Source organism: Trachurus japonicus, chromosome 18 (genome assembly GCF_045865225.1).
Source record: "Trachurus japonicus isolate A0001 chromosome 18, Traja_1.0".
Taxonomy (NCBI): Eukaryota; Metazoa; Chordata; class Actinopteri; order Carangiformes; family Carangidae; genus Trachurus; species Trachurus japonicus.
In genome coordinates this window covers 2,586,654-2,637,778 of record NC_140924.1, presented here as the reverse complement: position 1 = coordinate 2,637,778, position 51,125 = coordinate 2,586,654, and the positions used below count along the sequence as shown (strand labels likewise).

General features: G+C 44.7%; 2 protein-coding genes across 2 annotated transcripts; both read right to left on the bottom strand.

The window, feature by feature from the left end:
- Nucleotides 1–7,585: 7,585 nt before the first annotated feature.
- On the bottom strand, nucleotides 7,586–21,305 carry LOC146968304 (sialoadhesin-like). The gene is made up of 6 exons (XM_085760491.1): nucleotides 21,275–21,305; nucleotides 21,168–21,203; nucleotides 10,897–11,163; nucleotides 8,136–8,384; nucleotides 7,856–8,065; nucleotides 7,586–7,774 (listed from the first exon to the last, which is right to left on the bottom strand). The coding sequence occupies exons 1-6, from the start codon at nucleotides 21,303–21,305 to the stop codon at nucleotides 7,665–7,667; spliced, it is 903 nt and encodes a 300-aa protein (XP_085616617.1). The 3' UTR covers nucleotides 7,586–7,664.
- A 3,229-nt stretch (nucleotides 21,306–24,534) lies between these two features.
- On the bottom strand, nucleotides 24,535–50,922 carry LOC146968303 (serrate RNA effector molecule homolog). The gene is made up of 20 exons (XM_085760210.1): nucleotides 50,798–50,922; nucleotides 50,605–50,715; nucleotides 47,360–47,518; nucleotides 45,007–45,067; nucleotides 43,349–43,646; nucleotides 41,700–41,974; nucleotides 40,079–40,225; nucleotides 37,144–37,276; nucleotides 36,906–37,057; nucleotides 36,144–36,205; nucleotides 34,320–34,398; nucleotides 32,878–33,042; nucleotides 30,408–30,617; nucleotides 29,029–29,182; nucleotides 28,821–28,933; nucleotides 27,959–28,039; nucleotides 26,937–27,087; nucleotides 26,735–26,836; nucleotides 25,514–25,637; nucleotides 24,535–24,913 (listed from the first exon to the last, which is right to left on the bottom strand). Exons 1-20 carry the CDS (start codon nucleotides 50,914–50,916, stop codon nucleotides 24,838–24,840), a joined length of 2,772 nt encoding a protein of 923 aa, XP_085616336.1. The 5' UTR covers nucleotides 50,917–50,922; the 3' UTR covers nucleotides 24,535–24,837.
- Between the last annotated feature and the right edge of the window lie 203 nt (nucleotides 50,923–51,125).

Genomic DNA, 51,125 nt, shown 5'->3' with positions numbered 1-51,125 from the left:
TCTAACAATATTCCTTTTTTTTAATTCATTTATTTTGTTGGCCGGCAAACAGAAAAGTGCTACATCCAGATTTAAGGCAATGTTGTTTGACCAAAAAAGCACGTCTTTGTGTTTATAGCTCCAAACTAGTATTTCTTATTTAAATATGGTAGATTTGTTGAACTAAATCATTTTCGGTTTTGTAAAGACCCCCCTTAGAGAGTTATATGATCGCATAGCATAGCATATGATCTGCTGGTTTGGCAACCTCAGCCTAGTTAATAAAAACAGACTAAGCAGTTTCATTAAACAATGCCGAAAGATCATTGGGACCTTGATGATCTAGGTCAGGTCCATCAAGTCAGTTCAGAGGGCAAAGACCATACTGGCAGATCCTGAGCATCCTCTGAACCAGGAGTTCAGACTGTTACCTTCAGGAAGGAGGCTTTTACTAGGAAGGCCAGGTCGAATAGATACCTGAAATCATTAGCCCAATCTGCTGTTAAATATTTGAATCAGCGGTAGTTGATGATTTAGTGTAACTTGTAGGTAATAATTTTATGATGTATTCTGGTATTTCCGGTACTGTTATGTATTATATGATGAATTTCTATCTACTTATTATTAGTTTATGTGTTCTATCTGCTGTGTTGATTGTGCCAACCGCTGCTGTACACTGAATTGCCCCTTGGGGGACATTAAAACTTAATCAATCAATCAATGCCAAGCCCACTGTAGGTTTTCCAACAAACCAATCGGATTATGGCTGGCTGACTCGTGTTCTCCAAAACAAAAACCAAGAAAAAAGTGTGTCCTCCACAATAGCTGATCTTACAGGTTTATTCACCAGTATCTTGTCCACACACAATCCAAAACTTCAACACAGTCAGAAAAACTGTGCGCTCCTCTAGCTCTAGCTCCTGAACACTGTGACTCGAACAGCTACTTTTTTAAAGATGCAGGTGCTTATTTTTATCTGCCTCAACAAAATGAATAGTAGCTACCATTAAAAAATGAAAAATAAATAGTGTTTATGTGCAAATAATAATTATTACTTCAATTAACATTTTAAAATGCAATTAAATTATTACACTACTATGGAATCCAAAATATACTCCATAGTGAACTGAAATTACTGTAAACTATAATCAGTCATACAGCACCTACACCCTCAATTGTAAATACGAACAGAAGTCCAGAACACAATCCATATTTATATAGTTGCTGACTTTACACTTTCTCCATCAAACATCTGGTTTAAGGTTATTGAACCTTTCACAGTTCAAATCTGAAACTCACCATCCAACTCATTTACCAAAAAATCAACATTCTCAGTTAGTCTTACTGCTCGGTGAACCTATTTTTCCTCACCAGAGACCACACTACGCCCACCACCCATAATCCATCATTTCCATACATCCTGTTGTTGTCATGGTTTATTCTTAGTGAAACATATGAACATAATAATGTAGATAAGTTGGTCAAAGTCCTTCAGGACAGTGTCCAACGTGTCTCTTGTGTTGTCAGACCTTCATTTCTACATGTGATGATGTTCACCATTTGTTCAGTGATGAACTTATTGTCTTTCCTGTTTTCTGTATTTTATTATTATTATCATTATATATATATAATGATATATATATATATATCATATATTGTCTGGTTTCTCAGTGGCATCAATAAACTCTGGTATCTCTACTTGTTTTCTCTCGTGTGGTTCTTTGGGTTTGACAGAGTTCATCTGATGGAAAATGTGACTGGTTCCGTGTTGGTTGTGGTGAACCGCTCCACACCTCCTCAGAGCAGAAACTACAGAGCTACCAAAACCACCAGCACAGACTAGAAACAGCCTGAACACCACCAATGGTGACAAACTCTCACAGTCTGAGTCAGTGATGAGGGAGTAGCAGCTTTTACCACCACCAGATGCTGTTTAACACACATCCTGTCTCCTAACATCCTGCTGAGTAGATGAAGATGTGGAAGAAAGCAGAGGTGGTGGTCACCTCCATCTCCACCAGGTCTGACAGAGACAGAGCAGCTATTGAGAGCTCATATAAACTGGATGAATTTTCCTTCTGGTGTAAAACCATGTAAATTATTTCTGCTTCAGCATGATCGGACTGAGTAGGAAAGGACAGACAGCGCTGTCAGACTCAGGGTTTCTTTAAAGCAGAAGTAAGCGGGGTCCGCCCGCTATTCAGACATCCCGCTATTCCGACATGTCTCTATTTAGACATCCCGCTATTACGACATCCCTCTATCTAGACATGCCGGTAGTCCGACACTTTTTGATACCGCTATTCCGACACGTCGTCTTTTTTTTAGCTGCGATACCCAGGCGTGTCTCTCTCTCTCTTTTTCTTTTCAGCATGCCTATCACTGGTTTGATGAGGGAGTAATGTTCTTAATCTCAACAACTAAACTATCAAGTCACAAACAAAACTGACACACATGATAAACAGACAGAACTATGCTGCAGTTTGTCAAGTTAACCTGTCACCTTCAGCACCACGGACAGCGCCGCGGATGAGCCGCGGAGAAGCTGCAGCTGTGAGCGTCTGGGCTCTGGGCTCAGGGCCTGGGGCCTCATTTATCAAAACTGTAAGTAAGCAGTGTAAAACTGCTGCTACTAAATGTTTTGCTTAGGCCTACGGCGAAAAGACACCCAAAATATTTACACCTTTTTCAGATCTATCAAACTGTGCGTGCACAACTCTCACAATTTCTCTTTGATAAATCAAACTGGATCCAAGAATGGTGCGCAGTGGCGCACGTGAACACACCCCCGCCCCCGGAATGCCTAGACACAGGGGCGGACTGGCCATCTGGACGTTCTGGAGAATACCAGAACGGCCGGTGCGGCAGGACGGCCGCCACCGGCCGCTGTGCAGCCGTCACAGTTTTTTTTTTCTCTTGCTTATCATCTACTGGTGTTCCATGTCCAGACCAATAGGTGGCAACAATGCGCCTGCAGGCTCATAGATGCGCAAGCTCACTCTGAGAAGTGAGTGTAACATGTAGCTCAACTGGCAGAGCACCTAGCTCTGAGTACAAAACTCTTGCTCCTGTGTGGGATCGAATCCCTCCATAACCCTCTGAGTTTGGATAATGCATTTTCTTTCCCCATCATTATGATCACTCTGTCAAAGTTAACGCGTTAACGCAAAATGCTTTTAACGCTTTTACTGCTTCGACTAGCAATTGTTTGTGTTTGTTTTTTTCCCCAATCGCCTGTTCATTCAGCTGAGATGAGAGGGGGAGGGGGGTTGGCGCAGTCTTATAATGGTACAGAAAACCTGCATGTTTTTTCTCCTCATGTTCCTAAAGAACCTGTTCTTCTTATCACCAAACGAGGCTGCTCTCCCTCTGTCAGCTGATTTTTAAATACCATGAATGGAAAGCATAAGAAACGTCCAGATCTGGATGTTCCTTATGCTTTCCATTCATATTGCTGTTATTTCAAGCTATATATATATATATATATATATATATATATATATATATAATGTGTGGCCTCTCTCTGTCAAAAATGCCAGGGCCTATTTTCTGTCCCAGTCCGCCACTGCCTAGACACAACCATATATGGTCAGCACGTGTCGTGCATATTAATTAGCCATGTGCGCTCTGTGGAGCGGCTACAAAGTGACAACAAAGACAACGGGCCGAGGGTGGGGGAAAGAAAGCGAGATACATGGCATCGGGCAAAAATTTCCTGTAATATTCATTTGCATGCAAATTGCAAAAAATCATTAAAATCCCTTGCATTAACATAACAACATCTACAGAGTTTGCAGAATACTGTTTCTCTGACCTTTTGTGCTCTTGGCTCTGGTGTGCTGCTTGTAATGCAGTTGATCTGAGAATTGAAATTATTCTAACAGATGTTCTTATTGTAGGCTGCTCTGGAAAAACCGCCTCAGCGAGGGATCAGAAATGTAAATGTGAATGTAAATGTTTCTGCAGAGCAGCAAGACGTCTCCTCAGACGTACTGTAGAAGCATATGTCTGTCACACTCTAACTTTTAACATGAGCCATTTGCCTTGCCTCACACACACCTCCGCCTCCGGAACGCCTAGACAACCATATATGGTCAGCACGTGCATATTAATTAGCCATGTGCGCTCTGTGGAGCGGCAACAAAGTGACAACGAAGACAACGGGCAGAGGGTGGGGGAAAGAAAGCGAGATACACGGCATCGGGCAATAAATCAGTCAGAAAAATGATCTTGCATTTTAATAAGCCACAATAAAAACAAAAACCTCCCAAATCTCAGCTGCCTGTGTGTTTTTAAACTTGGAGGGTTTGTTTTTTCTTCTCTAATAGGCCTATGTATTTGTGTATGTGAAACAGTGTCTCAGATGAAAGAAAAAAAAATCAGACCCGTGTTTAAGACCAAACACTCTATAGAAGTGATTGCTGTCGGAAGATAGAACTATTTAAGACTTATACTAACACAAATATTCCGCTTACTTCTGCTTTAAGTAAAGCTGCCAGAGAGCAGGTTATGTTCCCAGAGTCCGACATATGCTGTGTCTTAATTTGAGTACTTATTGTCATGGACCTGAGTTTGCCGCCACACAGTGGCTCGGTTTTTTGTTAATTTGGCTTCTTGTTTCTTGGTTTCTTTAGTCCCTGTGGTGTTCCTTGTCTGTCTTGTCTTAGTGTTATGTCCTTTTGTGGGTCCCTGTTTAGTTTAGTTCCTATTTTATTTTGAAGTTCTATGTTGTGTCATAGTCTGTGTCTTTGTCCTAGTTTCCTGTTTTATTTTGAAGTCCTTGTCTTGTCTTCCTGTGTGCTCCCTGCCCTTGATTACCTCATGTGTCTCACCTGTGTTAATTGCACCACCTGTGTCTCGTTCCCTCATGTATATAATCTCAGTGTCTCCCTTTGTCTTCGTCGGTTCATTGTCGTTTGTCCCCGTGCCTTCATGTTCCTGTGTTCCCGTACTACGTGTGAGTTCATAATAAATTATTTTTTTGCACTGAACCTGTCTGCATTTGGGTCCTGCATTCCCACCACCCTGACACTTATGACTACACTGTAATGTGGCGTACAAGTGCCCTTTTGAGAGTTATTTTGTCATTTTTGTTTTTCGTGTACTGTATCAAGAATCAAGACCGTTTAGCCACCCAAGAGACTGTGAGTCAGACACACAAACAGAGAGAGAGAGGGGGAGAGTCTCTCTCTCAGCGTCGGCATGGTCCGGTCAAATAAAACAAAACTCATCAGTCCAGTCACTTTACCACCTTTTGGTGCAGGTCATGTTATTAATCAGCCTACCTGACGTACTTGGATATTTCACTCAGAGGACCGGCGGATCAGCTGGTGTGTGAAGACGTACCGGGCGATGGGAAAAAAAACAAAACAACAACCGTGTGACTTCCTGCCCAGCTTGACGCGATCGCTCGTGGAAAATAGACCAGATGAAATGATCGTTGCAGGGCGCGAGCCGGCGGCGTGTCTGGTGTGTGTGAACAACACAATTGGTTAACATGGGCTGGTGTGTCTAACAGTGGGCTAACATACAAGACAAAAATACCAATTTGTTACGACCCCCTTTTGTCTAGGGGAACGGGAGAGGTAACAAAGAGAAAAGGCCGGGACGCAGGTGAGAGCTCTACAGGTATTTATTCAGGGATGCAAACGGGTCAGGACCAAAAAAGAGAGGAATTGTCTGGCGTGGGGGGGGGGGGCTCACCATTAAGTCAATTTCCAGTAGTTTAACCCCAACCAAGTATTGAGTGCATATAGATGGACATAGTTTTCAGAAGGCCAACATTTCTATATTAAAAACGCTTAAAAAAAAAATCCTTTGCAATATTTCAATTTTGGAGATACTGAATTTTAGGTCTTCACTGAATGTTAGTCATAATTATTAGCTACTATTAAAATAAACTGAATAAATAAAGACATGGGATGTGTCATTCAGTGTGTAATGGACATATAGGCCTATATAATGTGTTAGTTTCACTTTTTGAATTGAACACATTCTACATCGCGCAGGCGACGTCTGTCCACTCAGGGCTTCCTTCACCTCTGAAACGGGGCAGAGCTCCGTGGAAACACCTGCCTGACACAGCAACGTAGGGAACTGTGCATGTCTGCGGTGCACAGCTCCACGGACCTCACAGCTCCACGGACATGCACGGGGGGAAAAACGGCGTTGCTGTCGCACCGACTGCACGCGGATACGCGCCGCTTTGGGTAACGAGCGCGGCGCGCATGTCGCGCGTCTACATTGGAGGTCGGCCGTTATCAGTATAATCAGAGACCATGAATGAGTTCGACTCAGTTTCACGTGATTGTCACTGTCAGCCTGTTAGAAAAACATTTTACTGACCCCAGCTGAGACGATGAGACCCCCCCCCCCTCCCAAAAACAAAAACTCTTCGGATCTGAACGATTCACACAAGTCACCTAACTGGTCATGAAAAAGGCGAGTTTCGCTTTTCGGCGCGCTGTTTGCATCCCTGTTTATTGGATGAACACAAGATAAACCACTAACAAGAAAGACAAATTAATGGGCAGGCAGTGGGTGGCGACAAATAAACAACAGAACAAAACGAAGCTCACAAAGGCTCAAAAGAAACAGTACAAAAAAAGGACACCACCCATAAACTCAAAGAAAATATAAGAAGTCGAGGGGGCAAAACAATCCCCAAACTAAAAGCAGCAATAAACAAAACTAAGGCCTATTCCCCAAACACAAAGTAAAGCTAACGAATAACATGGCGTGGGGCTGGCAGTCACAACCAGACTGTGCCCAGTCACCTGCATTGGAGTCACCTGCTTTATCCACTGTACTACCGCAGCAATCAATACACTTGGATTACAACAGCACATTTAACCAACCTTTCGAAATGGCACACCTTCTTTCAAGATCGGAATGACGCTCCTTTTTCAAAAATAAAAAGGGCCGGTATTCCGAAACATGAAAGTAAACGTTCGGAATGGCACAATCGTCGTGGGCCAGATGTTTTGCTCTCGCGGGCCGGATGTGGGATTTGTTGTTTATATAGTATAAATAGTCCCTTTGAATTGATATGGTCATTTTATTAACATAATGAAATAAATATGCAATTACGTGCAACATGTGCCTGTAATGTTTGTTTTTTCATTTGAAATCTCACGCTGCTGTAATAAGGCAGCCGGCCTTATTGTGCTCTCAACGGTTGCCAATGTTTTATCTTTTTTTGGACCGTTATTATCATCAACACATCTACCGGTTTGTTTTGTTTGTTATTTCACTTAGCAACAATGAACTGTCAGTGGCTTCAAGTCAACGAGGACATAAAACTCTTAACTACAACAACACTGCTACATTAGTTTGACCTCGGAGATAAAGACAAATCCAGGAACAAGTGTGTTGGAACAAAAAGCATTTATTACCTTAAAGGCAAACAGCCAGGCAACTCAGGTACACAAAGCAGTAACACGTGTAACACGTAGGATGAAAAGCAGGACAAACTCAGGCATGAAGAGGGGATACAACGCAGATGATGCGACAATGATAAAGGAAGACGCTGAGGTTGGGTGGGGGACACATTAAGTAATCAAACAGGAAGACATGTTCAGTAACAGAAACAGGAGGAATGGTTCAAACGTACAAAACTTTATTCATCATGTTCAGAGTCACAGAAACAACTGTTTCTTCTTCTGACTAATAGAACTGAACTCTGATCAGAAGTGATGCTCAGTGGTGACCGCCGTGACATCATCATAGTCCTCAGCCAATGTCTGCTCATCTGGGATGGGTGGTTCTGTTGCAATGGAGACAGGTGTGTCATTTCCTGTCAGAGGAGTTAATGATTAGATAGATAGATAGATAGATAGATAGATAGATAGATAGATAGATAGATAGATAGAGTTACCTCTCTCTCTCTGCCGATACAGAGACACCATGATGACAGTGGAAACGACGTACGGACAGATGACCACCAGGTGACGGAGCACAGTGAGGACAAGATGGAGGGAGGAGGTGGTAGGGGGAGGAGAAGAGGGAGGAGGAGGAGAGGAGGGAGGCGGTGTGGTTGTACCAGGGGGTGGGACTGTGGTAGGGCCCAGACTGGTAGCAGGTCTTTCTGTGGAGAGATTCACCTGGTCAGGTAAATATGTGGATGAATAAGTGGTGAAATGGTGAAACCTCCTGACCTGTGACAGTGATCCAGCTGGATGGAGACCCTCCATGGCCTGTGATGTCACAGCTGTAGAGGCCTTCATCAGACATGTTGACATGGTGGATGGTCATGTGACGTGTAGGCTCAGTCCTGATGAGGGAGCCATCTTTATAGAAAGCAGCTGGGGGGTTGGAGGGAGGGGTCTCCTTTGATTGACAGCTCAGAGTGACATCATGTCCCTCCATCACAGGGAGGACAGGACTCTGCAGGATCACTGGTCCACCTCAACACAGAGACAAAGTACAGCAGTTGATCCATTTCCACACAGCTTCATCAACAGTAGCTGCGTTTCCATTACAGATTTTCGCAAAATAAAAGCGATATTTCTGAAACTTCGAAAAAGTGCAATTGCTATTTGCGGCTGTTTCCATTGAAAGGTATTTTGCGAATGAGCCGTAATGCGTCTTGCGTTTCTATGGTGACGGCACAGCGATCTCAGCTGCCTACAGCTGTTGCTGTTATAGTTTTTAACAAAAACAAAACCAGCGCTTGATTTCTGAAAGGCAAAGCCCGTGTGGCGCTGGCAGCGGCCACAAATAAGGACGCACTCACACGGGCCAGTTGTTCCGTGCTGAAGCTCTAATGCCCCCTCCCCTTTCCCCCGCTGGCCCGCACTCACACCACCTCCAACCCAGGGGTGGATTGGCCATAGGGAGTACCGGGAGTTTTCCCGGTGGGCCGGTCACTAATGGGCCGATAGGCGGCCGTTTTTTATTTATTTAACTTTTTTTCGCCATGCCTGGCCTTGCCTATTGTAACTCTCCCGGCCCAGGGAGAGAGACATGCATCGGCTCGGCCCACAGTGCTCAGCTGCAGACACAGCAGAGAGGTGACGATTGGCCCAGTGGCTTGTCTACCTGGCCCAATGGCCCTATGAGAGGCTACAGAGGCCCAGGAGTCCCACCCACGCATGTTCTAGACCCCCCCTCGTCCAATCACTTTTAATAATGAGGAGTCACGATGAGAGAGAGAGCGAGCGAGAGAAAAAAAACAAAAACACCAGCGCACGAAAACGGAAAAGAAAAGTAAAAAAAAAACCGCAAAGGCAGCGCGGAAAAATGGAGGAAAGTAACAGAAAAAGAAAAGCTCTAGCAGCACAGACTGCTAAAAGTACAACAATTACGCAGATGTTTGCTTGAGGGGCCGCCTGGCCTGGCCTGGGCTAGAAGCACCGATGCTGCAGCTTCAGCAGCAGGTCCTTCACGTGAGTCTGAAGCTCCCATTAACACTGCCCTTATGGTGCAGGAGGAGGCTGAAAAAATAAGTGTTGAGGAAGACTCTCCACCATGTGAAGGAGGTAGTGATACCGTGTTAAGCAGGTATGTGCTTTCCAGAATGGTGTGGATAAACATTCATTAAAATACTGTAAATGGCCCAGAACGGTTGCTATGAACGTTACTTGACATAATAAATAGCTATAGCTAATAACTCTGATGGTGTGGTGTGTTACAGCTAAATCTAGTTATCTAAAGTATTGGAAAACAATAACTATATTCATATACTATCCTGATTAATTGATTAGTTGCTTTTATTAAAGTGCCCTCACTCAAATTTGGTCATGAAGGACATTGAGCTAACAACTTAACAAATACTTTCCAATTTTTTTTCAGTCAGTGTTTATGGTTTATTGTCCTTTCAACAGTTTAACATTATACAGTTAAAATTAATAAAACACTTATTAACTACTGTTACAGTAAAACATCATTCTGCATACATATTACTCATGATGCAGTACACAAATTACAAGTATTTCTTGTCATGCCTCATTGTCTATACATTATGTTTAGCTGTACTGTCTTTCTAAGATAAAATTAGTGTTTGTCCATTTTTCAGATCATTGTACTATTGTTTTCCATACTTTAGCCAACTAGCCAAAGTTCTGATTGCATGCAGACACATTATGTGCATGTAATCTTGTCCAAACTTAACTTATTCCACACTATTCCTCTACTTTGTTGTATATTGTATATCGTTTAGTAGTGGTGTTATTAAGAGCTTGTGTGTTTGTATGTACATCAACAGTGCTAGTTGGCAAAATATCCGCGTGCAGATAGTGGGCCGGTCTGGACCAAAAAGTCCAGGGCCAAATTTTTGTCCCAGTCCACCCCTGCTCCAACCCAAGCTGCTCAAGCACGGTTTCCTCCGTTGATTAGAGGATTATTTGTTTACCAACACGGCGGATGTGCGCTTTAACCTGACTGCAGAAAGAACGGAGCCTTTTAAACACCAGCGGTGATGAGGCGCTGACAACAATATAGGTGGTTGTGTCCACACACCCGTACTGGTTTATGTGACTTAAGGTGACATTTCGGCGCAGGAGGGAGTGGAGCCTGGATGCGAGCCAATCTCCTTCAACCATGCAGGGAAAAGGGGAACGATAGGAAAGGTTTTTCTAATTTATTGAGAAACAATGCCCAGGTCAGCAATGCATTACAATAAACATGTGGTTCATTTGTCCCCTCAAGTTACATAAACCAACACAGCGTGGACACACACAACTCCGGTGACGCCGGTGATGTGTAGAAAAAGTGTTTCCATTACACTTTTGCGATACACGTTTGTATCGATACGTCTCAAAAACCACCTCATGAGAGCGCAAAAACTTTGTAGCGATATTTGAGAGTTTTTTCGAAATGTAGGTGTTTCCATTATCAGTTTTTAATTTCTATATTTAGGTTTTGCGCATTTCAAGGGGTAATGGAAACGCACCTACTGACTCCACAGTCTGATCTTACCAGTCACAGTGATGTTGATGCTGCTGCTGCTTGTTGCTCCCTCTCCAGACTCACACCAGTAAACTCCACTGTCTGGTGTGTCGGCGTAGCTGATCTCACAGGAGGAACCAGTTGAAGTTCCCCAGTCGACTCCACACTGAGTCTTGCCTCCGGTTGAATTCCTCCTCATCACCTTCCATCCAGCAGAGCTGTCGTCCTCCTCACAGCTCAGAGACACTGATTTATATTGAAACAGCTGAGAGCTGCTGGGACTCACAGTCAGACGAGCTGAGAGAGAATTAATTGGATTCAAACATAAAGTTACACATAAAAACATAAGGAAGGAGCAACAAGATGTTCCAGCGCAGACAGGCAGCCAGCCGCAGTTCGCAGCCATTTTTCGGCGCCGCCAGCGGACCCCGCCTGTCGCACTGGGGGGTGAAAGCGGTGAAGGCATTGGCAGCAGGTTGCCATGGAGACGTCCTTGATCAGGTCCCAGACAGAGTCAACAATCAACAGGTGTCCGTGAAGGGAGGGAGGAATAGTCTCGCTGCAGCGATCTCCCGGAGGAGGGCCGGAATGCAGATTAGATTATGATTGTTTGGGTTAGTAGTAGTCGCATTTCAATAGACACAACTTACTGGTCTCTCAATGAAATTGACAGAATTTTCTCGTCGAGAAGCTCGGGTTCGGGGGAACCTGTCTGCCCTGACAGAAAGTTCGCCAATGGTTACATGATGGATTCGTGGGAGAAGTGGTGGGTCGTGTGCCTGGCGATTCTTTCCGTTGAGGACATCGAGGATTCGGAACCATGATAACAGGCTATCTGCTGATTGGATTAGACATTGCCCTGGTGTATCGGAAAATTCGGAAGACGGTGACAGCAGTCCAAAGCCCCATGAATCTGCCTGACATGATTGATGGTGGGGGGGGCGACCCCCATTCCGAAGGACCGCCATTCCGATGATCTGCCATTCCGAAAATTCCCGAAGGTCCGTCATTTCGAATTTCCGAGGGGCCGCCATTCCGAATGTGTTTTATTTTGAAAATTGACCGGATTCTCTTGTGTTTCTGTGTTTGACTTGCTGCCTGGCTTGACACGATTGCCCGCGGCAAATAGACCCAATAGTACGATTGCGCCTTGGATAGAGCTGTCAGTGCTCAGACTGTGGTCATAAACCGCAACATGGTAAACATCTTGGACAGAGCTGTCAACACTCTGACTGTGCAATCATAATCTAATCTGCATTCCGGCCCCTCCACGGCACCGGCCTTGGCCAAGGTCGCTGCTGGAAGAACTCCCTCGGGAGATCGCTGCTGTGAGACGCTCTGTATTCCTATTACTCCCTCCCTTCTTCACGGACACCTGTTGATTGTTGACTCTGTCTGGGACCCGATCAAGGACGTCTCCATGGCAACTTGTGTGTTATTGTGATGACACCCTGCGAACTGAGGCACTGATTGTGAGGCTAGACGAAGCGACTCTCCAGGATTATGTACATACACGCACCCATGGACACTTTCACACATGCACATAATGCAACCCCCCAGTACGACAAGCGGGGTTCGCTGGCGGCGATGTAGATGGCTGCAGCTGCGGCTGGCTGCCTGTCTGCGCTGGAACACCTCCACCCCCCTTTCCCCCCTCCCCGGTGTTGTTTTGAGTTCTTATGTTGTAAAGTGTGCTCATATGTGCTTATGTTGCTGAGGTTTTTTTCCCGGTCCCACACTGTACTCCCCCATATAGGAGCATAGTCTGGGAGCTGCTTTTTTCTCCTCCCCTCTCCTCTTGTTTCTCCCCTTTTCCTCCTCCCTCTTACCGCCCAGTCATCCTGTTATGTCTGTCTTATTGTACTGTAACGCTGGGTGATTTACTGATGTGTGTGTAGTGTTACAGTGTGTTAAATTGAGGGATTTGTCCACCGTAGTGAGGAGGGGCTGACAGATGTGTTCAGGGAAGGGAGGGGAAGATGTGTGTTTTTATGACAGTGTTTACGTCGAGGGAGGAGTTTTGTTATGGAGAGGGGGGAAAAGCGTGTGAGCACCGAGAGAGACAGTTCCTGAGTTCCAAGGGTTAGCCATGCTGTTTGTTGTTTTCCGGGGGACACCTCAACCTCGGGTTAGCTGTGCTTCGGTGAGGGAATAAATCTGGGCTCAGTTGAGCTAGCAACTTTGATCTCGTCTTCTCCCGTTCTTCCGTTAGCCACCCAGTTACCCCGCAACGTTACACTGGTGTCAGAAGTGTTGGACTTACCCCACATCTCCGGTAGCTGGACGGCGACGATGGAAGCTAGTGGATGGCTAACTCCGCCACCGTCGAGGGAGACGAAGGTGAGGGAGCGGCGGCCTTCCCTAGGTGGAAAAGACGAGAAGGTGTGTTTGAGTGCAGCTCGGAATGAAGGAGTGGTGCGTTCAAGGCAAGCTCGGGAAGAAGTTATGTGGCGTTCAAGTGATGCTCGGACAGAAACTGAGAAGGAAATGTTCAGGCAGTGGCTAAAAGCAAGCTATGCTGAGGTGGATGGATAACACAACAGAGCTGCTGACCAAGGATGTGACAGTGAGTTTCCTGGTGAACAACCATTGCTACAGGATTCTGACAAAGTATTGCCCCTGACTCAAAATAGCCATGCACAAACCCACTGTGGACCAGTTGGCTCTGTTACCGAAGGTGTTCCAGTACCATGGCCTGGTTTGGATAGCCCATTTGCTGGGGAAGCTAGCTATCAGGATGCTTTGGTTTCACAGCTAGAAACTGTCAGCATGGTGGCTAAAAAGAGTAATGGCACGGGCTCTGGTAATGTAATCAATAGTTCAAGAACACCAGTCATTCAAACACCAACCCCAAAGACTTGTTTTAGCTTGGCAGCTGACCACACTAACTACATGGGCTCACTCGCATCTGAACAGATAAGGGATAGGACAAGCTGCACTCAACATGATGGTTACTCCCCTGCAGTCGACCGTGTTGGCTGTGACCCCAACAACACTCCCCACTCTGGCCAAGTGTCTCTCCATGACCCCACTGCATTACTGACCGCTGCCCTCACACAAGCACTCACTGCAGCTATGACTAGTGCCTCCCCAGCTTCCATGGCTACAGCTCAGCAGAAGAGAAACCAAGTGAAGGCGGGGCGATATGACGGCGCTACTGATTGGGAGACATACTGGACGCAATTCCAGCTGATAGCTAGAGCCAACCAGTGGGACAAGAGTCAGAGTGCCGTCCAGTTGGCTGCAGCTCTAGAGGGGGAGGCCAGAAGGGTTCTGTTGGACCTCTCAGAAATGGACATGACTGATTCCCAAGCCATAGCGTGTGCTATAGAACGGCAGTTTGGGGACCCAACGAGTAAGTCAACCGCCAGACGTCTGTTCAATGAGAGAACACGCAGAGAAGGTGAGAAACTGTGAGTCTATGCAGCGGAGCTACGCCACTTAGCCCGCAAAGCTTTCCCTGAGTTCACTGAAGATCAGAGATTTATTCTCTTGAAGGAGGCCTTCATCAGTGGCCTGAAACCTGACAGGTTGCAGGAGCAGGTGCGGCTTAGCAACCCCTTATCATGGGAAGGGGCACTGGAACGTGCACAGGAGGTTGAACAGATCTTTACAGAGGGTGGGAATGTGAGACCCCTCCAGTCCCCATCCTCTCAGTCACCACGCCACCAACCCCTGCAACAACAGCCCCCACACCCCCAGCCTCTCTACTTCCCCCCTCAACGAGACCCCCCGAGACCTCCGAGACCCCCTAGACCACAGGACTACAGGGGTCCTCCAGACCCACAGACACAGACTTGTTGGAGGTGTGGCCAAATAGGTCACATCCAGTACCACTGCCCTGACCTCAACAATCCTATGCCACCTGCCCAGCGCCAGCCACCGGGAAACGGGGTGGGGAGCGGAGGTGAGGAAGGTTACTCCACTCCTGGCCATGCACCTTCCATGCACTCACCTGCAAGGAATAACTGTGTTGCAGAAGGGGGCCCCGCATTCCCCCACTCAGGACCTCAAGTGTCACGGGTGTGGTCCTGGATTAACGGCAAATCAGCATGTACGCTCGTGGAGTCTGGTTCAACAGTGACAATCATCCGCCCAAACATGCTCCCAGGGGACCTCCAGTGGTGCTCGGACGTGCGGCCCCTCATTACTGTGACAGGAGACCAGTGCACCATCAATGTCCAGTTGGGGGAACAGACTTTCCCTTATCTAATGTGGGTGGCTGAAATTCAAGAGGACTGTCTGTTGGGTTTTGACTTCATGAAGCCCAGGAGTTGACAGCTCCCCCATGTGTGGATGTTGCGCAGGATGAAGGCCAGTCATGGTTGATACCCTTAGCCACAGGGGCTGTGTTTAACTCATTGGCTGCCATTGACGTCTATAGACGTCAATCTAATTACAACCGTTCACTGCCATTGACGCCGATAGACGTCAATTGCGTTTTTCAACGGGAAGGGCTGGAGGACGGTCTGGCGGAGCTTGTCCATCAATATCAGGCTTGTAAACTAGTGTAATGACGTGTAGGTGCCCTGTAGGCCCTGTAGGTGGCAGCAGTGCCCTCTTTGGATGAGAGATCAGCATTGATTATGAGAAGAAGAAGCGAGATGACAAGAGATATGCTAAAGAAACTTAGCTAAAGAAACGGAGCCATGTGTTCCGCACGTCGGCACATTATGTACCGTGTGTGTCGCGGTAGTTCGGAGAGGAAGAGGGTCGCGATCGTGAGAAAATGACGGAGATCATTGAAAAAGACACCGACGCTGGACACCGGCGATCAAGCCGGGCCGAGTGGTGAGAATCAGCAGCTGACGGTGTCACCACAGACCAGAGCCCAGCTCAACTGACGGCTCGGTGGACGTGACCCAAGCGATTCCGTCCGGATCAACCAGGAGCAGCAGAGACTCGTCCCCACGCTCCAGAAAGACATGAAGGTAATAATATAATACATCAATGGTAAAAATAATAAAATAAACTAACTTGCTAGCGAGCTAACTTTTACTGCTTAGAGAAGGGCGGATCGCTTTGATCGGAAAGGTTAAAAAAAAAAAAAACTCCACATCACACTTGACTACATCTATAAGAGATGTATTTTTATGGTAGCCTAATTCTATATATTTCTATAATTTACAGGTGGTGGATCGAGCAGTGGTCGACCATGGGGCAGAGGTCATGTGACAGCTACAAACGTACAAAAAAGTTAATGCATTTTTACTGATATTTGTAAATAAATTATTATTTTGCCATCAAAAGTCCTTTCTCAGCGTTGTTTTTGTTGTTTTATAGAAGGAGAACACTGTTCAGATGTGTGAGGTGTCACTAAAGCAAAAAATATCAACGTCAAAGTCACTGTTCTGCTTGACATGTTTCTTTCCACAAAAAGCTTGTTTTCTCAGTGTTTTGGTCAAAAACTGCTGTTTTTGGTGAAACCAGCCTACGTTCTACTGCTGTTTACAAAAGAACGGAAAAAGGTAGAAACAAACTTTTTTTTTCCTATTGAACAAAGAGAGTCTACTCTTTCTCTTGGTAGTTTCGGTGTTTATATAGTCATAGAACACAATATTCTGTGGGTCTTATAAGATCGTTCAAAATGCTCTAAAACGGCTGGCAGTATGGGGCTCTCTGCTCTGAAAATGGCTGGCAGCCAATGAGTTAATGAACTCCTGTCGCAACCGCTCAGCCCAGACCCCCAACCAGAGACAGTTGGTAAACTGGCAACCAGCAATGCAACCGAGAGTGGTACCGTAAACTGTGATATCCCACCAAAGCCACCAACCCGGGAGGAAACTATTTAGGCGTTGTTGGAGAGTAATAAAGAGGGGTTGTCCACAGAGCAGCAGCAGCGGTTATGGGACTTGCTGTATGGACCCACATAATCCAGCATGAGATGGATACAGGCACAGCACATCCGATTCGTCAGTGCCCACGTCGCATACCACTGAATAAACAGGCGGCTGCTGAGCAGTGTGTGGCAGAGATGAGAGCAGCTGGAGTGATTGAACCCTCAAACAGCTCGTGGGTGTCACCGGTGGTGATGGTGCCTAAGAAGGGTACTCAAGGGTGGCGCTTTTGTGTCGACTTCAGGCCGGTAAATGAGATCACAGTCAAGGACTCATATCCCCTTCCCTGAGTCAATGATGCCCTGGATGGAATCAGGGGCTCTGCCTGGTTCTCCTCACTCGATCTAAGGAGTGGGTACTGGCAGGTACCTCTGTCACCAGAGGCCCGCCCCAAGACGGCCTTCACGGCTGGTTCGGGACTGTGGCAATTCACTGTCATGCCGTTCGGGCTCTGCAACGCCCCGGCCACATTTGAGAGGCTCATGGAGAAAGTGCTCATGGACGTTCCATTGCAAAGCAAGCAAGTCTATTTAGATGATGTGCTGATCCATGGGCCGGATTTCGACCGCTTTGCAGGCGCTCAGAATGGCCTTCTCCAAGATCCAACAGGCAGGGTTAAAGTTGAACTCTGAGAAGTGTAGACTGATGCGGAAAGAACTGACCTTCCTGGGCCACAAAGTGAGTACATAGGGGGTGAGCACGGTGGAGGACAAAGTGATTGCTGTCCAGGACTGGCCAGTTCCAAAGAATGTTTCCGAGGTGCGCTCCTTCCTGGGGTTAGCGTCTTATTCCCGCCGTTTCATTGCCGGGTTCTCAACTGTAGCTGCACCTCTCCACCAGCGGACATGCAAGAATGTGCGGTTTGCGTGGGGCCCAGAACAGAAGCAAGCATTTGATGCGCTAAAATCAGCTCTGTGTCATTCCCCAGTTTTAACAACTCCGGATCCAGCAGGGCAGTTTGTGTTGGACACAGATGCAAGTAACGAGCAAGTGATTGCGTATTACAGCAGGACATTCTCAAAACCAGAACGGAACTATTGTGTCACTAGGAGAGAACTGTTGGCTGTGGTGGAGTCTGTGAACCACTTCAAGCACTACCTGTGTGGAGTAAAATTTGTTGTACAGACAGACCATGCCTCCCTCAGGTGGTTGATGTCTTTCCGAGAACTTGAAGGGCAACTTGCCAGATGGATTGAACAACTACAGGAGTACAACTTCTCCATCGTGCACAGGCAAGGAAACAGTCATTCGAATGCGGACGGCCTCTCCAGGAGACCCTGTCGGCTGGATTGCTCGCATTGGAGTCGTGCTGAGGCCAAGGACGAAGAGGCAAGGCAGGAGCAAACAGAACACTGCATGGCCCTGAGACTGGATGATGTGATTAATTGGGCCAGGGAGCAGCAAGGGGACCCAGATTTGAGGACAGTGTTAGAGTGGGTGGAGGCCAATCGACGCCCAGACTGGTCGGAGGTTGCTGCCGCAGGTCCATCCTTGAGGGGTCTGTGGTCACAGTGGGAGGGCCTGTCGCTTCGTGATGGAGTACTCTGGAGACGTTGGAAGGAGCCTGCTTCTGGTAGGGAGAGTTGCCTAAGAGACGACAGGAGGAGGTGCTGAGCTTTCATCATGGCCAACCAGGAGTGGGGCACTTTGGTGTAAACAAAACACTTAAGAGAGTGCGGCAAGGATTCTATTGGGGCACTTGTAGGCGTGATGTGGAAGCCTTTTGCGAAAGTTGTGATCCCTGCATTACCCGTAAGGGCCCCCCAAGCCAGAGTAGAGCACCACTGCAACAGTACCAGGTGGGGGCACCAATGGACAGAGTGGCTGTTGACATTCTTGGCCCCTTCCCCCGCACGCCTTGGGGACATCGCTATGTGATAGTAGCAATGGACTATTTTACCAAATGGCCAGAGGCAGTGGCGGTTCCTGATCAAGAGGCGGCTATTGTCTGTGAGGTGCTAATTGAGGGGATGTTTAGCCGTTTTGGGGTGCCCGCTGAGCTGCAGGCCGACCAAGGGAGGAATTTCAAGGCCAAACTGTTTATGGAAATGTGCAAGCAGCTTGGGATCCATAAGACCAGGCGACACCGGCACGGTGGCACAGTGGTTAGCACTGTTGCCTCACAGCAAGAAGGTCCTGGGTTCGAATCCCGGGCCGCCCAGGTCCTTTCTGTGTGGAGTTTGCATGTTCTCCCCGTGTCAGCTGCCGGGTGCTCCGGTTTCCCCCACCACTAAAAACATGTCGGCTAGGTTAATCCTCCAGTCAGTGCCCCTGACCAAAGGCACTGGCTCATAATCTGGAGTTGGTCCCCGGGCGCTGCACCGTGGCTGCCCACTGCTCCTCAGGGATGGGTTAAATGCAGAGAAAGAATTTCACTGTACTAGCTGTATATGTGACTAATAAAGTACCTTTACCTTTACCTCTCCATTCCCAGAGTGACGGGTTGGTTGAGAGGTTTAATCGCACTCTGGGGGCACAGCTAGCGCTGGTAGTAGCAAAGGATCAGAAGGACTGGGATCTGCAGTTACCCCTAGTCTTAATGGCTTGCCGCTCAGCGACACAGGAGACCACAGGATGCACACCAGCCCTGTTGATGTTGGGTAGGGAGCTCAGGACCCCACCCACTCTGGCGTACGGACGCCCTCCAGATACCCCCCAAGTACCAGCTGGTCCAGAGTATGCTACCCAGCTAAGACAGAGGCTGGAGCAAGCACATGAGTTTGCGCGGGGACAAGCTGAGACTGCAGGGGCCCGACAGAAGAGAGCCTATGACCTGCATACAAGAGGGACTCACTTCAAAGCGGAGGACCTGGTGTGGGTCTGTGCCCCAAAGCGGACCAAAGGGAAATCCCCCAAGCTGCAGAGTAACTGGATCGGGCCCTGTCGGGTCTTGTAAAGAGTCGGGGAGGTAGTCTACAGGGTGAAGCAGACAGGGAGAGGCCGAGTTGTGGTGATACACCGCGATCGTCTAGCACCCTACCGGGGAGTGAATCAACCAAGCTTCAGGCAGGATTGTCGATCCCCACCAACTGTTCAGACACCTCCTGCGGAGGGAACCCCAGGTCCACAGTGCTTTCCAAGGGGGCACCGACGTTCGGCTGACGTTCTGGAGAGGGATGTTCAAGTCACGCCGCTTGGAGCGGTTATTCCCACGCAGGATTTCGGGGAGGGCAGAACCCCTCGACCCAGAAGGCAACGCAGAGTTCCCCAGCGTTATTTGGACTGAAAGTTGGCTCCTCTGGGCGAGGAGATTTAGAAAGGGGGGGGCAGTGTAACGCTGGGTGATTTACTGATGTGTGTGTAGTGTTACAGTGTGTTAAATTGAGGGAGGTGTCCACCGTAGTGAGAAGGGGCTGACAGATGTGTTCAGGGAAGGGAGGGGAAGATGTGTGTTTTTACAACAGTGTTTACGTCAGGGGAGGAGTTTTGTTATGGAGAGGGGGGAAAGGGTGTGAGCACCAAGAGAGACAGTTCCTGAGTTCCGAGGGTTAGCCATGCTGTGTTGTTTTCCGGGGGGACACCTCAACCTCGGGTTAGCTGTGCTTCGGCGAGGGAATAAATCTGGGCTCAGTTGAGCTAGCAACTTTGATCTTATCTCCTCCCGTTCTTCCGTTAGCCACCCAGCTACCCCGCAATGTTACAGTATGTACTGTATGCTATATATGTACGGACGGGTTGATTGCTGTAATTTCCCTGTACTTCTGTATAGTGACAATAAAGGCTGATTCTGATTTTGAAATTAGAGCCATACTGTTTTATTTAAGCAATATTTCCCTCGAGGGTGTCCTTTAACGTCATTTAGGTAAGACAGTGATGGGGGTCAGGAAGCATCACTGAAGTGCTCAGATGACGTTAAAGCACACCCTCCAGGGTAATATTGCAATTTCTCCAGATTATTTAAAAGCCCAAAAGTTGCAAAAAAAGAGAGACAGAAAAAACGTTTTAAACATTCAGCTCCAGGCCATATTTCTAGAAACATTTTTACAGCACTAGTGTGTCTCCGACTATGTACACACACGGACGGAAGGGATGGTAATATTTTTAGTGGTGAGTCAGGCTGCGTTCTAAATTTCTTGTTGACCAATCAGATTGCTTGGTCGGAATTTGTATAATTATTATATGTGCGTACTTGTGTTTTTATGAGTTAAGTTTTCTGCATCTGAAATGTCAGTGTTTGCTCCGCGGTCCTTTGAGGTTTCCTACCGTGTAGGAAGTTGGTGCACTCGACTCTGAAACCTCAAAGCACCGCGGCCCTGCTGCACCGACACCGCTCTGCCCACAGTAACGTACCCGACTCTGTGGTGGAGTCTAATTAGTTGTGCAAGGTTTACTGAAATCTGAATGCTTTTTATTGACCTGCTCACTGAACCGTTAACCAGGCTCCTGTACAGGTCCGTCACTGCTACGACCTCAGCTCATCCTGTTGTTGATCATATCAGACAGAGAAAAGAGGCGTTCACTGACCTGCGGTGGAGCTGCAGCAGAGCAGAGACATCAGACCTGCAGAGACACAACAGTGAGACAAACAGACTCTTTGTGTAAAGCGACAGAGTTGCAGCAGTTTGACTCACAGAGCAGCTTGAGCAGAGAGGATTCCTCCATCCTGACTCTCCAACCAAGTCACAGCTGCTCTCTGATCAGCTCTAGTCACTGCACATTAAACCCTCCTCCTTCCTCTGTGGTTTCTGCTGCACTCTCCCCTACTACAGAGAACACCTTTACCATGACATGCCTAAAATAAACAAATAAATAAACAAATAAATAAATGATGCATTCACTGACCCTCACACTGACACTTCTGTGTTTCTGGTCACATAGATTCTGCTCTTTGGTTTTCCTCAGTCAGTTTGTTTAATCACTTTACTTTATTTGTTTATTTAAATGGGACAGTGCACATTAATGGACATAAAAACATGTAAATGTGCCGGATTATAGCAAAATGCTAATTTCCATCTGGAGTCCCAGAAACAAAAACATTTCAATGACAGTACACATAATAATGTAGACAACAAAAAGATCAGTTATAGATTATTGATCGTCTAAACGAGGCCTCACATTGACACTAAGAGCTGTTTCTGGAAAGAGGAAGAGACATGGGTGTCATCTCTCTGTCCTCTGCTGTTTGACCACAGCTTCACACCTTCAGACCACACGAGCTTATCACACCAAACAGCCCTGACGCACGCTGTCTCACGTTAAAGGAATAGTTCACCAAAAAATTGCTGACTCACCCTCATACTGATGAATACTAGTTTTTTATTCCTCAAAGTGCATCTGGAGACCCGGGAGGCCAGTTCGTAGTCCAACCAAAACTTTATAAGAGAGTAATAGGGCCCCGACACAAAAAGGTCCATAAAACTACACAAAACCATTTAATATTCCTCCACACTGCTCGTCCACTGCAATCCAAGTGTCCTGAAGGGAGATAGTCCAGAGTTTGGACTGTTCAGGCTGTAAAAATGTCCTAAATGAGGTAGTTTCCAGTCAACTCTGGACTATCTCCCTTCAGGACACTTGGATTGCAGTGGACGAGCAGTGTGGAGGAATATTAAATGGTTTTTGTGTAGTTTTATGCACGTTTTTGTGTCGGGCCCTATTACTCTTTTCATTGGACTAGGAACCGGCCTCTTGGGTCTCCAGATGGACTTTGAGGAATAAAAAAATACTCCGGAGTATTCATCAGCATGAGGATTTTTTGGTGAACTATTCCTTTAAAACCTCTGTTCTTCTATTGGGATGGGGGAGGGCGATATAAAATGTATTATTATTGTTACATTCAATGTTAGGCTATAAACATGAAGAAGGCTGTGTTGCTCAGGTTCAGGCTGGTTAAAGGGACAGTTCAACATTTAGTCAGATCCTCCTCTCACCATAATCCCTATAGTCATAGCAGTAGGTTCGTTACCTTTAATTGTCGGTGCAAGCTGTTTTTAGAACGGCGGAGTAGAGCCGTGAGCTGCTCAGAGCTACGCTACAGAGGCTCATTATGGGATTTCTTGGTTTCCCTCATCAAACTCATCAAATACACAATCCAACAACTCCACAACGCTCTGGTGGACAAGTTGTGAGCTGCACATTCACCACACTATGAGATAATAACACAACGTTACCACACAGAGTTGTTTTAGAGGGAAATACAGCCGGAACTACATTCCAGACACGGCTGCAGGGCGGAGGGATTTCAGAAGAGAAAGTAGTTCTGAGTATTTGCTTGATGTGTCGTGTAATGTTACATGATTGTACATGACTATAGGGATTATAGTGAGAGGAGAATCTGCCTAAATGTTGAATTATCCCTTTAAAGAAGCTGAATGATGATCAGTCATAGATTATTGATCGTCCAAACGAGGCCTCACATCGACACCAGCAGCAGCTTCTGGGAACAGAGGAAGTGAACTGTCTGTTCTCTCAGTTAAATCTCATCTTCACGCCATCAGATCACACGGCTTCTTCACACGTTAAAAACAGACGCTGCGTCTCTGTGAACATTTCTGTTCCTCTTTTTTGTCTTTTACTCACTTCACTTTGCTCTGTATTATAATGAAGCTCATGTCAGTGTCTTTGAACATTGTAAAAACTCGTTAAAAATAAAAAGTATTATTATTTCTAGGACCCGACCGATTTATCGGCGAGCCGATTAAATCGGCCGATTATAGCCCGTTTGAAACTAATCGGTAATCGGCCAAAACTCGCCGATTGTCGCCGATATTTTCAGGAATAAAATGCAGGGAATAGAACTTGGTTTTACTTTGAAAAGATTCCCCCGCACCGGCGCCGACCTCATGACAAACTCCATCCACTACCACCTCAGTCACAGCACACAGCAGAGTGACTGATCTGTCTCAAAACCAGTGTTGCCACTGGCTTTCTGTTTCCCTTTTTTTTTTTTTTTACACACCGTGGTTGGGTTGTGAATTAATTAATTAATGCTCGTCTCCGGCCGTGTTGGGTCCGAGATTCAACAAGCCGGTCGGGGTCGGGTTTTACCGTTATATACCGGCACGGCAGTATGCTCATTTATCACCAATAAACACAGTAGATGAGGGTGAGTGACTGAGCTGAGGCTGTGTGGCGGGTGGGGGGTCCGCGGTGTGGAGCGGTGGGGGACTCTGACTGCAGCGGGGACTGTCATGGATCCGCTCCGTGACACTGCTGGGAGACTGACCGCCGGTCAGCGCTGTGACACGGTGCCGGGCACGGCAGCAACCGCTGATCGTTGAAAACAGTCTCCAAACCAGAAACGTCTGGAACAACATGGGAAAAAGTCGCTTTTGATTAAAAAAAAAAAAGAGCGAGGGAGAGAGAGAGAGAGACGCCGTGCCGTGAAAAAAAAACAACAACAAAAAAGTATCACGTGTCACGACTTCCTGTATTTGGCCCTTCAAAATAAAAGCCCATAATGATTTTGACTTAATTTTGACAAGACAGGGCTTCAAATGTTTTTTTTTTTCCTGCGACCAATCGACCAATGAAATTTTGGTCGGCTAATGATTTTTTGGTCGACCAGGCAGCCCTAATTTATATATTATATAATATATAGATATATTATTATAGTAATACAATTTTAAAACTTAATTTACAAAAAATAATAATCGGCCGATTAATCGGTTATCGGATTTTTTCCCCCTAATAATCGTAATCGGCCCCAAAAAATCCATATCGCTCGGGCCCTAATTATTTCCATTATTTTTAGATTGATTGTTATAAACATGAAGGTTGTTGTTGTTGCTCCGGTTCAGTGGGAACCAGGAAACAGTCACATCCCATCACCACGGCAACGGCTGCCTGTCGGACATCACAGTAACCACGACGACACAGCTGTTCGTTCTTCCTCTATTGATCTTTATTGGAAAGTGGAACTAATCAGATCATCATCATCGCTAATGACGACAGCAACGTTGGTCCAGACGCACACACTCACACAGACACACACACAGACACACACACACACACACACACACACACACACACACACACACACACACACACACACACACACACACACAGTCCTACAGTTTCTGTCCTAACTTAAAAAAAAAAAAAAACCAACAGGTGAGGAGGGAGGATGAAAGGAATCCTGGGAAATGTAGGAATAAAAAACGTAGTTAAAAAACAGGTTGTGACTCGGCGGCGTTCAGAAGAAGTCGAGGTCGTCTGGAGCGTCCAGGTCTCTGTACTCGATGATGGTCCGGGGGTCGCCGCGCACGCCCCTGCACACACACACACACACACACACACACAATCAATCAGGGATCAATACCTCATCAATACATTATATTTATATGTATAATATGTTGTATATTTTTATAGATCTATAGATATATTGGGTTATTATAATGTGTAAACTGCAAAATGAATCTATATGCTGTAGAATGAATGTATATGCAATATGATATGAAGTGTAAGTTGATAGTGAAATAATGAATACATATATAATATGTAGATGTGTGTGTGAGAGAACCCGTTTAGTATGTGATGACTTACTAACAAAAAAATGGATAAAGCCCAGAAACAAAGTGGAAACGCTCACACTGATTTTGTTTTTTTAGGTGAGGCATATTGCTCACTTGCTTTTTGTATTTTCTCTGTTTTTAATTTTTGTTTTTTTATATAATGTTTCTGTTTTTGTATTATTGAATGTATATTTGATGTTGGACCCCAGGAAGAATAGCTGTGGCTTTGCTGCAGCTAATGGGGATCTGTATAATAAACAAACAAACAATACACACACCAATACCTTGTCAATACCTCGTCAATACCTCATCAATACAGCATTAATACCTCATCATCATCGTCTCTACCTGACCTACCTGTTGTTTCGTTGTTTCCCTGGAAACCCTCCTCCTCCTCCTCCTCCTCCTAGATGGCCCCTGAAGTTGTCGTAGTTACCGCGGCCCGCCCCGAACTGGTTGGGGGGGTAGGGCGGCCCGCCACCTGCAACACACACACACACATCCATGAGTCAAACTGTGATGCGTTCAGGGGTCACACCAGACTGTGGGAGACGGGAGCTTTGTCACTGAAGACACATGATCGATATGGAGGAGCTGTGATCACAGTCAGTCACCTGTGTATCTGTGGATTGTTTATAAACATGTTAACGAGCTCCAGGTGGATTGTTTATGAACCTTAACAAGACTCAGAGGTTACCACGGCAACTTAAGGCGGTTGCCAATGACGATAGAGGCCCCTCAGGCTGAGACAGACAGAAACGTGGAGAAAAAGAGTGATTTTCTGCCTCTGCACCGGTCTCACATTTAGGCTTAGGGTGAGAAAACGGTAACTCCTATCAGAACAAAACACAGATCAACGTTGCTCTAAGGACTTAATGAAAAATTTGGTACGATTTGGTGTTTCTACAGTAAATATTTTGGAGACGCTGGCAGTTTTAAAACATCAGGCCGTTCTGCTCCTCTCAGAAAATATTTGTATTGGACTCAATGAGGAGCAGAGACAGACGTGGCCGCACTCAGAGGCTGATTCTGTAAGTTCTGTAAGTCTCTCTGATATTTTGAGCACATGACATGAGAGATAACAAGTTTGTCTTACAAATTCTGAAAAAATTATGTGTGTAGAGTGTAAATTGTGGCCGGGCCGAGTGTGGAAAGAGAAAAAATCTGGAATTTTTCTGGCCTCTCTCCCACTCTAACCGATGACGTCACGCACTCTGACACGAACATTCCGTCCAATACACACCCATTATAAACTCATAATTTCTCCAAAAATGATCATGGTCATTGATCAGGGATTGATCAAAAACTATATGACCTATCAAAACGTGGAGTAATACGACAATACACAAGACTTGTGTCTACTGTTTAAAGTTTAAATGGAGTCTCTAGGTGAAAGTATGCCTGAGCAGCAGACGTTTGTTAAACTCCAATGATTGCTCTTTTTCGCTCTTTTCTATTTCGTCCGTCCCATTGACTTCAAAATCTTTCGCAGTTTTTCGCGACTTACGTACGTAAAAAGGTTTGAGAACCACTGATGTGATTGTGTGTGTGTGTGTGTGTGTGTGTGTGTGTACGTACCGGGGAAGCCGGGCATGGGGGGTCGGACTCCAGGTGGGTATCCCAGAAGGCTTTGCTGCTGAGGCGACTGACCAGGGAATCCAGGAATGCCAGGGGGCGTGGCTAAGAGAGGGACGAGATGATGTCAAGGTCTCGTGTGTGTGTCATCGGTGTGTGTGTGTGTGTGTGTGTGTGTGTGTGTGTGTGAGTGTGTGTCTCTCACCCTGTGCCGGCGGGAGGAGGGGCTTGTTCTCGGGAAGCGCCGGCCTCTTGGCGTCCAGCAGGAAGTTGTTGAAGAACTCCACTTCCTGTCTGACGGCCGCCACTTTGTCAGCGTGTTTGTTCAGGATGTGTTTACGCACAAACTCTGGAGCCTGAACAACAACGACAACAACAACAACATGTGTTACCGTGGTAACCACCCGGGTAGACCAGCTACACACACACGAGCTGTGTCCCAATTCAGGGGCTGCATCCTTCGGAGGGTGCATTTGAAGGCCGATTACGTCACAGCGCTGCGCGAAGGCTGTCTTGTCCCAATTCGTCCAAATTCGAAGGGTCCTCCAAATGCAGCCTCCAAATGCGTCCTCCTTTCCCCTGCATTCGGAGGATGCATTGCTACTATCCTTCGCGGCCTCCCGTATCCCAAGATGCTTTGCTGCACCGTTGTTGTTATTAGCAACCTAGCCGCTAGCTATCGAACGGTAGCAGCTCTGTGCTGTAGCCACGGTAACCCGGCTCTACGGCCGGCTGGGAGGTGTGGCTGCCCGCTGCTGAGCTCTGCTCTGCTCTGGCTGCACAGGTGAGGAGCGGAGGCAAAGCATCTGAGTGTGACAACTTTTAATAAGAAAGCTATGAAAACACATTACTTGTGCTCTTTATTCTCTATTCACTTAACAGCCTTAACAGCCCCCCCCCCCCGGGCTGCTGTTCAATGGTTTGTTTATTAGTATATTAATGATAACTGCCCTTGTATTTATTCTACTTATTAAAAAAAAAGTGAGGAGCGGCGGAGCGGTATAGAGCCGTTGCAAGCGCCACTTTCAAATGTTTAACGTTCGGCCGTTGTTTACATTTGGATGCAATCAGGAATGCTCCGAAGGCTAGACCGTCCCATTTACCGACGGTTGATGCGGCCGACGGAGGAGGAGGAGGAGCCTCCGAAGCCCACGTAGGCTGGGTCCTCCGAAGGCTGCAGCCGCTGAATTGAGACACAGCTACACAGACTCAGGCAGCTGAACTGACCTTGAACTTCTTCCCGCTCAGAGGACAGAGCCACTTGTCTTTACTGAGCTCCTGAGTGTTGGACGACAGGAACTTCTCCACCTGAGAGGGAGAGAGGGAGAGAGGTAGAGGAAGATGCAGTTAAAAAGAGAGAGAGAGTGTCTGGGTTTCTGTTCTCCGGTAACTGCCAAAGTCCGGTATTTGTTAACCCCCTGAAAATGTTCCCACTAAACACAATTTCAACTGTATCGGCAACAATCAGCAAACTCCACATGTCATTTTATATATAAAAAACCCTAAATCTTATTTTTTAATGAATGTGTTGTTTAATTTAGCATTTGTGTTACTTAAAGTGTAGGATTACTTTGTAGTGGTATTTGCACACCCACTCTGTTAAAGGTTGAGTCTGGACTTTCTTGCCCAAAAATAAATGTTAAGACTTATACAAATGAAATCCGTCTTAATCGTCACCTCTGGGCTTCTAGTCCTGTGTCCAGAAACATGTGGAATTTATATAATGTTTTTATTAACAAATAGCAATAGAAAACCTTGTTTTCCCAGTTTGAGGCCCTCAAAAATAGACTGTGACTTATATACCAGTGCGACTTATATTCCGAATTTTACGGTAGTTCTTCCCATATTTAAACTACATTAGTCTATAATGGTAATATTAAGATGTAATACTGCACTTCTTCTTATTATATCCAGAAATTTGACTAGATTTAATGATATTTTTGGCTGATACGAGCGGGGTTTGTTTGTAGTCTTTATTGCCTGTTTATTCGGCTGCGATGGTGCAAAGTGTTCCCACACTACCCTGGTGTGTGTGTGTGTGTGTGTGTATATATATATATGTGTGTGTGTGTGTGTGTGTGTGTGTTACCTCCTGCTCTGGATCCTTCTTCCCGAGCCTCGCAGCTTCTTCTTCACTCAGAGTCTCCGACGGCGACAACAGAGGAGACAGACGCTCCTCACACATCCTCTGGTGCTCGCTCACTGTCCAATCAGAGCACAGGTACATCAACACACTCACTTTTATATTATTACACACACATATGTATTTATATGTATGTATTTATATTTCTATTTACCCTCGGCTGCAGTGATCTTGGCCACAGGCAGGGGGCCTCGGACGTGGATGAGTCCACAGCGATGAGGCATCTCGTCCTCAGCAGGATATTCACAGAAGTTATAATAGTCTACAGAGTGGACCAGACGCAGGTAGAGCAGCAGCCGGTCCAGCACCTGAACACACACACACACAGAGACACACACACACACACACACACACACAGAGACACACACACACACACATTAATAGAGACGCAACAATAATCAGTTTGAGTTTGTAGTTTTTTAAAGAATAAAAGTCCAGATTCTCTGATTGCAGCTTCTTCAATGTGAATATTTCTGGTTTCTTTGTTCCTTTATGACAATAAACTGAGTCTCTCTTTGGTTTGTGGACAAAACAAGACATTAGAGGACGTAAATTGACCAAACAACTAATCGATTAATCATATAACTAATCAACAGATTAAAACCCTCCTGTTCTCCTCCTGGGTCAAGGAGGGAAGGACAAAGGGAAGGAAGGGAGGAAGGAAGGGAAAAAGGAAGGAAAGATGGAGGGAGAGAGGGAACAGATTGGGTCAAAAAGGAAGGAGGAAGTAAGGACGAAGGAAAGAAGGAAGGAAGGGAGGGAGGGAACAGATTTGTTCAAGGAAAGAGGGAAGGAAGGAATGAAGGGAGGAAGGGGAAAAGGATTGTGGAAAGAAGGAAGAGAAAAAGGAAGGAAAGAAAGATGGAGGGAGGGAACAGATTCATTTAAGGAAGGAAGAAGAAGGAAGGGAGGAAGGGAGGAAGGGGAAAAGGATTGTGGAAAGAAGGAAGGGAAAGGGGAAGGAAAGAAAGATGGAAGGAGGAAGCAGATCAGATCAATTGGATCAAAAAAGGAAGGAAGAAGGACGAAGGGAGGGAAGGAAGGACGAAGGGAAAAAGGAAGGAAAGAAAGATGGAGGGAGGGAACAGATTTGTTCAAGGAAGAAGAAGGAAGGAAAGAAGGAAGGAAGGAGGGAAGGAATGAAGGGAGGAAAGGGGAAAGCATTGTGGAAAGAAGGAAGGGAGAAAGGAAGGAAAGAAATATGGAGGGAGGGAACAGATCAGATCAATTGGATCAAAAAAGGAAGGAAGAAGAAGTAAGGACGAAGGGAAGGAAGGAAGGAAAGAAGGAATGAAGGAAAGGAGGAAGGAAAGAAGGAAGGAAGGAAAGAAGGAAGGAGGGAAGGAAGGGAGTAAAGAAGGAAAGAAGGAAGGAAAGGAGGAAGGAAGGAAAGAAGGAAGGATGAAGGGAAGGAAGGAAGGAAGGAAAGAGGGGAGAGAAAAAGGAAGGAAAGAAAGATGGAGGGAGGGAGGAAGGAAGGGAGGAAGGAAGGAAGGAAGGAAGGATGGAGGAAGCGACCGTTTCCCCTCTCACCTTCAGCAGCTTGTCGTCCGTTTCCACGGTAACCTCGGAGGAGGCGGCGCCGCCAGCGGAGGAGGAAGAGGAGGAGGCGGGGTCTTTGGGGTCGCCCCCGGTGACGTCGTCGGCGTTGCCCCCGGCGACGCCCGTGAGCTCCTCCTCCTCGGCGCTCACCTCCTCGATCAGGTAGTCGGTGATGTTCCTCAGGACGGGGTTCGTCTCCATCTACAGGGAGAGGGGCATTATGGGTAATGTAGTCAGCTTCAGGCTTAAAGGGATAGTTCAACATTTAGTCAAACTGGCCCATTGCCATAACCCCTATAGTCATAGCAGTAGGTTCGTTACCTTTAATTGTCGGTGCAAGCTGTTTTTAGAACGGCGGAGCGGAGCCGTGAGCTGCTCAGAGCTACGCTACGGAGGCTCATTATGGGATTTCTTTGGTTTCCCTCATCAAACTCATCAAATACACAATCCAACAACTCCACAACGCTCTGGTGGACAAGTTGTGAGCTGCACATTCACCACGCTATGAGATAATAACACAACGTTACCACACAGAGTTGTTTTAGAGGGAAATACAGAGACTGCTTGAGGAAAAACTGTCCCTGAAGGCAACGTGCATCAGAGGTTTTACATGAATTTCCCTCTAAAACAACTCTGTCTGTCTGTCGACTGCTATGACTATACAGCCCTACTAAGGCAAAGTGCAGTAATGCATTGTTTAAAATATTTTTTTGACCAATCTAAAGTGTGGCATATTCTCTTCAATCTGGTAGAATTTGCCTTGAGTTATTGGGCTTTTTATTTTGCTGTCCATCCATAAAAGCTCTCTGAAACCAAGGCAAAGTGCAGTATCTGCCATAAAACGGTCAAAATTGGTCCCAAAATCTGCCATAAAACGGTCAAAATTGGTCCCAAAATATGCCATAAAATGGTCAAAATTGGTCCCAAAATCTGCCATAAAACGGTCAAAATTGGTCCCCAAATATGCCATAAAACGGTCAAAAATTGGTCCCAAAATATGCCATAAAACGGTCAAAATTGGTCCCAAAATATGCCATAAAACGGTCAAAATTGGTCAATAAATATACCATAAAACGGTCAAAAATTGGTCCCAAAATATGCCATAAAACGGTCGAAGTTGGTCCCAAAATATGCCATAAAACTGTCAAAATTGGTCCCAAAATATGCCATAAAATGGTCAAAATTGGTCCCAAAATGCCATAAAATGGTCAAAATTGGTCCCAAAATATGCCATAAAACTGTCAAAATTGGTCCCAAAATATGCCATAAAATGGTCAAAATTGGTCACAAAATGCCATAAAACGGTCAAAATTGGTCCCAAAATGCCATAAAACGGTCAAAAATTGGTCCCAAAATATGCCATAAAACGGTTGAAGTTGGTCCCAAAATATGCCATAAAACTGTCAAAATTGGTCCCAAAATATGCCATAAAATGGTCAAAATTGGTCCCAAAATCTGCCATAAAACGGTCAAAATTGGTCCCAAAATATGCCATAAAATGGTCAAAATTGGTCCCAAAATCTGCCATAAAACGGTCAAAATTGGTCCCCAAATATGCCATAAAACGGTCAAAAATTGGTCCCAAAATATGCCATAAAACGGTCAAAATTGGTCCCAAAATATGCCATAAAACGGTCAAAATTGGTCAATAAATATACCATAAAACGGTCAAAAATTGGTCCCAAAATATGCCATAAAACGGTCGAAGTTGGTCCCAAAATATGCCATAAAACTGTCAAAATTGGTCCCAAAATATGCCATAAAATGGTCAAAATTGGTCACAAAATGCCATAAAATGGTCAAAATTGGTCCCAAAATATGCCATAAAACTGTCAAAATTGGTCCCAAAATATGCCATAAAACTGTCAAAATTGGTCCCAAAATATGCCATAAAATGGTCAAAATTGGTCACAAAATGCCATAAAACGGTCAAAATTGGTCCCAAAATGCCATAAAACGGTCAAAAATTGGTCCCAAAATATGCCATAAAACGGTCGAAGTTGGTCCCAAAATATGCCATAAAACTGTCAAAATTGGTCCCAAAATATGCCATAAAATGGTCAAAATTGGTCACAAAATGCCATAAAACGGTCAAAATTGGTCACAAAATGCCATAAAACGGTCAAAAATTGGTCCCAAAATATGCCATAAAACGGTTGAAGTTGGTCCCAAAATATGCCATAAAATGGTCAAAATTGGTCCCAAAATGCCATAAACGGTCAAAATTGGTCCCAAAATATGCCATAAAACGGTCAAAATTGGTCAGAAAGACAAACTACAAAATACATTTAATTCAGTCCACCTTCATCTAATCAATTATAGACTTGGTAGTTATTCATAATTTGATGCTTAAACTTGAGCAATTTTGGCATCTTTACAGATACTGCACTTTGCCTTTGTAGGACAGTATACGTTGGTGTTATGGCAATGGGCCAATTTGCCTGTGTGTGTGTGTGTGTACCTGTCCGGCCCACAGCTCTCCCTTCTGGTCCAGACTGTGGACGAGTCGGGCCGACAGCCGGATGTCGTTCCTCAGCACCGGCCGGTGGTGAGTCAGACCGTTGACGCTGCGGACACGACGACACAAGTCTCTGTTGACCACCGGGGACAGCTCGCAGTCTCGCAGCTGCAAAACATCAACACAGACACACAAAATGACTCTTAGAAACACACATTAGTGTAAATAACATGGGCACAGACAACGATGGTGTCATAACTTTAGGAAATAAGACTCTGTGTAGGATTTAAAAAGAGGAAGGAGGGAAGAAAGGAAGTGATGTCATCAGAGAGAAAGAAGGTGTTTCTAGGAAACTTCTAGTTCCTGAAAAGGAAGATTTAGTTCCTGGAAGTTTTTTTTTCCAGGAACTGAGAGTTCCCTGAGGTCAAAAGCTCAGGAGAGTTTATTATTACCGAACTAAATGTAGAATATAGTCTAAGCAGGGTTCCCACTCTTTCCTTGAAATCATTTTCAGTGGCTCCAGTCTGACAGACTTGTTAATACACCATACACTAACACATCCCCCGTCCAATTCAATGTTCTTTTCCACAGTTGTAACTCTATTTTGTACATTTAACCAGTTGGTTTTCAATGTTTATTCCTCTCTCACCCCCATTATTTTGATCTAAAGCTGTGCAGTCTATGGCTCTAATTGATGAAATAATCTCATAAATTGTAAAATGTAACATAATCTCTTACATCTTAATCTCTTACATGCTTAGAAATGATGACAAATGACGACAAATTTCTCATAGAACACTGCAAACATGCAAAACACTCATCAACCTAAAATCTTTAGTTTTCTCACTAGGAACTTTTTGGAAAATAAATCCCCGGTGGGGTCTGGAAAGGTCAAACAGAGTTCTGGTCGCTGATGTCACAGTGTGATAAATCATTTTCCAGGACATTTGACTTTTTTTTCCCCCTCATTTTCCATTTGTTTTCCATGACTGAAACATTGGTCAACCATTTTCCATGTTTTCCAGGATGAGTAGGAACCCTGCTAATGTTACACACAAGAACAAAGATTCATTCTCTATCACATTATTATTATTCTCTCTGGAAAAGTATTTAAATGACTCAGATTACTCCTTCTAAAAGAAGCCTAATACAGTTACTGCTCTGATTACTTTACTTCAGAAGTATTTAGTTACGTCTGTCTGTCTCCCACAGTGTTGTCGATAAAGTTTCCTACAGGATCACATCTTTATTTATATCTCTATGGTTGAAAACAAGTGAATCCACATGAAACACAACCGTTGGTTTTTTTTTACACAGCTGGAATTGAATCTAGCCCCTCGTCCAATCAGAGAGGAGCAGCTCACAGGCCACGCCCCCACAGGTCATCAACCTTTCAGAGCCGTGTGTGTGTGTATGTGTGTGTGTGTGTGTGTGTGTGTATTTACCCTGATGTTCTGCAGGTTCCAGCAGGTCTCTTTGATGTTGACGCTGCGGTCGAAGGTCACCCAGCACCGCCGGAAGAACCTGCACACACACACACACACACACGCACACACGGTGTTACTACACACCAGGTTTCTGCAGGTTTCACCAACTCAGATTTAACGGGGACATATTCAGCTCATCTCTGCTTCTTGACCTGGTACCTTGATGTCTAACAGTAATGTTAGTAACATGCTTTGGTCAGAAAAACAGCTGGTTCTCTACACACCAGTTTCACAGCGCTGCTCTAAACGCTCGGTTTAGAAGCTTCGCTCCGGTAGCTGAGGTAACCATGGTAACCATGGTAACCATGGTAACCACGGGAGCAAGGGCTTGAATGTTCACATCACCCGGCTTGTGATGTAATAAGCCGGGTGAAATTAAAACGGCTTGTTAAGAGACACATTTTCTGACTATGGCAGTTTACAAAATGTTGACGTAGTTGTCAAAACTTACATTTAAAGGGATAGTTCAACATTTTGGCAAATTGGCCCATTGCCATAATCGCTATAGTCATAGCAGTAGGTTCGTTACCTTTAATTGTCGGTGTAAGCTGCGGCGGAGCGGCAGGCTGCTCAGAGCTACGCTATGGAGGCTAAGGGAATTTCTTGGTTTCCCTCATCAAACTCATCAAATACACAACCCAACAACTCCAAAAGGCTGTCGTGGACAAGTTGTGAGCTGCACATTCACCACGCTATGAGATAATAATGGAACGTTACGAGACGGAGCCGTTTTAGAGGTAAATTCATGCAAAACCGCTGATGCGTGTTGCGTTCAGGGACAGTTTTTCAGCAAGCAGACCCTGTATTTACCTCAAAAACGGCTCCGTTTCGTAACGTTCCATTATTATCTCATAGCGTGGTGGTTGTGCAGCTCACAACTTGTCCATGAAAGCGTTTTGGAGTTTTGGGATTTTGTATTTGATGAGTTTGATGAGGGAAACCAAGAAATCCCATAATGAGCCTCCGTAGTGTAGCTCTGAGCAGCTCACGGCTCTGCTCCGCCGTTCTAAAAACAGCTTGCACCGACAATTAAAGGTAACAAACCTACTGCTATGACTATAGGGATTATGGCAGTGGGCCAATTTGCCAAAATGTTGAACTATCCCTTTAAGGGGTGAGGCGGCACTCTGGATACGCAAATACACATACTAAAACAATGAAAAAGTGAGTTTTGCATAAGATTTTCATTTTCATTAGGCTTATTTATTTAAATTTCTGACCAATAAGAGGAGAGTTTGTTAGCACATGGCACTTGTTTACAACTTTGGACCGTTTGGAGCTGTTACCATGTGTGAGTTAGCCTATAAATCTAGCTGCACCCTAGCAGCAGCAAATCTATTTGCTCCGTAGGTGGTCTAGAAACGAGCCATAGGAACTTTTTGAGTCTCGAACACCGATTGTGTTGACCAATCACAGCGCTCTATCTGTTTAGAGAGTCGTTGGGCGGCTTAACATTTTAATTGGCTTGTCAGGCTAACGTCATCCTGCTCTTTGCTCTGATTGGTCGTAGCGCTACCCTATTGGTGCAGAGGCAGTTTGAAAGACAGCCTTCATCCCGCCCCCTGGATCGAGCCGAGGTCTACCACTCGTTGCCAGACTAGACATGTTAATGATGTAGTCTGGTGATGGTCAGGATATGTGTGAACACAAACAATCCCAAAAACTGAACGCAACAGTTGTATCGGATTAGTTGCTGAATGGGAACAAAGCAGGTGTGAAGACGCCCTAAGACTGCTGAAACCCTGACACACACACACACACACTGAGCTGCTCGTCTCTCACCTCCTCTCTGGCTGAGGGTCCGACAGCGCCACCCGCAGGAAGCCTGGATACCTGCGACACAACTACACACACAGGAGACAGGAGGTTAATATTCTGCTTTGTACATGACTTCAACTGACATCCTTTAGATTAAAATGTCTGTAAAATCTTTAAATAAACTATAATATTAACATAATTTGATAGACATCAGACAAAACATATAAACCTGTGGTATTTAACATGTGAACTATTGATATTCTGTTAATAACACACATGATTACAGTGTGACAGCCGACATATAAGGTCTTTTAGTTTAGGTTTTTGTTCATCATGGTATGGGCAGCCATCGATTCCAGTGTCTATTGAGCTAAATACATTTTTAAAATGTGGGATTATTCCACCAATGTTGATGTCTAAACTCTTCCTAAGTTTAAAAAGTAGTGTTGTGTTGTTTTAAAATGAATATGAACTTGTTTTCTTTGCATTATTCAAGGTCTTTTTTGTTATTTTGACCTGTTGCCATTGTCTGCAAATAAATATATGCTCTATTTCCAATCTGGGAGAAATGTTGTCAGTGGGTTATAGAATGAAACCAAAGTTAATTTTACTCAAACACATAGCTATGAATAGTGAAAAACCAGAGGAACTGATCGTTTTGAAGTGGTCTCTTCATTTTTTCCAGAGCTGTATAAGTATATTTATGTATAATCTTTCTTTTTTTTAAATATTAATCCCCTTCATCTGTCAGTTTTTCATTTTAATACATGAGCTAATACAACTCACAGCCGTGATCTCGTCCTTGGAGACCTCTGGAGCGATGCTCCTGATGAACAGCGAGGTGGTGAGGTGGAGGGGGCGGGGCTTAGCCGGCGCCTCCTTCTCTCTCTCCTTCCCTCTCTCCTTCCCTCGCTCCTTCCCTCGCTCCTTACGCCGCTCTGACACACACACACACACACACAGTCAGCGTTAACCTCTGTGACCTTTGACCCTGCAGACTCGTGTCATCGTCTCGTCTTCTCACCGTGGTCTCCGTCCTCCTCCTCCTCCTCCTTCTCCTCCTCCTCCTCCTTCTCTCCGTCAGAGTGGGAGGAGTCGGAGTCGGAGGCGCTGCCCTCGCCGCTGTCCGCCGACAGGCTGCGCTTCCTCTTCCTGCCCTGAAGGGGGGGACAGGGGGGCAATTAAACTCTGTTAACGTCTGAAGATCAACATTCATTTCTACTGATGCTGAACATGTGGATCTGACCAACTCAACTGTTTGTACTGAACTAGTTCATAGTTCATTAAATACTAACACGTGAACTGCTGCATTACCACAAGTATAAATAAATTAATTAAATATGTAGTTTTACATCTAAATAAAAATGTTAAATTGAAAATGAAATTGTTTAGTCTTTAGTCTTCAGGGATGCAAACGGGTCAGGACCAAAAAAGAGAGGAATTGTCTGGCATGGGGGGGGGGGGGTGCAGCTCACCATTAACAAATGATTACATTACAATATCATGGAAAAGTCAAGTTCCAGTAGTTCAACCCCAACCAAGTATTGATTGATTGATTATAGACATAGTTTTCAGAAGGCCAACATTTCTATATTAAAAATGCTTTTTAAAAAAAGATCCTTTGCAATATTTCAATTTTGGAGAGACTGATTTTTAGGTCTTCACTGAATGTTAGTCATAATTATTACTATTAAAATAAACTGAATAAATAAAGACATGGGATGTTTCATTCAGTGTGTAATGGACATATAGGCCTATATAATGTGTTAGTTTCACTTTAATTGAACACATTCTACATGGCGGAGGCGACGTCTTTAGGGCTTCCTTCACCTCTGAAACGGGGCAGAGCTCCGTGGAAACACCTGCCTGACACAGCAACGTAGGGAACCGTGCATGTCCGCGGCCACAGCTCCACATGCACGGGGGAAAAACGGTGTCGCCGTCTCACCGACTGCACGCGGATACGCGCCGCTTTAACGAGCGCGTATAATCAGAGACAACCATGAATGAGTTCGCCTCAGTTTCACGTGATTGTCACTGTCAGCCTGTTAGAAAAACATTTTACTGACCCCAGCTGAGACACTGAGACACTGAGACCACCCCCCCCCTCAAAAACAAAAACTCTTCGGATCTGAACGATTCACACAAGTCACCTAATTGGTCATGAAAAAAGCGAGTTTCGCTTTTCGGCGCGCTGTTTGCATCCCTGAGTCTTGTCACGATACCAGAATCTCTGTAGTCAAAACCAGTACATTTCCACAATATTCGATACCACGATTAGAAAATAAAACTGAGCCCATGTGATTCTAAATTCATTAGGCTACTTTATTAAAAATAATAACGGTTTCACATCACTGCTCGCCGTCACTGAAACTCGGTGGAACCGACACGTGCCGTAGCGTGCCCGGTGGAAATGCTCTCTGCTGACGGATCCGGTGGTAGAGCACGGCCGCTGCATCGACCCTCTGACAGTCAGATAAAAAAAATAATCCGGAGTAATTTATTTTTTGGTCTGTTTTTCGAGGTGATTTTTCCTGTTTTTCGTCTATTCCTCATTTATATACAGTCTATGGTCTAGTCCTTCCCTGCTACATTGAGCAACAGGCAATAGACAATAGAAGGATAAAGTCTAAAACATAACAGGAGTATCATACCCTGTGTGTAACTAATCACATGCCTTAATTGACCCGGTACGGTAGAAAGTTGAAGACGGGACATATGTGCGGAGCAGGAGTCACCATAGATGGGAGTCTTACAGGTTCTCGCGAGATTTTGAAGTATCTCAGAGAAAAAAATTACCTCGAAAAACAGACCAAAAAATAAATTATTCAGAAAAAACAGATTTGCGAATGAATGCAATATGCTTCCGTAGTGTTTATGTCGGTTATATTTGCATCGAATATTTTGTGGCAACCAGAAAAACAATGTTTGATCCGGCGTTTAATACAAAAAACATTTTGCTACACCCAGCGGATAACTGGGAGTTGGCCATTATTTGAAGTTTTACGGGTACCAGAGTCCCGTCACCAAGCGGCAAAGGAAAACAAACCGTGTCTCCTTCTCTCTCTCTTCACGCTCAGCACAGCGTCCGAACGGAGCGGAGCCCCTATGAGCTGAAATCAAACGCACCCGTTCTGCTGCGGTCGAGTTGAAAACAGCACCACTGAGCTGACATGGGGTCTATTTGTTGGTTTTTTAAATCGTGGTATTGAATAAGTATCGAGAATCGTGGAAACTTACTGGCGTTGGTGTCGACTACTGAGATTCTGGGATGGTGACCAGTCCAGTCCACACGTTATAAAACCAGAGCCCATGTTTGACCTCAACTCTTTCCTCATCTCTGTGTGAACGGCTCCATCTACTGGACTGAACCAGCAACTGCTGCTACTGAACCTGAACATTACATCCACCTTCACACTGTAGATACTTATACTGTATATATAAACATATACATGTCTGTTTGTCTCTTTTTATAATAAATAATAATAACAGGGTTCCTACACATTTGAAATGTCCAAATTAGAGACTTTTTCCAGACCCTAATTTCCAGATTTCTCTGTAAAAAAGTTTAAATAATTTGGGATATTTAAGTAAATAGATGTGTCTCATGTTAATAAAACATGCAATTTATCATTTGTTTTCATCATTCTGAATGTGTATGCCATTATGCAACCAAATAATTTCCAGGAGATTGTAGCTATAGATACAATAGCACATATAAAATAGTTAACCCAAATAACTTCAGATACGACCAAACCAAGATGAGATAAATAAAATAAATGTATTTCCATACACTAGTTTCCATTTTCCAGACTTTTCCAGACCTGGAAATGTATAAAATCTAATTCCATACTTGTATAGGAACCTGTAATAATAATAATAAAGCCTATATATCTTTGTATCTCTATAACAACAGATCGACACCGTATCGCTGTCTAACTCCTGTAGAGTCGACCCACCTTCTTGCTCTTCTTCTCCTCCTCCTCTTCCTCTTTCTTCTCCTCCTCCTCCTCCTTCTCCTCCGCTCCATTCTGCTTGGTCTCCTCCTCCCCCTCTTCCTCTCCTTCCTCCCCCTCCTCTCCCTCTTCTCCCTCCTCCTCTCCCTCCTGCAGCAGGAAACAAACAAACACACAAACATGTGGTAAGGATGCACCGAATATCCGATAACTGAATGTATTCGGCCAAATTGAATTGAATATTGCAAAAAAAAAAAAGAAAAGCCACATTGGGCGTTCGGAGGAGTTAAAAGCGAGGCCCAATAGACTCAAACAACGTGCTGCAGTGTTTCCCATAGGATTTCAGGAGACCATGATGGGATTTCAACACTGTGCAACTGACCTGGCGCCTTCGGTAAAATGTCGGCAGTGTGAAGATATTTTAAAGTGTTGGAGAGCGAGAAAAGAAGTGTTGAACCAAACTATCTAGAGGGAGTTCCTTTAGCAGTATGCGTGTACATGTATGTGTGAAAATGTATGTTTGTATGGGTTTATATACAGATATTGGTGTTGTATATATGTATACAGATGTATTTATGTGTATATGTGCGCATGTGATAGTAAATTATATGTGTCTATACTGCATGTAGCAAGTCAACACTTAATAGAAATGTACCAAGATGATGAGTATCTGGCTGCTGGGCTGCAGCCGCTCAATTTATTTTATGCCACTTTTTGTTGTAAACGTTGTTTGTTGATGGTTTTTCTTCTTCTACTTCCATTTCTTCTTTGCTTAGCTGAAGGTATTATCTCATTTGTGAATTAATTCTTTGTAACAAGGGGTAGACAATATAAGTTTGCTTCTATTTTTATTTTTTTTATGAGTTTTATTTTAATTTTTGTTTTTATGCTCGATAAATGAATGAAATAAATAAATAAACTAAATTAAACTTAACTAAACTAAACTAAACTACACTACTGCTGTAATGACTCATTTAAAAGCCAAACACCCTGAACAGCAAAGGCTACTGGAATATTTAAAAAATGTCAGATTATTCAATAAACACTTTCTTTCTTTGAAAAACATGTCTAAACATTTATTCTAGGCCATTTATGCAATATTAAAAAAAATAGTGAAAAACTTAAAGGGACAACGAGGAGTTTTGTAAAAGTGAAGTGTTTCCCCACTACATTTATGAGCCTCCGCACCGTGAAATTCTTTGACCGGCGCAAGACAGACTCATGTTTTCATTCATCAAGAATTAAAGTCAGAGGTTGGAAGACGATCACATACCGTCGTAGTTCCCACCATAAACGGAGATTCATACGGCGGCGTTATTCTCATGACTCGCCACGAAACCGAAAGTAAAGAAACGCTGGTCGGCTCGCCCAGCATTTCCACCACCACTAATAATAACAAAATAACCATAGAGACAAAACCATAGATTTATCTAAAATGGACCATTAACAAGTGGTAACGGAGATTCATCCACATTAACGTGAGACTTTTTTATAACCGATTAGAAACTCTTCGTTGTCCCTTTAACAACCGCATTCGGTATTAAGTATTCGGCCAAGTGTTTAATTTTATTCGGCTTCGGCCACAAATCCTCACTCCGGTGCATCTCTAGCTCATGGTTCTGACCTTGTCTCCGTCTTTGCTCTGAGCCAGTTCACCGCCGCTCGCTGGTCCCTCGGTCCGACTGGTCCCGACTGGTTCTGGTCCGGTCTGAGGGCCGGGGTCAGGCTGACTCTTCTCTGCTGCTGCTGCTGAAGATGATGATGATGATGATGATGATGATGCTGCTGCTGCTGCTGCTGCTGCTGTGTCTCCTCCTGCTCCTCCTCCTGCTGCTGCAGCCGTCGGAGCCTCCAGAACCTGCAGGTCCAGGTCCGTCCCTCCCTCCATCTTTATCACAGCTGCACACACACAATTAATATTATTAATAAGATGCTCAGTGATTGGTTTCAACCCAGACAAGCTTGAGGTGACAGTGGAGAAGAGAACAAGGAACAAGTTGAAAACCGTCCTTCTCTACGAAAACCACCCACTCCACAATATATTTAAAGAGCTCAAAAGCTCCTTCAGTGCTTTTATTTATTTATCCTTGCCTGCATCAATATCAATTTAAAGTGAGTGGCTACATGCAAAAACACAAAGTTTCTACTGTTTCTACTGTACACTATATGAGTTCAGTGGTGTCTCTAAGGATTCCAGTCATGGACCAGAGATATCTGATTGTTTTCTGAGTGTTTGTTGTGGTTTGGAGACAACACTGGGTGACCATCAGGACAATGATTTAGGGTTCAAAAATGGACGGAATTCTCCTTTAACTGTGAATATTTCTGGTTTCTTTGTTCCTTTATGACAATAAACTGAGTCTCTCTTTGGTTTGTGGACAAAACAAGACATTTGAGGACGATGTCATCTGGTGGTTTGAGAAACACTGGTTGTTACCCGACAGATTAATTGATGATGAGAATAATCGTTAGTTGCAGCTCTAGTTCGATCACAGCTCAATAGACGATAAACACAGCTCTGCTCTGCTGCAGAGACTTTGCATTAGAGCGTAATGCCCCTTTAACAGCCATGTGTGTGTGTGTGTTGACCGGCGTCGAGCAGCTTGACGATGGCCGGGCCGTGTGTGTGTGTGTGTAAACTGAAAAAGCAAACTGAAGACCTACCTTTTTAGCCTCGCTTTTAACTGACTCGTACTATTTGTATTATTCTGAAACATTCATTTAATTTAATTGATCTCATTTCCTTATTTATTTGTTTACTATTATTATCTTTTTTATTCTATTTTAATTCATCCATTCTTTTCTCTATTTTATCCCACTACACCTGCCTATTTTACTTTGTTCATACGTCTTTCTGGTCTTCTCTTTTTATCTATTTTACCTCATTTGATCTAGTATCTCTCTCCTCTTCTCATTCTATCTATTTTACTTCATTTTACCTAGTGTCTTTCTCCTCTTCTCAATTTTATTTATTTTACTTCATTTTACCTAGTGTCTTTCTCCTCTTCTCAATTTTATTTATTTTACTTCATTTTATCTAGTGTCTTTCTCCTCTTCTCAATTTTATTTATTTTACTTCATTTTATCTAGTGTCTTTCTCCTCTTCTCAATTTTATTTATTTGACTTCATTTTATCTAGTGTCTTTCTCCTCTTCTCAATTTTATTTATTTGACTTCATTTTATCTAGTGTCTTTCTCCTCTTCTCAATTTTAGGGGCATGAAAAAATACAAATAAAGCTTGATTGATTGATTGATTGATTGTGTGTGTGTACCGGCGTCGAGCAGCTTGACGATGGGCGCTCCGTGCTCCATGTCCAGAGCGACGGCGTCCATCCAGCCGTTGTCGAGCAGGAAGAGGAAGACGGCGAGCCGCGTGCGGAGCGCGGCCAGCGACTCGGCCTTCCTCATCGTGATGTCGTCAGGGTGAAACCTGGAGCGGAACCACTCCTGGTCCTTGTGCTGCAGGAAGAAGTCCTGCAGCTGCTGCCGCCGGAAGTCCACTTTATACTGGTTGTAGCGCTTCACCGCCTCCGTCTCGTCCACGCTGTCCTCCATGTTCAGCAGGAACTCCTGTTAATAACAATAATATTATTAATATTAATGTTAATTAATGATCTATCTGTCCTCCATGTTCAGCAGGAACTCCTGTTAATATAATATTATTATTAATATTACTAATTAATGATCTATCTGTCCTCCATGTTCAGCAGGAACTCCTGGTTATTAACAATATTAATATTATTAATTAATGATCTATCTGTCCTCCATGTTCAGCAGGAACTCCTGGTTATTAATAATGATATATATAACATTAATCATATTAATTAATGATCTATCTGTCCTCCATGTTCAGCAGGAACTCCTGGTTATTAATAATGATATATATAACATTAATCATATTAATTAATGATCTAGCTGTCCTCCATGTTCAGCAGGAACTCCTGGTTAATAACAATATTATTATTATTATTACTAATTAATAATCTATCTGTCCTCCATGTTCAGCAGGAACTCCTGGTTCATTAGAATATATAATATTTATTATTATTATTATTAATCAATAATCTAGCTGTCCTCCATGTTCAGCAGGAACTCCTGGTTAATAATATTAATATTACTAATTAATGATCTATCTGTCCTCCATGTTCAGCAGGAACTCCTGTTATTAATATATATATATATTATTATTATTATTATTATTACTAATTAATGATCTATCTGTCCTCCATGTTCAGCAGGAACTCCTGGTTCATTATATATATATATATAATATTAATATTAATTAATGATCTATCTGTCCTCCATGTTCAGCAGGAACTCTTTAATATATAATATTATTATTAATATTACTAATTAATGATCTATCTGTCCTCCATGTTCAACAGGAACTCCTGGTTAATAATAATGATATATATATAACATTAATAATATTAATTAATGATCTATCTGTCCTCCATGTTCAGCAGGAACTCCTGTTTAATAATAATAATGATGATATATATATAATATTATTATAAATTAATATTAATTAATTAATGATCTATGTATTCTTGTTCTGCTGTAATAAAGCTTAACGGCAATAAAGCTTGTTGAACTGAACTAAACTGAGAGAGAGATAGGGAAGAGGGAGAGAAAGAAAGAGAGGGGGAGAGAAGGAAAGAAAGAAAGAGAAAGAAGGTGAGGGAAGGAAAGAAAGAAAGAAAGAAAGAAAGAAAATAGGGTGAGGGAAAGAAAGAGAGAGAGAAAGAGGGTGAGGGAAAGAAAGAAGAAAAAAAGAGGGTGAGGGGAAGAAAGAAATGGAGAGAGAAAGGGGTTGAGGGACAGAAAGAAAGAAAGAAAGAAAGAAAGAAAGAAAGAAAGAAAGAAAGAAAGAAAGAAAGAATAAAGAAGAAAGAAAGAAAGAAAGAAGGAGGTATAGAGGTAGAGTTACCTTGAAGCTCCTCATGGTGGGGGGTCCAGGAGGAGGGAGGTCTGGATCCACCAGACCCAACCTGAGAGAGAGAGAAGAGGAGAGAGACAGAGGAGAGAGGGGGGGTTATCATCTCTCCTGACTCTACTCACAACAACAACCCTCTGTGTGTGTGGCTCGTTGCTACGTCATCACAGTCTAAAACATCACTTCATGTCCAATCTCAGGATGTTCAGAATAGAAACAATAAGCAGAGTCAGGTTGAAAACACCGCGGGAGCTTTCATTTATGAACAAATAAACATATATATTCATATAGAGAGCCTAAGCGGAAGCAGGAAGTAACAGTCACCATGGGACCTCAACTCTGAAAAACTCGCCATTCAAATGAACGAGACTGAAAATTTTATTTCGTGATCCGATTGAATTGCGCCATGAGAAAAAACTCTACCTGTTTAAAACATCACGTTTCATGAAGAGAAATCAGCAGTTTATCATAAACAGGGATGCAAACGGCTCAGGACCAAAAAAGAGAGGAATTGTCTGGCGTGGGGGGGGGCGCTCACCATTAACAAATGATTACATTACAATATCATGGAAAAGTCAATTTCCAGTAGGTAGTTCAACCCCAACCAAGTATTGATTGATTGATTATAGATGGACAGTTTTCAGAAGGCCAACATTTCTATATTAAAAATGCTTTAAAATTTAAATTTTGGAGATACTGAATTTGAGGTCTTCACTGATTGTTAGTCATAATTATTACTATTAAAATAAACTGAATAAATGAAGACATGGGATGTTTCATTCAGTGTGTAATGGGCATATAGGCCTATATAATGTGTTAGTTTCACTTTAATTGAACACATTCTACATCTGAGGCGACGTCTTTCCACTCAGGGCTTCCTTCACCTCTGAAACGGGGCAGAGCTCCGTGGGAACACCTGCCTGACACAGCAACGTAGGGAACCGTGCATGTCCGCGGCGCACAGCTCCACGGACGGGAAGGGGGGGGGGGAACGGCATCGCCGTCGCACCGACTGCACGCGGCTACGCGCCGCTTTGGGTAACGAGCGCGCATGTCGCGTCTACATTGGAGGTCGGCTGTTACCAGTATAATCAGAGACCATGAATGAGTTCGACTCAGTTTCACGTGATTGTCACTGTCAGCCTGTTAGAAAAACATTTTACTGACCCCAGCTGAGACGCTGAGACCCCCCCCCCTCAAAACAAAAACTCTTCGGATCTGGACGATTCACACAAGTCACCTAATTGGTCATGAAAAAAGCGAGTTTCGCTTTTCGGCCGCTGTTTGCATCCCTGATAAAACGGCAACAGAAGAATGTATTTTGTGTGAAGACGCTCCATGGACTACAGATCTGTGTCCCACAGAAAATACGTCACCAACTGACACGGGAAAGGAAGGACGCCATGTGGTCGCCATGGTGACGTCACCTACACGACTTGTAGTCTTTCTGCTTACAGATTCTTCTGAATTGTATTCTACAATAGCTTTACAACAAACTGCTGATTTCTCTTCATGAAACGTGATGTTTTAAACAGGTAGAGGACAGAGTTTTTTCTCATGGCACAATTCAATCGGATCACGAAATAAAACTTTCAGTCCCGTTCATTTGAATGGCGAGTTTTTCAGAGTTGAGGTCCCATGGTGACGTTACTTCCTGCTTCCGCTTAGGCTCTCAATATGAATTCAATGCACAATATAGCTTTTTTTTATGTAAAAAAAAAAAAAAAGAGAAGAGAAGAACGTAACATGGGATGAAAGTAACAAAGTGATTTTTTCCGAGCCCATACCAGTCTAATGTCTAACTTTGTCAGCATGTAAAGCAGCTTGACCTAACAGAACTGTAAGAAGTCTTGAGGTTACGTCTGACTGTGACCGAGTTACATTCAAGAACCTGCTAGTCCAGCTAGTGCGAACTAGTGAGTCTTGTTGCGTATGCACTGATGAAGCCCCTTGGATAAGAGGCCAAACGTCTTCCCAGACAAATACAAGACCAGTTGCCTACGACTCAATTTGCCCAGAAAAGAACGATGGCCTGGATGAATGAAAATATCCATAGACATCAAGAACCAGCTGTTTTCAATGACGGAAAGTAAATTCACTCGAGCGGCCGGTGATTTATTTCGATCGATCGGCTGTGTTTACCGTTTTGAGCCGTTTTCATAGTTCTGATGGTTAGACAGATGAATTAGTCCTTTAACACATCCTACAGTTTGACTTGTCAGAGTTTTTCAGTGTAGAAGCAGCTCAGGTTTAGGTGTCGGGAGGAGGGAAAGTAAACTGTCATTCTGTCCCTCTGCACAATGAGCCTGTCTGTCAGTGTGTGTGTCTCTCTGTGTCTCTCTCCTACCGTCCCTGCAGTGGGTGACCCCCCCCTCCTCCTCCCCCGTGTGGGGGGTGCAGGTGGGGCAGCTCGGGGTGCCAGCCCTGAGGCCCCGCCCCCGGGAACGGAGCCCCTCCCCCTCCGTAGGGCAGCTCGTAGCGGTACGGCTCCCCCCGGTGGTCGTCCCTGGAAACAACAGCAGAGAGGGTTACATTTTAAACCAACAGCGAGGACAGTTTTCATTTTCTCGCTCATGTGCGACCAGTAAGTTTGCCGATTTCTGTGATTGGCTGAAAAGAAATGTAGCGTTGGCACATTGACAAAGAGAGGGGGGTGGGGGTGGGGGAGGAAAAAAGAGACGGGGAAAGAAAGAGAGAGGAAAAGGAGAGGAGGCAGGGCTCCAGACTGCGACTAAACGGTCACATTTTGCGACTAAATTTTTCAATTTGCCAAATTTTTTTTTTAATGACCACTGTGATTGGTTAATATGTGAAAAGAAACGTGTGTTTCTCTTCTCTACATCTCGGAGGAGACGTCTTTCCACAGCAGGAAACACACAGACCGGCGACCCGCGCGTGTGTGTGTGTGCTGAACGTCACTCGCAATATTTTTTTTGCCAGCGGCTCGCTACAAACCATAAACATCCCATAATATGCTTGCACTCTCAGCAGCGGTACTCAAATCATCACAAGGCAACGAAGCAGGTTGACTTTTTTTGGGTGTGCGGTCTCAACGAGTTCGATGCCAAAGAGTCCGTGCACATGTGGCTCAGGCCCCGTCCACACGAATCCGGATAAATACTTTATCGGATCGGCCTCGCGTCCACACGGATCCGGCGTTTTCAGGGGGTGAAAACGGTATTTTTTGAAAACGGGTCCCAGAGTGGGAAAATTTGAAAACGCCGCCCCAGCGTTTTCGTCTGGACGGCCAATACGGATTTTTCCTGAAACGATGATGTCATGCCCCCCGCCGCTCTACCTGTAACCACACACACACACACACACACACACACACACACACACACACACACACACACACACACACACACACACACACACACACACACACACACACACACACACACACACACACACACACACACACACACACACACACACACACACACACACACACACACACACACACACACACCACACACACACACACACACACACACACACACACACACACACACACACACACACACACACACACACACACACACACACACACACACACACACACACACACACTCTCTATGGACGTAACTAACAACAACAACGGCCGACTGCAGTCAGGTCGCTCAGACGCTGCAGCTGAATCACACCTGTTTAATCATCACTGATCGTCATATTTACTCTGACACGACTCCCTGTCAACTTTTAATCCCATGTTTGAGTTTGAATACAGCGGGGGACTTCTTCTATTGAATTTCAGCGGGGACTTTCCGTCTTCTTCTCTGTCTTAAAGCAGAAGTAAGTGATATATTTGTGTTAATCTAAGTCTTAAATAGTTGTATCTTCCGACAGCAATCACTTCTATAGAGTGTTTGGACTGAAACACGGGTCTGTCAGTCCCTCTGCTCTGCTCTGAGCCCAGGAGAAAACATTCCTCGTATCCTACAGTTTTTATCCAATGAGGAGAGAGAACGGCATGCAGGGCTGTGTGTGCAGCCAAGGGACGCCGTGAATGTGGTGACGTAGCGACGAGGACTGTTATGGTGCGTTCAAGGAAACTCGTGTTTTTCCGACCTGTGAAGTCGTACCAGTTCGACCTGGTACGAGTTCACGGGTCAGAAGTTACGAGTGGCCGTTATAGTGACTTTCACCGGTAAAACAGGTCGGAAAAACACGAGTGGGTTGCCTGGAACGCTACAAAGTCGTAAGTTGTGACTTGAAGCTGTAATTTACGATTTCAAAAACCTGCCTGGAACGCAGCATTAGCCAAAACCACCGGATCACTTACTTCTGCTTTAAGTGTTTATGTGTGGCAGGCAGCGCTGCAGCGACACACACACTCCACCCGCTCCACACACGCCTGCAGTATGTAGGTACTATAGTAGGCTACAGTGTTTTGGGTCGTTTTCAGGTGATCGTGTGGACGCAGGTATTTCTGAAAACGATGCCGTGTTTACGGAGATTTTTTTTCAAAACGATTAAGAAAAAGATCGGATTCAGTGAAGCCGCGTATTCGTCTGGACGGGGCCTCAGTCAGGATCAACAGACAAGGAGGCCAAGTTTCTGCATTTATCAAAGTGTTTGTTCACACCTTGGATCAAGTTTTCTTTTGTCTTGTTTATAGGCAAAACACTCTGACCCGAACCTCTGCATTCTAGACAAATTGGGTCGTCTTCCTGTCAACATCTGGATCGGTGTCTGCCCTGTGCGTCTGTTGAAACACCTATTTCTGACCACAGCAGCAGTTTGGACTGCATAGGTCCATAGTTGTTTCGGCAGACCACTTTCAATTAGCACGCACCTTGCCATGTCAAAAAGTGTGCGCCAATTGCGCTCAGCAGTACCATTTTGGTGAGGAGAGTAAGGTGCTGATGTCTGATGTTTGATCACATTTTTAATGAGCAATGTCTGGTAATCTTTACCTGTAAATTCTGTACCATTATCAGTAATAGCTGCAGTGAAAATTAAGACCCTTGTAGTTCCGCAAAGCTATGCTGAGCTCCGCACAAGGGTCAAAGGCGATTCATTTCAGAAGGCGGGGCCTTGTAAAAAAATCTTGTATGTGATTGGATAAACCACTTGTCCGTTATCTTGTTGACGTGCTACTTCAGCCACTCACTGCGAGCCGCCATTGTTGTTTGACTCAAACAGTCGCTTCAGCGCTACGTCACACCTCAGAAAGTCCCGCCCGGCGATCCTGATTGGTTCATTATTTTTTGCTCCGGGGAAGAAGTTTGCATTGGCCTCGAGTCCAGACCCTTGTGTGAAGCTGAGCGTAGCGCCTCTGGCGTAGCTTTGCGGAACTACAAGGGTCTGGTGAGAGCCAGGCTATAAATTTTCTGCTTGCGCTCCTAAAATCTTATTAAGTTAGGGGTTCACTGTGCTCCTGGTAAAAACAGTTAGTCTGGAGCCCTGGAGGGAAGAGAGAGAGGGGAGGGGGGCTGTGGACAGAGGTGTAGGTGTGTGTGTGTGTGTGTGTGTGTGTGTGTGTGTGTGTGTCTGTCTGTCCTTGTGTGTGTGTGTGTGTGTGTGTGTGTGTGTGTGTGTGTGTGTGTGTCCTGTGTGTGTGTGTGTGTGTGTGTGTGTGCGTCTCACCAGTCTCTCCTCATGCGTTTGTGCTGAGGGCTGATGTGTCTGGGAGGAGAGAACCTCTCTCTGCGTCCGCGGTCGTAGTCTCTCCTCCGCTCTCGGCCGCGGTCCCAGTCCCTGGAACAACAACACACAGTTACACACATGTTCAACACACACACACACAGTCAGAACATCTGTTGTTGTTGTTGTTGTTGACCTGTCGGGCCAGTCGTCCCTCCTCCTCTCCTCCCTCTCTCTCGACCGCTCCATGTCGCTCCTCTCTCTCCTGAACTTGTCCCGCCGCCGGCGGTCGAACTCGTCATCGCTGTCGCCCATCGGACTGAAACACACACACACACACAACACTATGTAACCATGGCAACTAGGGATGCAACATAACATAACAACTTGGTACCGATTATTTCCCTCCTTTAAAGGGACATTCTGTAGGAATTCCTCCCATCTAGCTTTGCGGTTGTAGATCACAAGCAACTCAGTCTTATTTTTCATGCTGCATTCACGTGAAACTGGGCGGACGGCAGAGA

Excerpts from the sequence above, each read along its gene's own strand:
- LOC146968303 (XM_085760210.1), bottom strand. The coding sequence starts at position 50,916 with ATGGGCGACAGCGATGACGAGTTCGACCGCCGGCGGCGGGACAAGTTC. Across the intron at positions 47,519-50,604 it reads AAACGCATGAGGAGAGACTG|GGACGACCACCGGGGGGAGC; the intron begins GTGAGACGCACA and ends TGTTGTTTCCAG. Across the intron at positions 33,043-34,319 it reads GGAACCTGCAGAACATCAGG|CTGCGAGACTGCGAGCTGTC; the intron begins GTAAATACACAC and ends GATGTTTTGCAG.
- LOC146968304 (XM_085760491.1), bottom strand. The coding sequence starts at position 21,305 with ATGGAGGAATCCTCTCTGCTCAAGCTGCTCT. Across the intron at positions 8,385-10,896 it reads CATCAACATCACTGTGACTG|GTGGACCAGTGATCCTGCAG; the intron begins GTAAGATCAGAC and ends CTCTGTGTTGAG. Across the intron at positions 8,066-8,135 it reads CAGCTGGATCACTGTCACAG|AAAGACCTGCTACCAGTCTG; the intron begins GTCAGGAGGTTT and ends ATCTCTCCACAG.